Below are 72,089 nucleotides of genomic sequence, written 5' to 3' on the forward strand. Positions count from 1 at the left end.
CCAAGTCCATTTAGTAGCGGTCTATGGACTTGTACTTTAGGAAACCGTCCAAACCCTTTTTAAACTGGTTATCCGCTAAGCGCCGACTGCGAATATTCAACGGGAGATAACTGGCTATCTCCTGTTGAATATTTGTGGTTAGCCAGTTAAGCGCTTTTTAACCATCCAGGAGCCAGTACCTGGCTGGTTAAATTGCACTGATTATCGGCAGAATATGTTTTAAAGGGAACAAAAAAGGATAAATTGATCCTGTCTATTAACGCTGATTACTTATATAGCTTCCTGTTCACCCAACCTACAGAGGAGATATTGGAGGAAAATTACAATGGAAACTACTCCACTTTCCCCTTATTACAAATAAATCTTTCTAATTGAAATGGTTCCAAGAAAACATAACAAATCCCTGCATGAGAAATCAGAAAAAGTGGCTCCCACTGAAATCATCTGAGGCTTGAGAGCTAAAAAACAACAAAAAAAAGCCTTCCGCCTCTGATCAGTAAAACAGGCAACATCTTGGAGGAGCTGAATTCTTTGACCACAGAGCAAAACATCTTTATGTTGAAAATAAGCTTTCCTAATTACTCTCTTATCCATTTCAAACCCAAGTGTAACAAATAGGCTGGAAAGTTTAAAATGAACTGTACTTTTTTTTTTAGGGACTGTGCTTCTGGGAACTGAAGATGTTTGCCATAAAAGCCTGCCTGTAGTCTATGGGGAGATTATAATAAACTCTTTCATCCGAGTGGGCTCGGACAGACATGAGCCCCTGGTATCCATCTGAGAAGGAGCCTTGGACATGGTTGTGTTCCAGAGTAAGAGTGTACATGGCTGACTCCTCCAGTAATTTGATAGTGGCGTTCCATGTCTCGGCCAGCACTGCGGCCTGCAGCTGGAACGACACTTCCTGCCAGAGACCGTTGCACAGGCTAAGCATGTCTTCAACTAGAGGACTTGTGTAACCTCCATCCAGAGCTTCTTTGGGCCAACTGGGGGCAATGGTGACAAAAGGGAAAATGGAATTGATGGTGGTTAAGAACTCTTCGCCTGGCATGTAACCTGATGTATTGAACCGTCCAAAGGAGACGACCATGTTTATCCAGATCGGGTTCCACAAGAGGTTTCTGCCCCGCAGCTTACTAAGGAGGTGGAGCACTGGAGACAGAGCTGCCGCTGTTTTAATTCTCAGGAATACACCCCAGGAGTTTCTGCAGCTGTAGATTAACTCAAGACAGTGCTCCAACAAGAGATCAGATGCCTCAGCCAACGGTGACAAATACACCACAGGGATTAGTGTTCCATTGATGTTCTCGGCACCAATCTCCAAGACAAGCATGCCCATCCTTTCTGTAAAACAAAGCAAAACCGCTACAGATTCGTTTAACGACTTAGAAAAAATTAACATTTTATTTAGGTGAGACAGCACACCATTTTCAAAGGGGCTTGGTCACAGGTACAGCGGAAAAGAAGTTCCTTCCAAAATATATTCAAACAGGAGATAACTACACCCAACCAATTTAGTGGCAGATAAAACAGATTCAGGAAGTGTGTGAACTGATGCCGCATGACATTCAAATAAGACTTCCCAAAATGCTTCAATGCAATATCTCTATATATAAAAGGCACCACCAACGTTCTAAATGAAGCCTCCAGCCGGAAGTGTGAAGGGGGAGAGATATCCGGTTTCCCCATGAGTGTCTGCCCCGCCCTCGCTCTCTCTGTAACACAAACAGTGAAGGAAAACACAGCAAAGCACAAAATCAAATCGCTCTCTCTGTAACAGTGAAGGACTCAGAGGGGGAAGGGGAGGGAGGGCAGAAGCCCTCACTATCTCTGTAACACAAACACAGCACAGCAGGAAACTTAACACTGAAGGACTCGACTCCGAGGGGGGAGGGGACAGAGAGCACAGGGGAAGGGAGAGAGGGCAGAGGGCAGGGACACACACACTCCCACATGCACACAGAAGAAAACCTTGCTAGCCCCCGTTTCATTTGCATCAGAAACGGGGCTTTTTTACTAGTAACTACATAAAAAAGCAATCAGCAAAGCAAGTCTACACAGACAGGGACTGATCAAAAATTTGTGGGCCCCTGGGCCAATTAGCACATAGGGCCCCCTCCCCCTTCCTGGCCACAATGGTCAAGTGCATAGTTTTACAATCCATCACACAAGGAACACAATATACATGCAACTGTGAAAGTTTTGAAAATTTCTACAATCCCCGCCAGCCAAGGAGGTCCTCTTCTTCCTGCGAAGGCTTCGTTCTGTTTTTGATGTCCTGCACGTACAACATGCAGGACGTCAGAAACAGAACGAAGCCTTCGCGGGAAGAAGAGGACCTCCTCGGCTGGCAGGGATTGGGGTCCCCCGCCAGCAAAGGTAGCCCACGGCGATGGCGGGGGAGGGTTGGCAGCGGGAGGGGGGGTCAAGGGCCAAATCTACGGGGCCCAGGCCCCCCTGGACCCAAGTAGCTACGCCACTGATCTGTGCTATTGTCCATAGTATAATTGACCAACTTCAGAAAGGAGTATATTTATTAGTGTGACTAGAATTTGCAGGTTCATCAACTGTGAGGGACTGTATGTGTTATGAAGTGGGGCCTATCAAGAGCTATGTAGTTTGGGACAGATTTTGGCATCAATTAGGAATCCAGGGCTATGTCTGACCCAGAAACTAAAGCCCCCTTTTACTAAGGCGCGCTCACATTTTTAACGCGCACTAAAACTGTAAGCACGCTAAACATTAGAGACGCCCATAGGAATGTTTAGCGCACCTACAGTGTTAGCGCGCGCTGAAAACGTGAGCGCGCCTTAGTAAAAGGGGGCCTAAAAGATGTTTTTGTCAATTGTTGACAATCAAAGGACTAACAGAGGCAAGAAAAAACCTAAGTGAGGTTTATTTGGTGAGTAAATTATAATTTAATTTACAAGTGGATACTTGATAAGCAAAACAGCATATATTTTCTGTATTTTAACAGCAATTAAGGATATAAGATAATAAAGAAAAACATTATTAATCTTCTTTAGACCACAAAAATAGGGAAGGAGTTAACATATTATTCAGGAGAAAAACTTTAGGAATAGGTTCAGAAGTGGATATTGCTTGGCACATTTTTTTACTCAGACCTTAAAAATCTTAATCTCAACCTCAGACGTCAAGTTGTTACTAATTTCTTAGATTCTACAAAGGTTCTTAGTTGTTCTGGATAGAGAAAGATGTATTTAAGACCTAAATATTTTATTACACATTTACAAGGATAATTAAGATAAAATGAAGCACCTAATGCCAGAACATCCTTCCTAATAGCAAGAAAAGCTCTTCTATCTTGAGTTTGTCTGGTTACATCCAAATCTTTTCACCATAGAATAAGGATTGAGAATTTCCGAAGAATAAGCGTTTAACCGCTTCTAAATCTTGTTCAAATACGAAGGAAACAATTAGGGTCATACGATCAGAAATTTCTGACATAGAAAGTTCTAACATATCAGTCACATTCAAATTTTCTGGCTCTTTTCTTTGTATTTATTTTTTATTTATTTATTTATTGCATTTGTACCCCACATTATCCCACCTTTTTGCAGGCTCAATGTGGCTTACAGAGTAAGGTTATGATAGAGTCAAGACATGATTTAAATACAGTTGATCATAAGCTGAGGTAGAAGAGGATTTAGATGGGTGAATGTTGAGTAGGTTGTGTGAGAAGTGCTTTAGGCGTGTTTGGGTGGTTTGGGGGATGATTTGTGTCACTGAGGGTGACTTTTGTAAGCTTTGTTAAAGAGGTGTGTTTTCAGAGCTTTGCGGAAGCTGGTTAGATTGTTCATTGTTTTATCCACATCCAAGTCTGCATCCATTTTTTTCTTATTTGGAATATGGTATATTCGATTAATTGGAGGAATAAGTTCAGAAGAATATTTCAGAACTTCAACAAGGTATTTCTAAAATGCATCCAGGGGACTGATCCCCAAAGAGTTAGGAAAATTTAAAAGACGTAGGTTTAGTCTTCGATGATAGTTTTCCATCTGTTCTGTTTTCCTACGGATCAGATTTTTATCTTTTATAGTCATAGCGGAAAATTCTTGAAGTTTTTTAATCTCTTCGTTAAGCTCAGTCATTTGGTTATTTGATTCTTTTTTAATTCCATCTAAAGATTTAGAAAATGTGTCAATCGTACTCCCTAATGTGGCAATCTCTTCAGTTGAATTAGTCAGCTTGGCGTCTAGTTGTTGGAGAGCTATCCAAATGCTCTCAAGCGTTACCGTCTCCGGTTTTGATAACAAAGCTCTAGGCTGAGTTTGAAGATCAACAGGATCCAAACCTCCGCTGGCTTGATTCTCCTCAGTGCCTTCTTCCAGGGTTTCCCCTGCATCGACTTCCGATAGAGGTGTTCCCACCTGAGAGAAAGGCCCAGCGGACGGAGGCGGTGGATTGAGCTCCGGGGGTGATAAGATGATATTCAGCCCTAGGTCTCAAAGGTCTCCATGGGTTTCAAATACTTTCTTCAGGGACTAGGGTTAAGGCCATCCATTCTCTTTGTTTGTATAAATACTGCGAGACTGGTTGGCCTTAACCCTAGTCCCTGAAGAAAGTATTTGAAACCCACGGAGTCGGGCAGTTTCAGGGGAAGGAGATTAGACATTTATCATTTTCAGCGAGGTACCCAGTGGACTAGGAAGGGGGGGGGGTGGTGGGAGGGGTGGTCCACCCCGGGTGCACGCGCTCAGGGGGTGCCGGCCCCGCTGGTTCCCCGTTCCCTCTGCCCCGGAACAGGCCCTCCCGCAGGTAAGAATGCGGTCTGGGGGGAGGGGGGTGTTGCGCTCCAGGGGGGGTCACCGCAGAGGGGGGGGGTCGTGCTGTGCTGCACCCGGGGGGGGGGGGGTGCACAGCAGCGACCCGCCCCGGGTGTCATTAGCCCTCGCTACAGCACTGGAGGTACCTCTAAGAAAGATAAGTGTATTGCGATTGAAATATTATGCCATTCTTGTTATATTTAATGATACTTGGCGCAGGGTGAAACACTACAAAGTATTGTGAAAAATACTATATTTATAGCACTCGTGTGATTTTGGAAACAAAAAAACAAAAAACCTAAAAAGAGTAACCCTATGAAAGAAGTGCTATACCAGCAAGGGCGGGGCGGTGGGGGCAGTCCGCCCCGGATGCACGCCGCCGGGGGGGTGTCGGCTCCGCTGGTTCCCTGCTCCCTCTGCCCCGCAACAGGTTACTTCCTGTTCCGGGGCAGAGGGAGCAGGGAACCAGTGGAACCGACACCCCCCCCCCCCAGCGGCGTGCACACGGCAGGCAAGAATGCACTCATAGGGGGGGGGCTTGGGTGATGCGCTGAGGGGGGGTGTCATGCTGCACCCGGGGGGGGGGATGCGCAGCGGCGAACCGCCCTGGGTGGCAGCCGCCCTCGCTACGCCACTGTGCTATACCACCAGTTACCAGTACTATTGTCTGCTTAAAAGAGTGGGTAAATCTGAGGGCACTCTAAAAAAAGTAAATTACATTCAAGAATGGTAATAATACTTGTGATATTGAAAAAATGTTTTAATATAGGTAGCAGTAGTCCTGGCTTTATTAGCGGACATATATATCACTAGTAAAAAAGGCCCGTTTCTGACACATATGAAATGGGCGCTAGCAAAGTTTTGCTCGGAGTGTGTATGTTTGAGAGAGTGTGTGTGAGAGTGACTGTGTGAGAGAGAGTGAATGTGCGAGTGTGTGTGTGTGACAGAGAGAGTGAGACTGGGTACGAGTGTATCTGTGAGCGAGAGTGTGTGTGCCTGGGGCCCCTCCCTCCCACCCAGTTCCAGTGTCCCCCCTTCCTCCGTGTTCCAGGGTTGTCGTCCCCCCTCCCTCCCTCTGAGTTCCAGGGTCGTCCCCCCGTTTTTTTTTAAAATTTTTGTACAGGTAGTGCATTCCCCCCTCCTCCCCTCTCGTCCCCTCCTCCAAGTTCCAGACCCCCCTCCCTCCGAGTTCCAAGCCCCCCTCCCCCCAAGTTCCAGACCCCCCTCCCTATCCTCCGAATTCCAGATCCCATCTCCCTCCTCCCTCCCTCCGATTTGCAGACCCCCCTCCCTCTCTCCGAGTTCCAGACCCCACCTCCCTGCCCCTCCCTCTGATTTGCAGACCCCCCTTCCTCCGATTTTCCGACCCCACCTCGGAGTTCCTGACCCCTGGACCCCCTGCCGCAACCCTCTCGAGCCCTCCTTCCCGCCGCCAACCCTCCGGGCTTCGTAGCCCATCTGTGAAGAAAGTTACGGACACAGGCAGGCAGATGCATAGAATGTTGGAGGTGAGAATTATTATATAGGACGTTACCAGAGACGTAGGATATTTCGGTTTCACATACCTGTAAGAAGCAGCAGCAGTTCCGTCTTGTTGTTGGCAATGTACCAGTTGACTAACAGTCCATCTGATTCTTCAGGATAGAAATACTGAAGCAAATTGCCACCAGTGTAAAAAAGTCGCCTTCTGTTGGACTTGACTGCGGAGAAGAAATAGTTTTTAGTCTGGGAAACAAACTCCACGCAAACTGAAACGTGTCTTTCTTTCTTGAAAACAATGTCTAAACCAGTGGTGTAGCTACGTGGGGCCTGAGGGGGCCTGGGCCCCCGTAGATTTGGCCCTGGCCCCCCTGCCGACGACCCCCCTGAACCCCCCTCCCGCCACCAACCCTCCCCCGCTGTCGCCGCCCGCCCCGCCGCTGCATCAGTTACCTTGTTTCCTGGCGGGCGTCCCCGAACCCCGCCAGCCAAAGAGAGTCTTCTTCAGCGCCGGAGTAGCGCCTTCGTTCAACGAAGTTCCTGGTGCGATCAGCTGTTTCTGACGCCTTACGTCCTGCACCGTGCAGGTAGCCCCGTGCAGGACGTAAGGCGTCAGAAACAGCTGATCACACCAGGAACTTCGTTGAACGAAGGTACTACTCCGGTGCTGAAGAAGACTCTCTTCGGATGGCAGGGTTCAGGGACCCCCGCCAGCCAAGAAGGTATCTGATGCGGTGACGGGGCGGGCGGTGACGGCGGGGGAGGGTTGGTGATGGGAGGGGGGTTCAAGGGGGTCATCTGCAAGCCGACAGGGGGGGTCCAATGCGGCGGCGGCGGCTCAGGGTGGGGGGGCGGCGGCAGGGGGGCGGCTAAACAGTGCCCCCCCACCTCGGGCTCTGGCCCCCCTCCCGGCGAGGTCTGGCTATGCCCCTGGTCTAAACCATCCATCCAATGCCGTTCTCAGGGGTGTACAGAAAAGAGAGGAAACAATCTCACTATAGAACAATAAAGGGGTCAATTTTCAAAGGAAGTTATTTATTTATTGTTACTTATATCCTACATAATCTGAATTCCAATTATTCAGTTCTATGTGGCTTACAATAGCAACAAAATAAAATGTATAGAATATATAGTTTCATGCAGGATGAAAGACAATATTGATCCAGGGACTTTTCAGATTAACAAATTGATTAAAAGTTCATAACATTTTTCTATTCAGTAAATTGAACAATTAATGCAAAACATTTTTTTAAAGGAAGGCCTTTAGAAATGTGCAAAATATTAAGTAATTAGTAATAGATTTGATCTCACTTGGAATCGAATTCCACCATTTTGAACCTGCACCAGTTTGAAGCTATGCGTGAAAAATCTCTATACAACGTAGACGTAAATGTGATGTTTTTATAGCTAGGGAAGTGTAGCATGATATATTCTCTTGATCTTATGAATGCATTACGGGCCGAAAGATCTATCAAATCCAACATGTAATCTGGGGCCAAACCATAGACTATTTTATAGATGAATGTACAGGTTTAAAGACGATTCTAGCTTTGATCGGAAGCCAATGTAGTTTGGAGAGTAATGGAGAGGCCCTGTTGAATTTTGAAGCCAAGGTCCTCTTCTTCCTTCGTTCTGTTTCTGAGTCTGACGTCAGACTCAGAAACAGAACAAAGGAAGAAGAGGACCTCAACCCCCGCCAGCAAAGGTAGGTGATGGCGGGGGAGGGTTGGCGGTGGGAGGGGGGTCAAGAGGGTCGTCAGCAGGGGGGGGGGTCAAAGTTGGTGATGGTGGTGGCAGCGGCGACGGTGGCGGTGGGGGGTCAGCAATGGCAGGGGGGTTGGCGGTGCTGGGGGGGGGGCTAAAATGTGCCCCCTCACCTCAGGCTCTGGACCCCCCTTCCGCTGAAGTCTGGCTAGGCCCCTGAATTACACATTCACTAGCAGTGGTAAATGTATAAATTCTCGTCTGCGTCCATTCAGCCATTCTGGACGAGGAGCATAAATGGCAGCAGTATTGTCATTTGCACACGCAAGAGATGCATAAATGACCTCATGAAATATCAACTAGCAGAAATGTATGTGTCATGGAGTTCTTTGGCAGTGGGTGTGAGCTTGGGTGGAACATGAGTCGGGTGCACAGGTATGTAAGATATAGAACACTAAAATTTATGGACGGTGGGGGCATTAGCATCACCTATAGGGCTGCTGTAAGTGTTCACACCATAACCCCCTAATTTGATAAGTCACCAAAAATTGCACACGCAATTTAGTTGAATAACAAGTTAATTAGTGCCATTAATTGGCTATTTGACAAGCAATTATTGGCACTAACTAGATTTAATTGGAATTTCCTCATGTAAATTTAGGCACGGGATCTGCACCTAAATTTTACATGCAAGTAAAAAAAAGGAGCGTGGAAATGGGAGGGTCATGGGTGGACTGGGGGCATTCCTAGCATTTACGTTGTGTTGTTTTAGAATAAGAGGGATATGTGTCCAGTTTAGGTGTCTACATTTCCACCACGCTTCATTTGGTGAGATTCCTGGGCATAAGCACTATTCTATAAACCGTGCCTAACTTTAAGCTCAGCTTATACAATAGTACTTTTTTCGGCACTGATTTTTTTCTCCCCATATATAGAATTCACCCCTAAACGTAAGCATGATTTTGGCCAGTTGCACTTGTACTCCTTAAAGAACAGTAGTCATCTACTTTTCTTTATAGAACAGGCTTGAAATAGGGACATAACCAGCACTTTAGAATTACCACTGCTTGTCAGTAGTGGTGTAATGTGGTCCTGAATTCCACCGCCTGACAGTAGTGGTGTAATGTGGCTCTGAATTCCACCGCCTGGCAGTAGTGGTGTAATGTGGCTCTGAATTCCACCGCCTGTCAGTAGTGGTGTAATGTGACCCTGAATTCCACCGCCTGTCAGTAGTGGTGTAATGTGGCCCTGAATTCCACCACCTGTCAGTAGTGATGTAATGTGGCCCCAAATTCTACCATCTGTCAGTAGTGGTGTAATGTGGCCCTGAATTCCACCACCTGTCATTAAAGGTGTAATGTGGCCCTGAATTCCACCACTTGTCAGTAGTGGTGTAATGTGGCCCCAAATTCCACCGCCTGTCAGTAGTGGTGTAATGAGGCCCCGAATTCTGCCATCTGTCAGTAGTGGTGTAATTTGGCCCTGAATTCTACCGCCTATCAGTAGTGGTGTAAAGTGGCCCTGAATTCCACTGCCTGTCAGTAATGGTGTAATGTGGTCATGAATTCCACTGCCTGTCAGTAGTGGTGTAATGTGGCCTCAAATTCCACCACCTGTCAGTAGTGGTGTAATGTGGCCCTGAATTCTACCACTTGTCAGTAGTGGTGTAATGTGGCCCCAAATTCCACTGCCTGTCAGTAGTGGTGTAATGTGGCCCCGAATTCTACTGCCTGTCAGTAGTGGTGTAATGTGGCCCCGAATTCCACTTCTGGTCAGTAGTGGTGTAATGTGGCCCTGAATTCCACTGCCTGTCAGTAGTGGTGTAATGTGGCCCCGAATTCCACTTCTGGTCAGTAGAGGTGTAATGTGGCCCTGAATGCCACCTCTTGTCAGTAGTGGTGTAATGTGGACCCAAAGTCCACTAACTGTCAGTAGTGGTGTAATGTGGCCCCGAATTCCACTGCCTGTCAGTAGTGGTGTAATGTGGCCCCAAATTCCACCACCTATCAGTAGTGGTGTAATGTGGCCCTGAATGCCACCTCTTGTCAGTAGTAGTGTAATGTGGCCCCAAATTCCACCACCTGTCAGTAGTGGTGTAATGTGGCCCCAAATTCCACTGCCTGTCGCACGATCCAATTTAGGTACCTATTATTACTTGAATAGCGCATAGCCAGATCAGTGCCCAAATCATAAATAGTGCAGATTAAGGGGGTCTTTTAATTAGACGCTGGAGTTTTTAGCATGCGCTAAAAGCAGGCGCACGCTAAATGCTAAAGACGCCCATAGGAATACATTGGCATCTCTAGCGTTTAGCGCGCACCTATTTTTAGAGCACCCTAAAAACACCAGCGCGCCTTAGTAAAAGACACCCTAAGCGCTTGTTAGCCAATAATTAAATCATTGGAGCCCCGGTTTGAGATCTGTGCCCAATTTTGGACAACATTTATAGAATCCGGGGGGGGGGGGGGGGGGGGGGGGGGAATGTCTCCGTGGATTACTTACATGCAGCTTCTTTGAACTGTGATAAAACGGGCTCGTAAATGTCATAATAGATTTCCTCAGCACGGCTGTTGTCTCGGACATACAGAAGGTCCTCCACCGTGATAGGGTCCAGCTCGCCCTGCCACAGTGTCAGGCTGTACCTGCAGACAGAAAGCACACGTCCATCAGTACAGGACAGAGGAACAGCCTAGAGATGGAAAAGGATTTGGCTCCTGCCTTTCTCAGCAGTTTGCAGCAGGGGCGTAGCCAGATTTCAGCGGGAGGGGGGTCCAGAGCCCGAGGTGAAGGGGCACGTTTTAGCCCCCGCCATTGCTGACACCCCCACCGCCGCTGCCACCACCACCACCAACTTTGACTCCCCCCCTGCTGACGACCCTCTCAACCCCCCCCTCCCGCAGCCAACCCTCCCCCGCCATCGCCGTCATCTACCTCAGCTGGCGGGGGTTGGGGTCCCCCGACAGCAAAGGTAGCAGATGGTGGGTTGATGGCGGGTTGGTGGCGGGGGGTGGGGGTTGAGAGGGTCGTTGGCAGGGGGGTCCAGGGCCAAATCTACGGGGGCCCAGGCCCCCGTGGCCCCACGTAGCTATGCCCCTGGTTCGCAGCAAGTTACATTCAGGTACAGCAGGTATTTTCCTGACCCCAAAGTGCTCACAATTTTATAACAGGGAGCATGCAGTTACATACGCCTTGCACACGTAAAGTGCACAGAAAAGCACTATGTGTGTACGTGCACTAGGTACTATTCTATTAGATAGCGTGTGTCATATCATATAACTGCAAGGAGACAAATTATATTATCAATGGTAATGCTAATTCCAATATAGCTATTATCACATTCATACTATATCACAAAAATAGCTACAATAATTAAAAAATCTTTCAAATTACACCTTTTATTATAAACCTAATACAAAATTGTTTCCCCAACATTTCACATAATAAACTACCTATACAGACTAATCCCATCCTTTAATTTAAAATACATTTTGTCAGCAGGCCACCACCTTCAGGCCTTCCTCCAGGTATGAACTCGGCTGACCCTGGAAGGGCCCTTCCCTGGACACAGCACTCCCAGAAGCAGACTCCAAAAATACTGTATGTGTAAAACCGCTTTATTCCATCAGCAAGGCCAAGACATTTCCTCTTCCAGACACAGTCCTTGGTTACAGCACATATCACCCCTTGTTCCTTCCTCCCCCCCCCCCCCCCCCACCAGCCACACTTTCGGGTTACAATTTAAATCATTCAACTGCTTCCCCAGCATGGCCTGATTCCTGGACACAGTTTTAAATCACTCACTGTTTCACCATCATGGCAGTGTTCTGAACACAGTTCAAGTCACCCATCAGTTTCCTCCTGCTCCACTAGATTTCTAGACCAATCAGAACCAGCTTCCACTGGGCAATGGTGTCTAGTATCTTCATTTAATATGATTTATCAAGTGCTTTTGACTTAGTGGACCATCAGGCGTATTTTCAAAGCACTTAGACTTACAAAATTCCATAGCAACCTTTAACAAAGTGTCCAAAACAATCCAGCCTGTTGCCTGCCTGCCTGCCTTACCTATCGGACTGTTGCAGTAGCCAGTTGAAATACTGCCAGGCAGGCTTAATCATAACAGCCCTGACAGGGAAGGTGATCCGCTGGGGCAAGTCCTTCACCAGGTCGTACATTCCCCAGATCATTTCCCATGTGTAGGTTTTGTTTGACAGCACAGGCAAATAGAGGGTCATCCATCCAGGAGAAATGGTTACGTTGGGATATTTCCTTTGGATTAAGTCCAGAAACCTTGGGGAAGAAGTAAAGAAAGAAATGCTTTTAATGCAACTGTACTCTCTGCACCGGTCATGCCTTCCCCCACCGTGTGCTGGAGGTTTCTGGTGAGCTGGCAGCAGCCTTACCTGGGCTGAGGTTAAAAGCTGTGGCTCAGGCCTCGTCATTGTACAAAACTGTTTTTCTAGTCCTTTTGACCTAAATTGTAGCAGGTCCAGAATAGATTGTTAATTGGTAAAAGAGCGTTTAATCCTGTAACTCCGCTGCTTAGAAACTTGCATTAACTGCTGGTGGAACAGTGAATTCAGATTAACACCCTCTGTTGGTATTAAGGGACTTGCATCAGCAAAGACCTTGATATCTCAGCGCTAAGCAAGTGTGTTCCACGTAGGGAGCTTCATTCTTCACACCTTGGATTATTGAGGGGGTCTTTTACAAAGTGTCAATAAGACCAACGTGGGCTTACCGAATGCTACATCGGGACTTACCGCTGGCCCAACGTAGCCACCGGCGGTAGTTCTGTCCCGAGTGTGTGCCATTTCCGGGGGAAAAAGAACCCCCCCCCCCCGGAAATGGCTTGTGTGGCGGTAACCTGGCGGTAATTGGGCATCACCATGTGCTGCCCGGTTACCGCCGGGTTACCACGGGAGCCCTTAATGGCGGCAAGGGCTCCCCGCTGCATGGCCGCGTGGTAAGAGTTCTCTTACCACATGGCCATGTTTGCCTGGGGGCTTTTTACCCGCTATGGTAAAAAGAGCCCTGGCGCGTGGGAAAAACTGCCCCTGCCTCTAAGCGCAGAGCCCATTTTCTCGTACTTTGGTAAAAGGACCCATAAAAGTTCCAGGGCTAGGGATGATTAGACTGTCTTGTACCAGATAGCATTTAGCTATAGGACTCTTATTACCTGAAGTGTTGTAGCATGAGAGCAGTTACCTATTTTCGGAAGGGAAAAAAAGGAAACCTGGAGAAATCATCATTTTCCTAAGAACGTTTAGCATGCAGAGGAAGGTATTGTAATGAAAAGGGATTGGGGAAGAGTACGAAGGGAAGATGGGGAATGTGAATGGGTGGTGAACCGCAAGTGATGAGGGGGCTTCACATTACTGAAATGTATTCTCTAACTCGCTCGGACCTTCATGGTCAAGCTATAATCTAAGGCAGGTAAATATAATTCATTCATAAGAAAATAACTGCCATTCTCTCATCCCCCCCAATTCCTCAACTTGAGGCAGTTGTGTTTGATGATGGCTGGGGGAAAATAAAGGAACACGGCAACTGGGATGCAGCAAAGTCCAGGGCTATTTCTCCCCAACTCACATGAATGAGTTATGACGGCCACCACATGCATTGTGGTTCCTTGGCAAACTATTAGTGGGGTGACTTGCCATTTCCTTCCACAGTCATCTTTATCCCCACATCCCCCTCCTCGTGCTAAGGCCAGGTACTTATTGACTAACAAAGTGGATGGATGGCTGAGTTGGCCAGAGGCTGGCTACCTGACAGAAATCCTAGTGTGGGACTTGAGTTCAGTAGGGCCATCTTAAAGGACTGTGGTGCCCTGAGCCATAGGAGCCGACTCTGTGGGTGCTGTGGGTGCTTGAGCACCCCCAATATTGAGAAAATTCCTTGTATGTGTCTAGGGAAGGGTTATTTCCATTGGGCTTAGCACCCCCAATAATTTTGAAAAGTTGGCTCCTATGCCCTGAGCCAACTTTTCTATTGGCACCCCCCTACATCTGCGCCCCCCCCCACATTAGCCCCTATCTGCACGCAACACAGTACCTCTTCCTCCACTCCCTGCCTCCCACCCCCCCCCCTTCCCCACAATTCGGTATCTCTCCTTTCACTCCCTCACCCCTACTCGCGATCCAATATCTCTCAACGCCCCCCCCCCCTCCCCAGCAACCTTCACAATATCAAGGGTACTGGCGGTAGCAGTGATCTCCATCTCCCAGAAACATGAAATTGCATCAGAGGAGGCCCTGAGCACTGGGAAAGAAAAACTCAGAAACAAGTTTCCTAACCGACTTGCATTGACTGCAATGTTAAGAAAGACATTGGGGCCATTCATGATATCTGCGTTGATCCACACTGGTCTCTTGATCTGTGAAGATTTTTTCACTAATACATCCAGGGATGGGCCAACAGCTTTGATGCTTTTGAAGTCCAGCTTGATACCTGATGAGAGGAAGAATGGAGAGAGAACACCCTGTGAAATCTTGGACATTTCCACAGATCTTCCACTAGGACACTTAAGTCCCTAACCTGGTCCTGGAGGCATCCCAGCTGGACAGGTTTTTCAGGATATCCACAATGATTATTCATGAGAGATACTGGCATGCACTGCCTCCACTGTATGCAAATCTCTCTCATGAATAATTATTGTGGATATCCTGAAAACTTGACTGGCCGGAGGTGCCTCCAGGACAGGTTTGGGAACCACTGACTAGAGGATGACTGCAGAAAATGTTTCAGAGGATGACAAAAATAAACAGAGATATATAAAAACAAAACCATAGAAAAAGTTGCATGAAAAATTATAACAACAATGAATTAATATGATCCAGAGGTAAAGGAAGGGAGAATAATTCTCTTTACCCTGTCCCTATCCCCACAGGCAGCCACGTTTTTGCTTAACAGTGGCAGTTCAGAAAGAAAATCATTCTAAATCACATCTGTTCCCTCTAGTTTGTTCTTTTCTGGGTCTTGTTCCTTTCCTTCTCTTCTCTCACTCCTCAGCTATAATTTACATATTTTCTTATTTGGAATGCAGATGCTAATGTATGACATCACATTGTACAATCTACTCATTTCTGCCTGATTCTGGAGCATCGTGATGTCACTTCCTCTTTCTACGATCAATAAAATCAACTTGAGAAGTTTAAGGACGCTGTCCCTGTCTCTTGAGCTCATGGTTGTTTTCCCACTGTCCTTGTCTTCTTGAGTGCCTTTAATTGGGAATTCAGCGTTCTTCCACCTCGGTGGATGTTTTTCCTTTTAACTGGGCAGGAGTCATTTAAACCCTTTTGAATACTAGGCCCAATGTATTTAAGCCACAAAATGAGAGCCATTTCCTCATCAAATAATCCCAATATTAACGACTGCTTTTCTGAGTTCATTCAGAATATAAAACTAGATGAAGAAGCCTTACCTTTGGTGGAAGTGAGGACAGTATCGAGCCACTCCTGGAGCGTGTTGTCACTGTATATATCAGGGAAATGAGCCATGATAGGGGTTTCAGTCTCATTGGGTGTGTAGAGCCCTTCAATGTTAACATCTGCTTCCAAAACCATAGCATCGCCTACACATACAGGAAGAGAGGAGGGAGGGAGGGTTTTTCAGTGCATGTTCTCAAAAGATACATCACTTACACAAGTTGTTAAAATGGAGGCTGTATATGCAAATCAAGTTCATGCATATTCATTGTGGATATCCTGAGAGCCTGACTGGCAAGGGGTATTCCAGGACTGGACTTGGGAAACACTGCTATAAAGTGTGTCTAAATTTAGGAGTCCTCTATAGAATAAGTATCATCTTTAGAATAAGTATCATCAGTATCATCTTTACGCTGATGATTCCCAGATCTACTTCTCCACACCAGAAATCTCAGCCGAAATCCAGGCCAAAGTATCAGTCTGCCTGTCTGACATTGCTGCCTAGATGTCTCAGTGCCATCTGAAACTAAGCATGACCAAGACTGAGCTTCTTATCTTTCCCCCTAAACCAACCTCGCCTCCTCCCCCATTCTCTATTTCTGTGGATAACACTCTCATCCTTCCTGTCTCATCAGCTTGTAATCTTGGGGTCATCTTCGACTCCTCCCTCTCCTTCTCTGCACATATTCAGCAGACTGCTAAAACCTGTCATTTCTTTCTCTATAATATCAGCAAAATTCGCCCTTTCCTTTTTGAGCACACTACCAGAACCCTCATCCACACTCTTATCACCTCTCGCTTAGACTATTGCAACTTGCTTCTTACAGGTCCACTTAGCCATCTCTCTCCTCTTCAATCTGTTCTAAATTCTGCTGCACGACTAATATTCCGCCAATGTCGTTAAGCTCATATTAGCCCTCTCCTCAAGTCACTTCACTGGCTTCCTATCCGTTTCTGCATACAGTTCAAACTCCTCTTATTGACCTATAAGTGCATTCACTCTGCAGCTCCTCAGTACCTCTCCACTCTCATCTCTCCCTACATTCCTCCCCGGGAACTCCGTTCACTGGGTAAATCTCTCTTATCTGCACCCTTCTCCTCCACCACTAACTCCACACTCTGTTCCTTTTATCTTGCTGCACCATATGCCTGGAATAGACTTCCTGAGCCAGTACATCAAGCTCCATCTCTGGTCATCTTCAAATCTAGGCTAAAAGCCCACCCTTTTGTTGCTGCTTTTAACACCTAACTCTTATTCAGTTATCGAGAACTCTGTTTTATCATTCCCAACTTGCAGACATTTGAGCATCATATAACTGCATACGAAAACAGAGCAACTGTTCCAGAGGTGGCACTGGCAGCAGGCTTCCAGAGAAGAGGGAGGATGAAGGTTAAACTAGGCCAGCCAGCTTGGAGGGGTGGACTGAAAACAGAATAGTGAAAGCCCACAGGTAGGCCATACGGGTGGGCAGGACTTCAAACTGGCTGGGAAAGAGTTTGGAGAGGGTGTGTATTGGGGGAAGAGAATGCATGAGAGAGAGGACCTGGGGACAGGGAGCGTGTTGGGCAGCAAGTTTTGTTTTAGTTATACAAATTGCTCTGAGTGTGCTTGAGCGACCGGGCCAACTGCACGTTTAGAGGAAAACCCTCCACACATCCAGGCCCTCAGCTGCTTTGTCCAGTGACAGTTCTGGCTCACACAGAGGGGCCTCTCGAACGGGGCCGGCCATCTATAAGGGCAGCCATCTGTAATGACGGCCCCGTTAAGCGGCGTACCTGCCTGTATTATCGAAACAAGATGGCTGGCCATCTTTCATTTCGATAATACGGTCGGAACTGGACAAATCTCAACATTTGGGCCGCCCTTAGAGATTGCCGGCGTTAGAGATGGCCTCCATTGGTTTTCGCCGATAATGGAAACTAATGGCGGCCATCTCAAACCCGGCCAAATCCAAGCCATTTGGTCGTGGGAGGAGCTAGCATTTGTAGTGCACTGGTCCCCCTCACATACCAGGGGTGCTGATCCCCTCAACCCCCCCCCAAAACCCACTACCCACAACTGTACAACACTACCATAGCCCTTAAAGGGTAAAGGGGGGCACCTAGATGTGGGTACAGTGGGTTTCGGGTGGGTTTTGGAGGGCTCCCATTTAACACCACAAGTGTAACAGGTAGGGGGGGATGGGCCTGGGTCCGCCTGCCTGAAGTGCACTGCAGTACCCACTAAAAACTGCTGCAGGGACCTGCATAGTGCTGTGAAGGAGCTGGGTATGACATTTGAGGCTGGCATAGAGGCTGGCAAAAAATGTTTTTTAATTTGTTTTTTTGGGTGGGAGGGGGTTGGTGACCACTGGGGAGTAAGGGGATGTGATCCCCGATTTCCTCCAGTGGTCATCTGGTCAGTTCGGGCACCTTTTCAAGGCTTGGTCGTGAACAAAAATGGACCAAGTAAAGTCGGCGAAATGCTCGTCAGGGACGCCCTTCTTTTTTCCATTATCGGCCGAGGATGGCCATCTGTTAACCATGCCCCTGTCCCGCCTTCGGTACACTGCCGACATGCCCCCTTGAACTTTGGCCGGCCCTGCAACGGAAAGCAGTTGAAGCCAGTCAAAATCGGCTTTCGATTATACCGATTTGGCCAGCCTTAGGGGAAGGCCGGACATCTCCCAATTTGTGTCGGAAGATGGCCGCCCTTCTCCTTCGAAAATAAGCAGGACAGTGGCCCCCAATAATGAAGATCACTACTGTAGATCTTCAGATTATTATTTTTCTCAGAATTGAAGCCAGAGAGGCTAGGAACCTGCTCTAGCTCCTGACACAATGTTCTGGTCTGGACTTGCCGAGTGCTGTGATGTGGAATGATCTACTCCCTTATCCCTCGCTCTCGGTGCTCAGGAAAGGGCTAACTCGGGCAGGCTGAGTGGCTCTTTCACAAAGGGCTTCTTTGCATGCTACGCTGAAAGGTAATATGCGTTGTCCCTCATTAAACCTACTTCTGGTATTCAGGTTTCACAACTAGAGAAGAGGCAGGACCCTGAGAATTCCCTGAGACTCTGTTCAACATGAGCCCGACTGCGCTAAGGATTTCTAAGAACTATCAGCCAGAACATTGTATAAATTACTCTAATTTTCACATGAGATCGGAATTACTTCGTATCCCAGCTGACAGAAGCAGATTTGATTTCAGCAGGTGGAAAGGATTAGATTACCCTAATTACAAGGATATTCTTACACGTGTGGTGAGAAAGTGACTGTTTAAAAGTGCTCTCAAATGAAATACAAGCATGTGGGCGTTAACATCGCTGGTGGCAATCAAGTCTATTTGATTTACTAAACTGTAATATGCACTAGTGACGATGAATAGCAAAAGTATAAATAGTTAGTTGCTGTTATTCAAAGACCATTAAAGAGCACCTTTGGCAAAAGACATCATGTCTACACCTCACATTTTCTGGCAGAAACTGGTTAACAAAAAGTCAGTTAAGTAACTGGAGATAAATGATACCTGAATAACGCTAGCAAACATTTAAAGATGTGAGCATACGATGATACAATTTTCTAAAAAAACAAACAAACCCAAAGGTATGAGGGTGAGACCATTGGCAGCCTCCACCTTCTATTCCAACTGAAAAGGGGAAAAGTAAGCCCATTCGAATAGGTTCCATATTGGCAGGGCTTGGCTCCGATCTGTTGGGCCCTATCTGGGATCAGTGATGCGTGGCAAGGCAACCTGTCTCCCCTCCCCCTTCTGTTGATGCAGGGGGAGAATTTTGCCTGACGCCAGCAGCTCAAGGAGATTCAGATCTGAGGGCGGTGAACACAGGCGATTCGGATAAAAGGGTGGTGAATAGTGGACCAAGGCACATATGTGCTCCAACACGCTACACTGTTCTCTGATCCAGCAAACTGAGTCTGGCGATGGCCACGCGGCGAATAGGTCTTTGGTTCCCCTTCCATTGCACCGGCGGGAGTGGGGGACCGTCGCACCAAGTAATTCACAAGCTGTGTCCGGGGTGACTCGTGCTGGGATAGTTAAGGTCCAGCCTACTGTGTTTGTGGGCCTGCAGGAGTGTGTCATGTTGCTGGATGTCTCGCAGTCGATCCTGCTGGGCTCCGATTTGGAGGTCCACGTCTGGAGATGGTGCCATGTGGCTATGAAATCTGTCTTCCCTGCTCCTGTTGTTGGCTCAGAAGATGATGCTGCACTGGCCCTGGCAGGTCAAAGGGGGATCTGGGTTCGCTCCCACGACTTGTGGTCTCATGTCCGTGACGCCACTGTCTGTGTTGGTACCATGTCGGTCCAGTGCGGAGGTGCACTGCCAATCGCCTTGTGTGCTGGCACTGGCAGGTTGACAAGGGGAATCTGGGTCAGAAGTGACTCAGTTCATTCTCCGGACTTGTGATCTTGTGTCCGTTAAACCACAGTCTGTGGTGGTACCATGACGGTCCCTGTGTGAAGTTGCTGCTGCTGCGTGTACTGGCAGCCGCAAGTTTTCCTGATCTGATTCAGCAAGGCGATTCAGGCCTCTGTCTCTCTTCCAGGTTGCTGGTTTGACGTTTCCCTATCTGGTCCGTACTCCCGTTGGTTCTCCACGTGTCAGTTGCCCTTGGTCAGGGCGACTGTCCGCGGTTGGGGTGTCCAAGACCAACCAGAGCTCCACGAGCTCACTTCGGAGCTTCCTGCTATGCGGCCAACTTAACATGTTAGAATATCTGGGTTTAAAAATGGTTTGGACAAATTCCTGGAAGAAAAGTCCATAGTCTGTTATTGAAATGGACATGGAGAAGCCACTGCTTGACCCCGGGATTGGTAGAATGGAATGTTGCTACTAATTGGGTTTCTGCCAGGTCCTTGTGACCTGGATTGGACACTAATTGAAGCAGGATAGTGGGCTAGATGGACCATTGGTCCGACTCAGTATGGCTATTATATTCTTAGGTGGTACTTTTCATACTGCTCTGCCTGGTGCTCCCTTCTCCTCATTCTGAACCACTTAAATGTAATAAAAGTTTCTATGGAAAATGTTCCTCAGTATGTAGAAGGGTGGATTTTCAGAAGTGTCCACGCAGCCAGCCTCAAAATTCATGAGACTAAACTTAAGGTTTGGAAAATCTTTCCCTACAGAGTAGCATAATATAATTGCCTCTGGGTTCACCAGGCACTAATTATTTTACTATTATGTAAGTGTTAATTAGCTGAAGCAAACTGAAACTACCATTCCTCTTTACATTCACTATTCTGCATTCTGTAATGCCACTTCCAGGAGTTCCAGCTGTTGACCATGGGGGACCTTTGCTGTGGAGCCTCAGGACTGGGCCCTGTCCTGGTTTGCGGGGGGGGGGGGGGGTTATTTCCAACTGCTGACTCACTGTGATCCAGTGGCGTACCAAGGGGGGGCGGTGGGGGCGGTCCGCCCCGGGTGCACGCCGCTGGGGGGGTGCCGCGGCGCGCGCCTGCTGCGTGAGTTTGCTAACTTCTCTCGTTCGCTGCAGCTCCCTCTGCCCCGGAAACAGGTTACTTCCTGTTCCGGGCAGAGGGAGCTGCAGCGAACGAGCAAAGTTAGTAAACTCGCAGCCAGTGTTGACAGGTGGGCGGTTTTACCGCCGAATTGGGCGGTTTTCCGTGACCCGCCGCGGGAAATTTTTGCCCGCGGTGGGTCGCGGTTTTTTGGGCTTCTTTTTTTTCTTTTCCGCGGTTTTCAGGCGGTTTTTTCGGCCGCGGGGGGCGGGGTTAGTGATGTTTTGGGCGGGGTTAGTGACGTTCTGGGCGGGGCCGATGACGGGGGAGGCGGGGCCGGTGACGGGGAGGCGGGGCCGATGGGGGCGGGGTTGATGACGGCGGGGGCGGGGGTGATGACGCGGGGGTGGGGGTGTCAGGGACGGGGTTTGAGTTTGGGCGGGTTTTGGGCTGTTTTTAGGCTGGATTGGGTGGGAAAAAAATTTTCCGCCTTCAACCCTGCTCACAGCAGGCGCACGCTGCGGCACCCCCCCCCCAGCGGCATGCACCCGGGGGGGGGGGCTCTTTCGCGGGGGGGGTGTTTTTCACCGGGGGGGTCCTCGCTGCATCGGGGGGAGGGGCGCTGCACCCGGGGGGGGGGCTCTTTCGTGGGGGGGGGTGTTTTTTCACCAGGAGGGTCCTCGCTGCATCGGGGGGGGAGGGGCGCTGCACCCGGGGGGGGCTCTTTCATGGGGGGGGTGTTTTTCACCGGGGGGGTCCTCGCTGCATCGGGGGGAGGGGCGCTGCACCCGGGGGGGGGCTCTTTCGTGGGGGGGGGTTTTCACCGGGGGGGGTCCTCGCTGCATCGGGGGGAGGGGCGCTGCACCCGGGAGGGGGGCTCTTTCGTGGGGGGGGTGTTTTTCACCGGGGGGGTCCTCGCTGCATCGAGGGGAGGGGCGCTGCACCCGGGGGGGGGCTCTTTCGTGGGGGGGGTGTTTTTCAACGGGGGGGTCCTCGCTGCATCGGGGGGAGGGGCGCTGCACCCGGGGGGGGGCTCTTTCGTGGGGGGGGGTGTTTTTCACCGGGGGGGTCCTCGCTGCATCGGGGGGGCGCTGCACCCGGGGGGCACCGCTCCGGGTGTCTGCCCCCCTAGGAACGCCACTGCTGTGATCCCACTGATATTGAGAAAACTGTTTAAGCAACTCCTGTTAGGGGTGTGCGACACTTCCATGGGATGGATGAACCTAAGGGAGACCCCTTTGGAAGCTCATTTGAGCGCAGCCAGGGAACTCAGATTGAGAGTTTCTGGTTCTAGGATTGGGCTCAGACAGTATTAAGCAAGATTGGGTTGTGCATGTTATGAATTATTTTATAGAATGGCTTCTTAGTTAATTAAGATGATTTTTTTTAGGTTAATAATGTATATTTTACATTTTTTTTATTTATGTAATTTTAATATAGAAGCACAAGTACACCTTCTTTTGAAACTACAATGTGAAGACATAAAAGAAATACCATAAGCATATATCTAAACCAAAACAAAAAAATATATACATATCAAGAATTAATATCTACCACCTTCACTTGTCTCCAAGCTCTAGAGAGGAAAAGCAAGGAAATAAATGAAACCATTGAAGTAATATGGCAAATATAAGGAAGAAACTAAACATGCCATAACCTGGATATTAATATACTATAATATAATATAGACCATTATTCAACCATTAACTCCAACTGCTGCAGTTTGGGCTTGATCCAAAGAAAAATACTGAAATTAGTCGGGGGAAAAGAAAATATAATCTATGATGAAAATTCTATAAATTGGCACCAAGATTTAGAAAAATTATGACTAGTGGTCAGTTATTTCCTATAGTTAACATTCTTTCACTGGATGAAAATTACATGGGTTCAGGGACTGATATAGGGCTGGCTCAATTTACAAGTTTTTTTATTAATCAAATAAAATTCTTATTCTACATAGATTATCAGATCCTGTTTCCTGCTGCTTTGCACTTTTGTCTTTTTTTTATTGGAAACTAGTGAGGTAAAAAGCCTGTTTCTGGAAAAAATGAAACGGGCGCTAGCAAGGCTATCCCTCAATGTCCAGCGATTCTCCCATCCCCTCCATGTCCATCCACTCGCCTCTGCCTCGTCCTCCCATCCCATCCATGTCATCCAACGGTTCTCCTCTGCCCTCCCCTCCATGTCCCGTGATTCTCCCCTCACCTTCCATCCCATCCATGTCCGTCCATTCACCTCTGCCCTGCCCTCCCATTCCATCCATGTCCGTCCATTCGCATCTGCCCTGCCCTCCCATCCCATCCATGTCCAGCGATTCTCCTCTGCCCTCCACCAGCGTTCTGTTGCCTTCCCTCTTAGTGTCCCGTCCTCCTGTCCTCTGGCTGTCTGTCTGGGTTTGTCGCCTCCAGCATTCCCTTCCCTCTCAGTGTCCCGCCCTCCTCTGATGTCATTTCGAGGGCGGGACTGTGAGAGAGAATGGAACGCTGGAGGCGAGATGACGTCAGCAAGATGTTACGAACCCAGCCAGCCAGCCAGTCAGCCTGAGAACGTTGAGGTACAAATTATTATATAGGATATGTTTAAAGAGCAACTCCCATCCCAAGCATTTAAAGTACAAAGCAAGTCTGGTACACATTTTGACAAAATTAACCCCTCAAACTCCCTCCCACTGCCCCTGGAACTTCATAACAATCAATAGTAACACGGTAAATCTCGACAAATCCACCAATCATGGAGATCCTGTGCTCTTATAACTCTCCACCAGATAACCAAAACAACAACCCCCCCTAGCATCTCCACCCCCAGCTCCCTTCCCCTTGCTGTAACATTATAAAGGCAGCATCAGTGTGGTAGTATAGTGTCACCAGTTATAAATCCAGCTCATTAAGTATTAAGCAACGTGCTCATGATGGTAAAGATTGCATATAAATTCCCCAAATTGTCCAAAATCATTTCTTATGCTTAATTGTTAGGCAAACATCCTGAGATTCCATCACCATAAAGTAATGGAACATATTCCTCCAGTGCCAAAGGTTGATAAGTGGTCTAGGACCCAATATTGAGGTAAACATTTTTTAAATAAGAAATTTAAAAAATGGACAGCAAACTAACAATAAAGCATAATCTAAAAAATGTTTACTTAAAACCAATTGGAGTCAGGTCAAATTGGAAGAATAAATCTGTCCAGGGAAAGTTCAATAACTTTTATAGCAACCCTTAACAGACACCTCATCATCGGCTCCACCAGATTTGGAAAAACAGCAGGGTAAACTACTTCAAAAACCAAATCTTGGATCTACTATCTCAAAAAACATTAATCTGACTCCACTTCAAATTGGATTGAAGATAGATTATTCTATCTGCTGCACCTGGGGGGGGTGCGCAGCGGCGAACCGCCCCGGGTGGCAGCCGCCCTCGCTAATCCACTGCAATTGGGTTCTAAATGCCTACACTAAGGGCCCCTTTTATCAAGCTGCTGCAAAAGAGGGCCAGCGCTGGCATCAGGCCCCGCTTTAACCTCAGCTGGTAAAAAGGAAGTTTCGCTTTCCTACAGGAAATGGCCATGCAGCAAGTAAAGCACTTGCCGCGTGGCCATTTTTGGGGAGGGAGCCCTTACCGCCACCCATTGAGGTGGTGGTAAGGGCTCCCGCATTAACCCAGCGGGGACAGCACGAGGCATTGCCCGATTACCGCCAGGTACACTCCGGCGCTACAAAAATAAATACATTTTGTAGCCCGGAAATGACAGTGCGCTAGGAGTGGGAAGTATCACCAGGCTGCTGTGGTAGCCCAGTGGTACTTCCTGTACAGCCAGCGGTAAGCTCACGTTGCTAAGCAGGCAAACATAGGACTGCCTTTACTGCTCTTCTATCTGCCTACTTGGCTATATGAGCACCAGCACTTATTATGGCCAGTGCTCCTTCCCCACTTTGCTCACAGACTGCCCCGACACTAACCAAGCAGTGTCATGAAGGTCATCATTGGATATTGAGTGGTTCTACCCGGAAAAATGCTGCTGAAATGTCGTCCACCAGGATGCTAAGCTGGCAGGAACCTCTTCTGTCCGCTTAAACCATGTTGAACATTGACCCCCCCCCCCCCCCCCCCCTCCTCCAGAAAGTTAACTGGAACATAGCCAGAACTCTGGCTTCTGAGGATCCCTTTCTATAACTGTTTTCTTTCCTCTTATAAATGATCTTTTGACAACAGAAAATAGTTCTAACAGCTGGCTTCATTTTTCTCAGGAAAGTCCTCATTCTGACCTGATTTGGTCCTTTTCTGTGTTTATTTTTTAGGAAATGGAATCGGTTAGTAATCTGTGCTCTCCACTATAAGAACAAATTCACAGCCATTAACACACCAAATCTGAACCTTCCTATTTCAGACACCCTAAATATTCTTGGAGTTACCATCGATCGACACCTAACACTCAAACGCCATGCGAAAAACACAACCAAGAAGATGTTCCACTCAATGTGGAAATTAAAAGAGTAAGACCTTTCTTCCCAAGGAATGTTTTCCGTAACCTGGTACAATCAATGGTGCTCAGTCATCTAGATTACTGCAACGCACTCTACGCCGGTTGTAAAGAGCAAATAATCAAGAAACTTCAGACAGCCCAGAACACTGCAGCTAGACTCATATTCGGCAAAACAAAATATGAAAGTGCCAAGCCCCTACGAGAAAAACTACACTGGCTCCCACTCAAAGAATGCATCACGTTCAAAATTTGCTCCCTAGTTCACAAAATCATTCATGGAGATGCACCAGCCTACATGTCAGACCTGATAGACTTACCCTTGTCACCTCTTGTTTAGACTACTGCAATCTGCTTCTTGCTGGCCTCCCACTTAGTCACCTCTCCCCTCCCCAATCGGTTTAAACTCTGCTGCCCGTCTCGTCTTCCGCCAGGGTCGCTTTACTCATACTACCCCTCTCCTCAAGTCTCTTCACTGGCTCCCTATCCGTTTTCGCATCCTGTTCAAACTTCTTCTACTAACCTATAAATGTACTCACTCTGCTGCTCCCCAGTATCTCTCCACACTCGTCCTTCCCTACACCCCTTCCCGTGCACTCCGCTCCATGGATAAATCCTTCTTATCTGTTCCCTTCTCCACTACTGCCAACTCCAGACTTCACGCCTTCTGTCTCACTGCACCCTATTCCTGGAATAAACTTCCTGAGCCCCTACGTCTTGCCCCATCCTTGGCCACCTTTAAATCTAGACTGAAAGCCCACCTCTTTAACATTACTTTTGACTCGTAACTACTTGTAACCACTTGTAACCTCCTCTCCTCCTTCCTGCACACATTAATTGATTTGATTTGCTTACTTTATTTTTTGTCTATTAGATTGTAAGCTCTTTGAGCAGGGACTGTCTTTCTTCTATGTTTGTGCAGCGCTGCGTATGCCTTGTAGCGCTATAGAAATGCTAAATAGTAGTAGTAGTAGTAGACTCGTAACCACTTGTAACCACTCGCCTCCACCTACCCTTCTCTCTCCTTCCTGTACACATTAGTTGATTTGATTTGCTTACTTTATTTTTGTCTATTAGATTGTAAGCTCTTTGAGCAGGGACTGTCTTTCTTCTATGTTTGCGCAGCGCTGCGTACGCCTTGTAGCGCTATAGAAATGCTAAATAGTAGTAGTAGTAGTACCACCTAGGAATGCCAAAAGATCATCCCGCACATTCCTTGATCTGCACTTCCCTAACTGCAAAGGTCTAAAATACAAAGTAATGCATGCGTCAAACTTCACCTGCTTAAGCACACAGTGATGGAACGCACTGCCGCACAACTTAAAAATGATCTATGAACTAACAAACTTCTGCAGACCTATCTCTTCAGTAAGGCTTACCACAAAGATCAACCAATGTGAATATATTTTATTGTTACATTTGTACCCCGCGCTTTCCACTCATGGCAGGCTCAATGCGGCTTACATGGGGCAATGGAGGGTTAAGTGACTTGCCCAGAGTCACAAGGAGCTGCCTGTGCCTGAAGTGGGAATTGAATTCAGTTCCTCAGGACCAAAGTCTACCACCCTGACCACTAGGCCATCCTCCACTCCAAGTGGAGTGGATGATTTTGTGAACTAGGGAGCAAATTTTGAACGTGATGCATTCTTTGAGTGGGAGCCAGTGTAGTTTTTCTCGTAGGGGCTTGGCACTTTCATATTTTGTTTTGCCAAATATGAGTCTAGCTGCAGTGTTCTGGGCTGTCTGAAGTTTCTTGATTATTTGCTCTTTACAGCCGGCATACACTTTATATACATAAATCTCCACACGTAGTTAGAAATGTCTTATAATATCTGCTTGTCATACTATTATGTCTTATCATTATCATGTTACCAAACATTTTCTGTAACACTAAATGCCTATTTTTCTATTATATTTCCACTATCCATGATGTATTGTGAGCCACATTGAGCCTGCGAAGAGGTGGGAAAATGTGGGATACAAATGCAATAAATAAATAAATAACGCTCTCCCTTCCTCTCTCTCACTCCAAACCCCACCTCCCCAAAGGTTTCCGCCAGGGCCGCCAAGAGACTGAGCCGGGCCCGGGGCAAGGCCGCCCCCAGCCCCTCCCCAAGGATCACCGCTGCCCCGCCTCCCCCCAATTGCCACTGCTGCTGTCGCCTCTCTCGCTCCTACTCCCAGACCGCCAGCGCCGCAGTCCCCAGTCTCTACCTACCTTCCCTCAGTTCCCTTTTGTCTGCCATTCAACCCCCTTCATTAAAAAAAAAAATCTCAAAATCGACAGCGTCTTCTATGTGAAAGCTTCAGGTCGCCTCGGGCAGACCTTTCCTCACTGTGTCCTGCCCTCGCGGAAATAGGAGTTACCATCAGAGGAGTGCAGGACACAGTGAGGGAAGGCCCAGTCTGAGGCGATCTGCCACTTTCATACAGAAGTCACTGCGCTGCCGATTTCGAGATTTATTTTTTCAAATGGAAGGGGGTCGAATGACAGACAGAAGGAGCTGAGGGAAGGTAGGTGGGAGACTGGGGACTGTGGCATCGGAGGCTTGGGAGGCAGGAGAGGGCGAGAGACCCTGGCGCCGGGCCCTCTTTGGAGTCCTGGGCCCGGGAAATTTTGTCTCCCCTGCCCCCCCCCCCCTCGGCGGGCCCTGGTTTCCGCTATGAACATCCCATTACACATCAGGGAGCGGCTGAAAGTAGAGAAGGGAATTTGTGCTTACTCTGCATGGCTTCAGTCAGTTCGCTCTTCTTGTTTGCACGATGGTACCAGGTGACTAGTAACCCATCGCTTCGGTTGATTTGACTTATATCCATCAGGTACTCTAACATGTCCCCATCGGTCCTAAATGATGGCTTTGATTGGGAGATTGGAACTGTAAAAAAGAGAAGAAAGAAGTTTGGAGAAACCATAATGGGTAACGTTAAAGAGAAGAGCAGGTTACAGAGTCATTCTGCAAGGTTTTCTTATGAACTCAACCTCTGGAGGGTCTCAGAACTTGGGAAATGAGACAACAGGAACTGTTTAGGATTAGTTTGAGGTTGTGTGTGTGTGTGTGGTAAAGTGGTAACAGGGATAAACTGAAATATATTGGCAGGGCCAGCTCAAGAGAAAGTGGGGCCCTGAACCAACTAGCTTTGGTGGCACTCCCCCCCCCCCATCACATCACTTCTGGTGCCCCCTCCCCCCCATAGGTTCAACATCTCTACTCCCCCCCCCCCCCCATTTAGTCTAGTAACCAAAACTTGCAACCAAGAATCGACATACAGCAATTGAATCCATTCTAAAATGGGGCCCTGAAAGCCAAAGTGAGGCAGGACTTCCCAAATATATGGCCAAGAGATTGCATCAGAAGCTTTTTCATTATCAAAGCTCACCAAGATGGCCCCGAACTCTTTACATTTAGCCACCTCCATAGCGCATAATAAGCGTTTTACATTAGTTACTGCATTACGCCCTTTCACAAAGTCAATTTTATGAGGAGCCACCAAGCACGGTAGAATATTGCTAAGCCTACTGGCCAAAATTTTAGCATATATCTTTATGTCCACATTCAATAGCAATATGGGCCAAAATGAACTAGTGGCTTTAGGGATCATTTCCTGTCTTAGGAATTGTAACTATGAGTGCCCTGTTCATGGAAGGGGGAAACTGGTTATTCTCATGGGCTTTCTTGTACACTGCCAGGAGCATGGGGATTACTCTATGCCCTAGAATCTTATAAAAATCCAATGGAAAACCATCTGGACCTGGAGTTTTGCAGCATGCTGAGGTCTTAAATACAATGTGCACTTCCCCAGGGTCCAGGAGTGCATTAAGTATCCCCAAATCCTCAGAGGAGAGGGGTGGGCAGATGCAGATCTGCAAAGAATGTTGCAAAATCACAAGAATCTAAATCAGGTGCCGGGTACAAGGTTTTAAAATAATTGCAAAAGATTTAATTAATGGCCTGGTTTCCCGCCAAGCGCTCTCCACAAGCATTGTGAAGAACAGGCACAAAACGAGGGCCAGAAAAATTGTGCACTAAACGAGCTAAGTAAGCAGCCTTCCTATTTCCATACCTTAAAAAATGATGATGGCCATGATGGAGGGTATTAAGCGTGTGTTGATGTATAAGTGTATTGAGGATACAATGTATTTGAAATATTGAGCTTGATTTTCCTGTGTCAAATCTCATGTGAGATCACACTGCACTGCCTGCAACTGGGAATGCAAAAGTAAAATTTGCTGGTTCGGTTTCCTATACCTAACTTCAGGTAGGAGATAGTCTCACCCCGCAATACTGCCTTCCCATCTCCCAGAACAACACCCCGGGTGTATGAATGCCGTTGATTGGGAATCCAAAATTCATCCCATTTCTTAGCTAAGAAAGTATGAAAAGAATCATTTTCATATGGACCTGGGTCATGCGTCACAAAGAAGACGCTCACCGCTAGCGATACCTTATGAGACCATTATCATCTGGGCGTGATTTGACATGCCACAATGCATATATCAGTACCAGAAACTTGCACAAAACGCACTGTCAGAAAGCAAGCAAAAATCCATCCAGATGCCTCTCAGTTAAATGAGACTGGATATATGATTAAAGTCAGTTCACCTGGGTGTAACACACACCAGAACATCCACCAAGTTAAGACTGGAACACAAGAGGTCCACTCCTGAATGTGTCAGGGCTGGTTTTAAGCAGATTGGGTCTCAGGGCAGAAATTAAGGAGCCCCCCCCCCCCCTCCCAATCTCCCCACCCACCACTGCTGCCATATATGAAACAACTTTAAAAGACTTTTTTTCACACAAAAAAAAAAACCAGACAGGCCTTCACCAGATACAGAACAAGGGATTCAGAAATTAGAAAACTGGAGATATGAACACCAAACTTGAAACACAGCAAGTACTGCAACACTGAAGAAATAAAACAGATATGCACTTTCTTTTTTTATTGAACACAATTGATAGCATCACTACAGGGTGACCTGCAATTGACTGCATTAGGGGCTTATAGCTCATTTAGTTATGTTTAAACATAGAGATCTGCATGAAATAAATATTTATTTTATTTGACTTATAAAACACACTTGTCCTGAACCAGATAATCCATTTGTGATCTAAAAGGTAAACTTCTACAAACAGATGCAGGCATGAGAGGAGTGGCCTAGTGGTTAGAGTGTTGGACTTTGGTCCTGGGGAACAGAGTTTGATTCCTTGTGACTCTGGGCAAGGTCACTTAACCCTCCATTGCCCCATGTAGCCCCACATTGAGCCCTGCCATGAGTGGGAAAGTGCAGAGGTACAAATGTAACAAAACTAAAATAGATACTACTGAATTCTACATGGAATGTTGCTACTATTGGAGATTCTACATGGAATTTGGCTATTCCACTAGCAGAAGCCTGCGCGGGCCACAATTGGTGATCTGCAAGGGCCGACTTCTACATGGAATGTTGCTAGTGGAATAGCTCAAATAGTAGCAACATTGGAGGAGTGGCCTGGTGGTTAGGGTGGTGGACTTTGGTCCTGAAGAACTGAGTTTGATTCCCACCTCAGATACAGGGAATCTGGGCAAGTCACTTAACCCTCCATTGCCCCATGTAAGCCTCATTGAGCCTGCCATGAGTGGGAAAGTGCGGGGTACAAATGTAACAAAAAATAAAATTCCATGGGCCCAATGAAAGGAGCATTTAATTCTACTTCCCTTTAATTTCAGTATATTCCATCTTTATAACACCAGCCACCTTATAATTGAAAGAGAAAAACGCCTAGATTTCGACCCAAATCGGGAGATAGACGTTTATCTCACAAAAACGAATAAATCGGTATAATGGAAAGCCGATTTTGGACGTTTTCAACTGCACTCCATCGCGGAAGCGTACAAAGTTGACGGAGGCGTGGCGAAGGTGGAACTGGGGCGTGGTTATTGGCCAAGGAGAGATGGGCGCCTTTCGCCGATAATGGAAAAAAAGTATACGTTTGTAGCTAGAATTTAGGGCATGTTTCCTGGACCCTGTTTTTTCACGAATAAGGCCCCAAAAAGTGCCCTAAATGACCAGATTACCACCAGAGGGAATCGGGGATGACCTCCCCTGACTCCCCCAGTGGTCACTAACCCCCTCCCACCACAAAACATGATGTTTCACAACTTTTTATTTTCACCCTCAAATGTCATACCCACCTCCCTGGCAGCAGTATGCAGGTCCCTGGAGCAGTTGTTAGGGGGTGCAGTGGACTCAGGCAGGTGGGACCCAGGCCCATCCCCCCCCTACCTGTTACAATTGTGCTGCTTAATGCTTAGTCGTCCAACCCCCCCAAAACCCACTGTACCCACATGTAGGTGCCCCCCTTCACCCCTTAGGGCTATAGTAATGGTGTAGACTTGTGGGCAGTGGGTTTTGAGGGGGATTTGGGGGGCTCAACACACAAGGGAAGGGTGCTATGCACCTGGGAGCACTTTTACCTTTTTTTTGGTTTTTGTAAAAGTGCCCCCCGGTTGGTGTCCTGGCATGTGAGGGGGACCAGTGCACTACGAATCCTGGCCCCTCCCATGAACAAATGCCTTGGATTTATTCGTTTTTGAGCTGGGCGCTTTCATTTTCCATCATCACTGAAAAACAAAAACGCCCAGCTCACAAATTGTCGAATAAAACATGGACGTCTATTTTTTTCGAAAATACGGTTCGGTCCGCCCCTTCACGGACCCGTTCTCGGAGATAAACGCCCATGGAGATAGACGTTTTCGTTCAATTATGCCCCTCCAGGTTTCCCAAGGCAGATTACAACAGTTAAGATGAACCCAAGAAACAGAATATCCTCACTGAAACTTGGCCATCTGTATTGCATAGAACAGTGTAGAAAAATGAGCACAAAATACAGAGGTTATAACTGCTGTTCTCTACCAGCTACAATAATGTTTTTAGTGATATTCAATTATTATTACATGATATTTATATTTACATATGGGAAACTTTCAAATAAATTAAAAAGATGTCAAATAAGTAAAAAAAAATATATAATATTTTGTCCTCCTTTTAAGGTACTTTTCACAGTTGGGCCATGCATGGGCAGTCCATTATTTCTAATAAGCTTTTTACTATTATTGGTTTCAATAGCGTTTGCTATTGTTTGGGGTGATCCAGTGTGGTGGCAATCTCCACACATACTGGATTTGGTCCATATCATTCAAAGCAAACCATTTGACAGAGGCCATATATTGAAGGCAAGAATCAATAACAGAAGATCAGAAGATAGACATGGGGGATGGCACCGCTGTCCCTGGGATCTGTAGCATGGAATCTTGCTACTCTCGTTGGAGTTCTGTATGGAATGTTGCTACTCTTTGGGATTCCATATGGATTCTTGTTACTCTTTGGGGTTCCATATGGGATATTGCTACTCTTTGGGATTCCAGAATCTTGCTAGTCTTTAGGATTGGGGTTCCATATGTGCATTACCACTTGACTTCTCACTCCGGAAAACAATCTTTAAAACTTGACTGCTTAATTTACTCTGTCATATACGAACCATACTGCAATATCACTCTGTATTTCTTAATCCAGAAATGGTGATTGCCATAATGGTACAATGTAAGCCACATTGAGCCTGCAAATAGGTGGGAAAATGTGGGATACAAATGCAACAAATAAATATTGCTACTCTTTGGGATTCCATATGGATTCTTGTTACTCTTTGGGGTTCCATATGGAATATTGCTACTCTTTGGCAGTGGCGTTCCTAGGGGGGCTAACACCCCCCCCGGAACAGCGCGACGCCCCCCCCCCCGGTGAAAGAACCCCCGATCCCCCGGCGAAAGAACCCCCCCCCCCCGGGTGCACGCTGCTGGAGGGGGGGGGGGGTGCCTCGCGCCTGCCGGCTCTTCGTTTCATGCTCCCTCTGCCCCGGAACAGGAAGTAACCTGTTCCGGGAAAAAGGGAGCATGAAAACGAAGATCCGACAGGCGCGCGGCACCCCCCCAGTGGCGTGCACCCGGGGCAGACCGCCCCCACCGCCCCCCCCCCCTTGGTATGCTACTGCTCTTTTGGATTCCAGAATCTTGCGAGTCTTTAGGATTCTGCTAGGTACTTGTGACCTGGATTGGGCACTGTTAGAAACAGGATACTAGGCTAGATGGACCATCGGTCTGATCCAGTATGACAATTCTTATGTTATGTTTTAAGCACCTTTAGGTACCAGTGCACTGCATCAATGACCTTATGATCAGTAAACTCAAAGGAAACTTTAAAAAGCAGTCCCAAGCATAAAGAAGATAACACAGATCTGGGTTTCCTATCACTTATCAACTATAAAATTCTACTGCCTGTCACCTTGTGATCACCCAACCATCTCTCCAGTCCCTCTTCAGACTATCACTGGAATGTTTCTTGTTGGGTTTTTTTTTGTTTTGTTTATCTCAGAGCTTGATATACCTTATCTTATCTTGAACACAGGTCACAGCAGTTTACAATTCAAAAGTAGAAATCAGAAAAGCAATTCAGTAATAGGCCAGATAATACACACAAGATTCACAACACATACAAAGCACACACAGGAGAATGCTGTTATGATACAGTTACACTGTATTTTCTGATAAATGCCTTCTTTTGCTGATTTTGTTCTGACTGCTCCTAGAAGTAGCTATTTATTTATTTAGATTTTGCTCACACCTTTTTCAGTAGTAGCTCAAGGTGGGTTACATTCAGGTACTCTGGATATTTCTCTGTCCCAGGAGGGCTCACAATCTAAGGTTTGTACCTGAGGCAATGGAGGGTTAAGTGACTTGCCCAAGATCACCAGGAGCAGCAGTGGGATTTGAACCGGCCACCTCTGGATTGCAAGACCGGTGCTCTAACCACTAGGCCACTCCTCCACTCAGCAACATATCATGTAGAATCACCAATAATAGCAACATTCCATGTAGAATCTCAAATAGTAGCAATGTTTGATGCTCCACTGCACTAACCACTAGGCCACTCCTCCACTCTAGTCAAAAATATGTTGCTAATCCCATATAACGTCAAAATGAATGGAGGTGCCATTGGCAAGCACAATATAAATTACACAAATGACCCCTCCCTGGACACAATGAAGGAGCTTGCTGAATACTGGGGGGTGCTCAGCTCCCACTTTCACCCACAGAGCCGGCTCCTATAAACACACAGCGACCACAAAACGTTGTGCTGCCAGGGCAGGGCACCCACCACAGCCCCAAGGTGTTCAGTGCCAGGGGGTCAGGAGGAGAAGGGAAAGTGAATGGAAATGACAGTGTAATATAAAATAAGGCTATTACAGATTGAGAAGATCACCGGAGATACTGAACACAACAAAACTAAAGTACGTAATGGACATAACCAGGGGCGTATCTAGACCTGACATTTTGAGGGGGCCAGAGTTAAAATGGGGGGGGGGCACTAACCCCACATCACCCAGCATCGAGTTAACTCTGCAGTTCCCATAGTTCCACAACCCACACAACACCAGCCCAACCCAGCATCACTTCACCAGTGTCCCCAAAGTTTTTTGTTTTGTTTTGGGGTTTGTTTTTTTTAACCTGGAGAGTCTGGATTCTCATTCTGGACTCTGGAGTGGACAGCAGGCAGGGCAGCGTGGAGCCTGGAGGACTACTGGTCCTGCTGCAGTGATAGGCAGGCTAGGCAACGGATGGTGGCTCTGGTCAGTGGTGGACTCTTCAGTGCTCCAGTCCTCCTCCTCTGGTGAGTGGTAACTGGTTGGTGCGAAGTTCGCGAACCCGAAGTTGTGAGGCACGAGGCGGGTCACGGTGAGCAGCCAGCCAGGGCGGCAGTCAGGCACGATGAGGCGGTGAGCAACAGGGCGGCAGTGGGAAGAATTGTGGAGTCGGACGGCCGCTGACCTGGACCGGACTAGATCAGGCCAGACTTTGGCGGAAAGGACCTTGTGGATGTCACGTCGTCACAGAAACAGAAGCGCGCGGCCGCGTTGCTGATCTGCAAGGGCGGGCTTCTGTGAGGCCTGCCCTTGCAGATCCGCGCCGGAGAACAGGACTTGTTCAGCTGGCGGCGCCAGCAAAGGTACCAGAGGCGGCGGGGGAGGGTTGGCGGCGGGAGGGGGGTCGAAGGCGTTGGCGGTAGGGGGGTCCAGGGCCAAATCTAGGGGGCCCAGGCCCCTGTGGTCCCACGCAGATACGCCCCTGGACATAACACAACTCTTTCGTTGGGCAGACTGGATGGACCGTGCAGGTCTTTTTCTGCCGTCATCTACTATGTATGTATGTTGTACGATTCCCTAGTATGGCTGTGCCACATGTACTTTATCTTACCACAACATCACTTTGTATTTGTTCTCACCAGAGTCTGCAAACACCTCTCCGGTACTATGTAAGCCACATTGAGCCTACAAATAGGTGGGGAAATGAGGGATACAAATGTAACAAATAAAATAAAAAAAATAAATAAATAAACATATCTTATCCTAGCCATTGCTGATAACCTTCGGAAACCTCAGGCTAACTTTGCTTTGTTCGTTTGCCCTTCCTTAGCTCTTCTGTCTTGATAACATTCTGGACTTTCACCTTGTCGCCAAAGTCCTCAGCGCATCACAAAAGCTTCAGTAAAATGATACCATTAACATTTGACAAAATAAATCACGTTACTTTTTGCTTAGTGTGGTGAATCACAATCACTCTGAAGAGAAAGCTCCTACCCCCTTTCCTTCTGACCTTAGGGCTAACTTTTTTCTTAGCTACTAACTCGGATATTAAAAAATATATCTGGGAAACACATTGAACTCAGGGAAATTCTGTGCAATAATAATATTAATCCCAGATATGCATCTATCTATCTATCTATCCTCAAACCTGTCTTCTGGGCGGGGTCAGCGCAGCACAGTGAGTGAGTGAAATAAGCATGACCGGGACCTGAAGCCTCCTTCACTTTTATCTCTCCTCTTGCGAGCGACATGAACCTGCTTTGGTGCTGGCACCCAATCTCCCTGGTGAGAAGGTGTTTTGCTAATATATGCAAAAGAGTGGGCTGTGAAGGAAGGCACCGATTTATAGATTGCATGGAGACACAGCTCAATGCTGGTTTTGCTTCTGGGGTTGGTTTGCTGAATGAGCCCTGCACATCCCAAGAGCCAGCCTGCACTATCTATGTTTGTTTCAAAACAGGAAAGAAATGCACTGAACACTAGTATCTTCAATCTCTTATGTAATTCAGGACACGTTCAGTGCTTGAGGATTTGAGGGAAGCTTCCCTGAAAAAGCACACAACAAGCCTCGTTCACTTTTCCCACACATAGCTTTAAAATATTCCAAAATACAAGTTATAATGCAAAGCACCTCAGGCTATCAGGATTAAGTAAGGCGTAGTGCCCCCATCGGGGTGCACGGAGCCGATCCTAACATGGCGCAGTGCCATGAAGGGAGCATGCGCGAGGGTCCCCAGCAGGGTGCCGAGAAGAGAAGGTCCAGCGGGAATTCTTCCCACCGAGCGACGGCGCCCCACTGGGATGGGTGGGAATAGGGGAGAGTATTTAACCCCAGTGAGGAAGCCCAGACGTCCTCTTCCGACGCCCGGGCATCAGACTGCACCCAGCCCCCCCTTCCCCAAAAGAAAGTGACAGGGAAGCATATGGAATGTGTATTATGTCGCAGCTTTGGCGGGGTACCCAAGCCTGAAGGAGTAAGCCAAGCAGCCGGGATAGCTGCGCTTACGGTTGAGCTCCCTTGCTGTGCGGCGGGGAGCTATGTATTTAGTCGATCAGTCTTGCTAATAGCGGCGGACTGGGTTGGCAAGTAAGCCTGAAGGTTGATTGGCTTGGGTATACCCAGGGTTACGATGTTTGTAATTAAAATAAAGCTGCGGCCAAGTTATGCCATTTAAGAAAATACTTGACTTGTGTTGTTATTTGCTATCACATACACCATTAAGCCCGAGGGGTCTCGGCTGCCTATGTTATCATTCTGGACCATTGCATGCTAATGTTAACTCTTTGACTGGGGTGGAGCTGCCTCGGAGACCTCTCTCTGCAGACTTCTGCACAGAACGTTTTCAAGAGCTTTAATGAATCATTTTCGCCAAAGGAGAAAAATCCATACAGGGTAAACTGAAAAGGGGGTTAGACAAGTGCTCAGAGCTTTACTTGGTCTTCAGCCTTTACTCTGGAGCATGTGATCAGCACAGGGCAATTTGTAGCATGCTATGCCATACTTTGTATTATTACTAGAATATATTTACTGTCGTAATTGTCTGTTATTTATATTTAACTTATTCTTGCTGCACATAGCCTCGAGAAAATTCCTTTTAAAAGGTGGTAACTAAATCCTAATAAATAAATACATTTCTAAATCAGGCTCTGCCAATGTCTGAAAGTTGCTGACAAAGGTACCAGAAGGCAGAGATGGGGCAGGAGAATGGATGCAGGGGACACGAGACAGGGATTGGGTAGAGATGGGGCAGGAGAATGGATGCAGGGGGCACCAGATGGGGATTGGAAGGTAGAGATGGGGAAGAGAATGGATGCAGGGGGCACCAGACAGGGTTTGGAAGGTAGAGATGGGGCAGAAGAATGGACACAAGGAGCAAGAGATGGGGATTGGAAGGCAGAGATGGGGCAGGAGAATGGATGCAGAGGGCAGCAGATGGGGATTAGAAGGCGGAGAATGAACGCAGAGGGCATCAGATGGGGATTAGAAGGCAGAGATGGAGCAGGACAATGGATGCAGGGGACATGAGACGGATTGGGTAGAGATGGGGCAGGAGAATGGATGCAGGGGGCACCAGATGGGGATTGGAAGGTAGAGATGGGGAAGAGAATGGATACAGGGGGCACCAGACAGAGTTTGGAAGGTAGAGATGGGGCAGAAGAATGGACACAAGGAGCAAGAGATGGGGATTGGAAGGCAGAGATGGGGCAGGAGAATGGAAGCAGGGGGCACCAGATGGGGATTGGAAGGTAGAGATGGGGCAAGAGAATGGATACAGGGGGCACCAGACAGGGTTTGGAAGGTAGAGATGGGGCAGAAGAATGGACACAAGGAGCAAGAGATGGGGATTGGAAGGCAGAGATGGGGCAGGAGAATGGATGCGGGGGACATGAGACAGGGACTGGGTAGAGATGGGGCAGGAGAATGAAAGCAGGGGGCACCAGATGGGGATTGGAAGGTAAAGATGGGGAAGAGAATGGATGCAGGGGGCACCAGACAGGGATTGGAAGACAGAGATGGGACATTAACATTGACACAGGGAGCACGAGATGGGGATTGGAAGGCAGAGATGGGGCAGGAGAATGGATGCAGAGGGCAGCAGATGGGGATTAGAAGGCGGAGAATGAACGCAGAGGGCATCAGATGGGGATTAGAAGGCAGAGATGGAGCAGGACAATGGATGCAGGGGACATGAGACGGATTGGGTAGAGATGGGGCAGGAGAATGGATGCAGGGGGCACCAGATGGGGATTGGAAGGTAAATATGGGGAAGAGAATGGATGCAGGGGGCACCAGACAGGGATTGGAAGACAGAGATGGGACATTAGCACGGACACAGGGAGCACCAGATGGGGATTGGAAGGCAGAGATGGGGCAGGAGAACGGATGCAGAGGGCAGCAGATAGGGATTAGAAGGCAGAGAATGAACGCAGAGGGCATCAGATGGGGATTAGAAGGCAGAGATGGAGCAGGACAATGGATGCAGGGGACACGAGACAGGGATTGGGTAGAGATGGGGCAGGAGAATGGATGCAGGGGGCACCAGATGGGGATTGGAAGGTAGAGATGGGGAAGAGAATGGATGCAGGGGGCACCAGACAGGGTTTGGAAGGTAGAGATGGGGCAGAAGAATGGACACAAGGAGCAAGAGATGGGGATTGGAAGGCAGAGATGGGGCAGGAGAATGGAAGCAGGGGGCACCAGATGGGGATTGGAAGGTAGAGATGGGGCAAGAGAATGGATACAGGGGGCAGCAGACAGGGTTTGGAAGGTAGAGATGGGGCAGAAGAATGGACACAAGGAGCAAGAGATGGGGATTGGAAGGCAGAGATGGGGCAGGAGAATGGAAGCAGGGGGCACCAGACAGGGATTGGAAGACAGAGATGGGACATTAGCATGGACACAGGGAGCACCAGATGGGGATTGGAAGGCAGAGATGGGGCAGGAGGATGGACGCATAAGGCACTGTACCTGGGCTTGGGCTCCTGCCTGCAGTGACACACACCACAGTGACGCAGATACACACAGCCACAAACACGGCCACACCACCCATGGTCCTCAGGTCACTCAGGGAACACCTCTTCGAGGAAGGACGTGGACGTGGGCTCACCTTGAAGCTTCCACTGGCTGCCATTAATGGCAAGACTTTAGTTGCTATGAAAACAAGAGATAAGTGGAGATCAGCTCTTCGATGGATGAAAACAAAGTCCCCAGGGATGGCAGAAAGAGGACTGTAGTCTTTCCCTGGAGCTGATTTGGGAGAACACTAAGCTGCAGCTGCATTGCACTACGTGATCACACAGGACAAAATGCTTCCTCCTCCCCCACTAAGCTCCTCCTGTGTCTCAGCCAGCCAGTATCCAGCACCAGCTCTCCTGCCCCTCACCCACCTGGAGCCTCTGCTCCCTGCCCCCAGGTTCAGAGTTCACTATCTTCACTATCAAAGTAGCATCTGCATTTATCACATATCCACAGGCAACTTCACTCACTAACTGCTAAAAGCTTTTCCTCCAAGCTTCTAATACTAACCAATAAATTAAATTAGTTTATTCCACTCCCCATTCACCTGCTCTTGGGTCTGTTTCTCTGTTACAGCATAAAGGGAAAAAAACTGCTGAAAATAATAATTTCCAAAGTAAAAGAAAATCCAGCTCAAAGTTAGTGCAGATGAGATGTCTAATTTACAGAGGGGTAGGAATTAGTCCTCCTAATACTACTCGACATATGTAGGGCTGTTCACAAACTTGAGACAGTCCCTGCTCAACAGAGCTTACAACCTATTCATGACAGACAAGCAGGACAAATAAGGGCTTAGTTTCATTCATTATGGGAATGATAAAAACAACATGGCTAAGACTTCAAAGCAGCCTCAAAAGCCCCCCCCCCCTTCTTTTTGAGGGGGAAGGTTTGGGGGGCTCAGCACCCAAGGTAAGGGAACTATGCACCTGGGAGCAAATTGTGAAGTCCACTGCAGTGCCCCCTAGGGTGCCCGGTTGGTGTCCTGGCATGTGAGGGGGACCGGTGCACTATGAATGCTGGCTCCTCCCACGACCAAATGGCTTGAATTTGGTGGTTTCTGAGATGGGCGTCCTCGGTTTCCATTATGGCCGAAAACCAGGGACGACCATCTCAACATTTAGGTCGACAATCTCTAAGGTCGACCTAAATTTGAGATTTGGGCGTCCCCGACCGTATTATCGAAACGAAAGATCTTGTTTCAATAATACGGGTTTCCCTGCCCCTTCGCCAGCACGTCTTTGAGATGTTCGCCCTTAGAGATGGTCGTCCCCGTTCGATTATGCCCCTCCATGCCTCAACGCTGTTTGCTGGACAATATGACAGTTATTGTGGAAGTTATTACAGTGTCAGGCCTCTTTTTGCGCAAAGCATGTTTGATAGCAAAAAAGTGCATTTTGCTTCAATGGATCCATCCTTGGCTGCCTTCTTTGCTCCTTTGGTATAATCAGCTACACGAGTTACTACACATGGAACACGTTTCAGTAGAGGACAGAGGTTGCAAGGCTAAGAAACAGTTCCTCAAGATTTGGACACCATGTTTGAATACTTTACGTACTAGGATTCGATCTGTTTTTCTTAACACTCTGAATGCTTAACCTTGTTATTTTTCTTCTGGATCTTTAATGGGTATGGTACATGGGAATTGTAATGTTGGGTATTAGGTGTTTGTGTATGCTGTGGGATGGGGGTGTTTGAGCGGGGCTTTAGGGGAATAGGCATAGGGGATTTCTACAAAAAATGGTCATGATTGTGTTCCCCCCCCCCCCCCCCCCCGGCTGTTGTTGTTTGTATTTGCACAGTTATATTAACACTGTATTTGCTTTTCATGACAATAAAAGATATTTACTCAGAAAATCCCCGATAGGAATTCTGATGCAATCTCCATTTTCAATCAGTAATAGGGTTATTGTCCTGAAAAATTCAGGATCATCAATGTTTTGAGCATACAGATTTAAAAATAGATATTTAACATTATTAATTAGTCCAGTAAACATTGGCTCTCTACCATTATCAATTTTTGTTATTTTAAATTTGTACAAAGAGTGATTTATTGATCAAAATAGAGACACCAGCTTTTTTTATGAGTTGCAGAGGAGTAAATATGACCTGAACTCCAGTTGGATTTTAACCTTAAACACTCTGAGAAGGTAATTGAGTTTTTTTTTGAAACATTATAATGTCAGCTTTTTGATTCTGTGCATAAGTCAATATTTGTTTTCTTATTTATGGGATAATTAATGCCATTGACATTTAAGGATAATATCTTAAGTGAAACCATAAAAGTTCAATCATCATCTGTATAGAGATCGTTGTAATTACCAAAGTCAGACTGTAAAAACCGGTCCTTTTAAGAAATAAAGTATAGAACATGATACGTCCCAACAAGAAAAACCAGAAAGGAAGCAACACAGGTATTATGTAGAAAGATAAAAAGTTTCCTACATCTTTTAAGTGGCAACTCACAGTGGGTTGGGAGCGGAGTATGAAAAGCAAAGACCTGGTAGTTAACAGGAGAAAAATATAGGTTAATAACAATTAACAGTCTAAGGCGCTGGTTCCGAAACCTGGTCCTGGAGGCACCCCTGATGCAGGCCGCTTTGCTGAAACACGGACCATGTCGGGTCTGTGCAATAAATTTGAGTTGATGCCCCCTATCTTAAAGGCTCCTTGCAGTGGTGATCCTAGGTCGGCTGCCGCCCAGGGCGGATTGCCGCTTCGCACCCCCCCCCCCCCCGGGTGCAGCGGCGTCCGTCCTCCCAGGGTGCAGCATGACACCCCCCTCCTGGCGCAATGACACCCCCTCCCCGGTGCATAAAGCCCCCCCCCGGGTAACCTGTTCCGGGGCAGAGGGAGCAGGGAACCAGTGGAGCCGACAGGCACGCGGTTGCTCTCTGCACCCTCCAGCAGCGTGCACCCGGGGCGGACCGCCCCCACTGCCCCGCCCTTCCTACGCCACTGGCTCCTTGTGCTTTTTGTTCTCTGCTCCTGCGGGCACACCAGCCAGTCAGGTTTTCAGGATACCCACAATGAATATTCATGAGAGAGAGATTTGCATGCAGTGGAGGTAGTGCACGCAAATCTCTCTCATGAATATTCATTGTGGGTATCCTGAAAACCCGACTGGCTGGGGTGCCCCCAGGACCAGGGTTGGGAACCACTGATTTATGGGGTCCTTTTACTAAGGTGCGCTAACGAATTCGTGCGCACAAAGTGCAATGCGGCCCATAGGTATATAATGGACTGTGCAGTATTTAGCATGTGCTAATTGCTAATGTGTACTAAATCCATTAGCACACCTTAGTAAAAGGTAGATAAATTAAATTAGCTCTCCTATTACATCTGTAGTCAGGACATACAGGGGCCCTTTACCAAACTACAGTAAAAAGTGGTCTTAGTCAGTGGCGTACCAAGGGGGGGTGCGGTCCGCCTCGGTTACTTCCTGTTCTGGGGCACAGGGAGCAGGGAACGAGCGAAGCCGACAGGCGCACGGCACCCCCCCCCCCCCAGCAGGTAAAAATGCACCCGGGGGGGTGTCCTTTCGCCGGGGGGGGGGGTCCGTCCTTTCGCCGGGGGGGGGGGGAGGTGTCCTTTCGCCGGGGGGGGGGGGGTCGCGCTGCACCCGGGGGGTCCTTTCGCCGGGGAGGGAGGTGTCAGCCACCCTAGGAACGCCACTGGTCTTAGTACGTGCTTACGTGGTTCATTCCTGCATGCTAAGGTCATTTTTCCACTTGGGTAAAATGGCTGATTTTCCCATTAGCGCATGGCCATTAGCGAGTAAGCCCCTACTGTCACCTATGTTGCAGGTGGTAAGGGGCTCACGCGCTAACCATGCTAACACATATAGCTATGCTAACTGATTAGTGCAGAACATGCCAACTCTCTGCCCCGACCTGTCCCCAGTGGCGTAGCCAAGGGTGGGCCAGGGTGGGCCCGGGCCCACCCGGTAGCAGCACATCTATGATGTGGTTGGCAGGGCTTGCCAAGCCCCACTAGCTGAAAACTCCCAACAACTGTCCCTCCTGCATACCTTGTAAATAGCAGATCTTCGCCCGCAGCAAGCAGCAAATGATACATATTTCTCGCACCAGCCCCACCGCCTTCCCTCTGATGTAGTCCCGCCTATGCGGAAACAGGAAGTTGTTTCAGTGGGAAGGCTATGGGGCCAACATGAGCAGTGTGTATTAATTGCTTCTCGCTGCTGGTGAAAATCTGCTATTTAAAAGGTATGCAGGAGAGGGGGGATGTTTGAGAGACCACATGGCATGCAGGCAAGAGGAGAGACCAAATCATCTGTGGGACTGGGTGGGGTTCTTTTGTCCACCCATCTTGGGCCCAGGCCCATCCAAAATTGGGTGTCTGGCTACGCCCCGCTAGATGACACTTTTCCCACCCTCCGGCGAAATGACACCCCCCCCCGGGTGCACGCCGCTGGGGGGAGGGTGCCGCGGTGCGCGCCTGCTCCTCCGCGTTTGCTAAGCTTCATTCATTCGCTGCAGCTCCCTCTGCCCCGGAACAGGTTAATTCCTGTTCCGGGGCAGAGGGAGCTGCAGCGAACAAAGTTTAGCGAACGTGGAGCAGCAGGCGCGCGCCGCGGCACCCCCCAGCGGCGTGCACCCGGGGCGGACCGCCCCCACCCCCCCCCCCCCCCTTGGTACGCCACTGCTCTCAGGCATCCCATTTAAACACTTCCAGTTAAATGCACAGAGAGCATTGCTGGACGTTTTGAGCAGATCTTCAGAGATGGAGAAGAAAGCAAAAGTGTTGGGCGGTGTGTTGAAGAGAGTCACACATCTATCACCAATCTTTTTGTGGAAATCTAGGCCTCCTACAACAGCACGTAATTCTTTGTAATTGTGTGTCCAGCTTAGTAAAAGGACCCCATAATAATTTAATGTTTATTTATTTATTTAACACATTTATATCCCATTTTCCCACTTAGTTGCAGGCTCAATGTGGCTTACACAATACCGTAGAGGTAGGCTCCAGTTCAATAATACAAATACATAGTAGAGTAGTAAGCATGTAAGAAACGTAAGTACAAAGCAACAAAGAAATAAAGAGGGGGTGATGACAGAAGTCTAGCACGGTCCATATTTTGCTGTGTCGCAGGAAGTAGGAAGTTAATTTGGGTCATGGGGTAGGCCTTCTTAAACAAGTTGGTTTTCAGTAGTTTCCTGAAGTTAAGATGGCTATGGATAGATCTGACGGTTTTGGGCAAAGCGTTCCACAGTTGTGTACTTACTTACGTAAGAAAAGCTGGATGCGTAAGTTGATTTGTATCTAAGTCCATTGCAGTCTGTTATTCATCCATAATGCTGCTTTCTGGAAATAAAGTTATTGAGAATAAAACAATTAACAGAGATAATTTTTAAAGCTAGCACAGAATGAACAAATGATGACCAATACTAGAAAATAATTCTGATGACTTTATATTTATTAGTATTGTCAGCTTCTGCTCATTCTGTTCTGATCTGCAGAAAGGGGTGTTGGGTGGGGTGGGGTGCTGGTAGGAGGGTACTAACTCCCAAAAGCTAATCAAGAAATGCATTTGTGTGTGTGTGGGGGGGGGGGGGGGGAGGATTCTATATATGGCATCTAAAAAATCCGTACGGAAAACATTTCCGCTTATGCGTATTCTATAATCAGCGCCTACCTAGATTTAGGTGTGGCCTATAGAATACACTTAGTTGATATCCTAGCGCCTAAAACTATGCGCCTCCATTTGCACCAACAAAAATTCGCCATAATTCCTGGCGCATAGATTTAGGTGCAGAGGGCCATATTCTATAACAATGCGTGTAAATTTGGGGATGCCCACAAAACGCCCATTCGCCACCCATAATCATGCCCCTTTTTGCCTGCTTGCATTAGAATGTAGGTGCAGTGTGTTACAGAATATGCCTAGCAAGTTATGCATGTAAATTCTAATTATTGCCAATTAGTGTTCATTATTGCTTGTTAAATGCTGTTAACAATGTTGATTGGCTTGTTAGGCCAATTAAGTTACACGCGTTGTTACAGAATACACGGGAATTCAGCACAGAACGCTAGGCCTATTAAATAGAATCCAGGAGTAAGGTCTGGCTCAGTGGCAATTGTTGTGCCCTTCCGTTCAGAAAGCTCTGGGTTAGATCCCTGAGCTGGGACTTCAACTCTCCAGGTCAGCTAGTGTTGAGGATATGGATCTTATGAAAGCAAGTGTTATGTTGTCTTACCAGTTTATTTGATGCATCACCCAGTCCATTGGAGGGAGAGTAGGGGAGTTGTGGCCTTTGCATAGCATGAAACAGAAACCAGAGCAGGCCCGGAGTGAAGTTAGAAGCTGCTGTTCTGCATTACCATTGTTCTTTTTCCTCTGGTTTTCAGCTGTAAATAAGCTCCCGATGCAGCCTGTTTGGCAAAATGTCGGGTCTATTTCAATAACAGTTCCTCTAGACTCCGGGTCTGCTCTGGTTTCTGTTTCTTTTTGCTGTGGACTTGAAGAGTCTCTTTTGGTGTTGTATACTGCTTTGCCTAGAGTGATACCTAAATGGATGATTAGGGGCCTATTGTCTGATTGAGAAGGAAGCCAAGCCGCATGTCCTCTAGCCTAAGATGGTTGCTGCAGTAACCCAACTAAAGGGAAGGACAAGGGATATAAAATGGCGGCAAAATCCCCAGGTAGTGCACATGAAGACTCAGGGTGCCCCATTCCCATCTTGATCAGAATGAGATGGAAGAAATACGGAGCAGGAGAGAACAGGTAGGTCAAAAACGAAGTGCGTTGGGTTAGTCCAATAAAAAGATATCATTGAAGTGAAGAGGATTTCCCATTATCTATTCTTTGGTGAGTGGGTGCCTTAGGTAATGGTGGGGGTGGGGGGGGGAGGGTTACTACCTCAACCCTCACCTCAGGCAGCAGATTGCCTTGAGCCTGCTCCTACAGCAGGACAGTGGTGCTTCCTAACAGTGGTTTCCTCCTCCTCTGCTGGCTTCAATCTGGTCTGAACCACATGAGGCTCCCTGGTCTCACATGACCCCCCCCCCACCCCCCTAGCACTGCACATTCAGTTCAAACTAGAGAGTTGCACGGGGACAGAAATCTTACCCATCCCCGCCCGTCCCCGCTGGAATCTTACCCGTCCCCACCCATCCCCACTGGAATCTTACCCATCCCCACCCATCCCCGCAAAACTTTAAACCATCCCAACCCGTCCCCACCCGTCCCCGCAAGAATTTAACCTATCCCCACCCATCCCCGTAAGAATTTAACCCATCCCCGTAAGAATTTAATAGTACATAAAAGAAAGTTCCAGTCAGCTCCCTCAGTCTCTCTCTGGATTTGAGCCACAGCACTGTAGGCAAGGAAGGAACAGAAGTTGGAAGTTGGAACCCTCTGGTGCGCACATGTAAGACTTGTCTCCAATTCACTTGCACTCTGTGCTGAGAGGTCGCCACATGCACGTGCCAGTAGGTCAGGTGACATCTGATTCTCGTGCCTGTGTCAGAGCTGAGGTCTGTGCACCAGCCTGGTAGCAAAGAGGATTAATAGTAACATAGTAAGTGACAGCATATAGACCTGAATGGTCCATCCACTCTGCCAATAGTCACACTCATGATCAATTCATCATTAAATCAACGAGTGTGATATTATATACTTGATTATGGTCTTTCTTTCGTGTTTCTGGAACAAAGACCACAGAAGTCTATCTGGCCCCATCCTTATGTTCCAACTGCTGGAGTTGCCATCGAAGCCCACTCCAGCCTATTCATGTTCTCATTTGTGGGACACAGACCATAAAAGTCTGTCCAGCACTGTCCTCATGTTCCAGCCACTGAAGTTGCTGTCTAAGCCCTTTCCAGCCCATCCTACACCAGATTGCCATGTATGAGACACAGACCATACAAGTCTGCCAGGTATCAGCCCTAGTTCATCACAGCCAGAGTCGCCATCTAAGCGTCACTTGACACATCCACACACATGCAGCCATTTAAGGTTAGCTTTTATATAACTTCCATTTTCTAATTAGAGATCCTCTGTGTTCATTCCACGCCTTTTTGAATTCCGTCATCATTTGAGACTCTACCACCTCCTTAATGGAAGACTTTCCACATTTATGCTGTTAAAGCAAGGAGGAAGAGGAGGAGGAGGAGGAGGAGACAGCACTCAAAGAAATTGGTATTCGGTAGATGAGAGGCTGGTGCAGGTGGAGCTTACAATTCCACGGGAAGCCCACAGAACTGGTTCCATCCCCGCGGGAACCCTGCAGGAACTGACTCCGTCCCCGCGGGAACCCCGCAGAACGGCTTCCATCCCCGCAGGAACCCCGCAGGAACCCCGCAAGAACTGCCTCCGTCCCTGCGGTCCCGTGGGGACGGAAGCTGTGCAGCTCTCTAGTTCAAACTTTATATTGAAGTCAGCAGAGGAGGAGACAAATGCAGGTAAGAAGTATGACTCTTCTTCTGATGTGGGAGTAAGAGAATGAGTTGGGTAGAGTTGGCCACTGGGTTGTACTGGAAGAGGACAGAAACTATAGGATGCAACGCTGGTTGCATCCTATAGGGGCAAGTTCTCATCATATTACTAAACGGTTTATCTTTATAACCTCATTTTATAGCAGTAGCCAAGGCACACCAGTTGAATCCTAGACAAATAATTTGGCCCCATGAGTTGCATTCAGAAGAACCTGCAGGTGAAATCTACTTTTCAACCCAGGGCCGTAAGTAGGGGTGAAAGAGACAGGAAAGCTACGCGGGACGCAAAGACTCAGGAGCAGAAAAATAATTGAAATGCACGTATGGACAGGCAGCAGGTGAATATCCAGGAGAAAGCCTTCTCTCTTCTTATACCAGTTTGGAGAGGAAGAGGATAAATCCTTCTTATCTGTTCCCTTCTCCACTACTGCCAACTCCAGACTTCGCGCCTTCTGTCTCGCTGCACCCTACGCCTGGAATAAACTTCCTGAGCCCCTACGTCTTGCCCCATCCTTGGCCACCTTTAAATCTAGACTGAAAGCCCACCTCTTTAACATTGCTTTTGACTCGTAACCACTCGCCTCCACCTACCCTCCTCTCCTCCTTCCTGTACACATTAATTGATTTGATTTGCTTACTTTATTTATTTCTTGTCTATTAGATTGTAAGCTCTTTGAGCAGGGACTGTCTTTCTTCTATGTTTGTGCAGCGCTGCGTACGCCTTGTAGCACTATAGAAATGCTAAGTAGTAGTAGTAGTAGTAGTAGTAGGACAGGGAAAACACAACAGTGGAAGGAACGAAGGGAGGGAGAAGAAGGGATCAGGATGGAGGTGAGGTTGCCCTGGGTGCTGAAATACCTAGTTTCATTTGGAAGAAAGGTGGGAGGGGGAGGTATGATAGAAACATTGAAATATCTCTGTGGTATAAATATGTATAGGAGGTGGGCCTTGTTCTTTTTTTTAATTCTCATTTTTATTGAAGAATATCAAATCACATAACAAAGCAACGGAAACATCTTTAGTTTAGAAAAACTGTTGCTACAATATTCCCGATTTACAATTAGAAAGCATGCTCCTTTATTGGAGCCCATATATCCAAAATGATTTTAACAGTCCATTACACTCCTCTGTGGCTCTTTTATACCTGAATACTTAGCGAACATAATTCCACCAAGCATTAATATTTAGAGCTAGCTTTCCAACTGTTAAATTATTAACCGTATAGCTAGTGACATCATAATATCAAATACTAGTAAAAAAGGCCCATTTCTGACACAAATGAAACGGGCGCTAGCAAGGTTTTCCTCAGAGTGTGTATGTTTGAGAGAGTGTGTGTGAGTGTGTCTGTGAGAGAGAGAGAGTGAATGTGCGAGTGTGTGTGTGTGACAGAGAGAATGAGACTGGGTGTGAGTGTGTCTGTGAGAGAGAGAGAGAGAGAGAGAGAGAGAGAGTGTGTGTGTGAGCATGAGAGTGTGTGCCAGGGCCCCCCCTCCCTCCCAGTTCTAGGGTCCCCCCTCCCTCCCACCCTCTGAGTTCCAGGGTCGTCGTCCCCCTCCCTCTGAGTTCCAGGGTTGTATTCCCCCTCCCTCCCTCCAAGTTCCAGGGTCGTCCCCTCCCTCCCTCCCTCCCTGCCTCCGAGTTCCAAGGTCATCCCCTCCCTGCCTCTGAGTTCCAGGGTCATTCCCCTCCCTGCCTCCCTCTGAGTTTCAGGGTCCCCTCCCTCCCCTGCATTATGCTCTCTCCCCTGCATTCATCCATATGCAAGCAACGTCCTCTGTGCCCTGCCCCCTCCATCCATCCATGTGCAGCATCTATCCCCTGCCCCCTCCACCTCCCTCCGAGTTCCAGTGTCCCCCTCCCTCCCTCCCATTTCCAGGGTCTCCCCTCCCTCTGTCCCTCCGTCCCTCCCTCCCAGTTCCAGGGTCCCATGGAACTGGGAGGGAGGGGGGACGGAGAACGTTGGAGGAGTGATGTCAGCAGGTGGTTACGATCCCAGTGAGACACATTGAAATGTTGGAGGAGCAAATTATTATATTAGATTTTTGCCTGACATGCCTTTAACTCTAGATGCTCCCCTCACCCCCACCAAGGATGTAAAATGTATCACCTTGAAACTAAGAGCTATATTCAGGTTAAGTATTAAGCGTTCTTGGTGCCAGACCCTCTGCCAGTAAAGCTTAAGACTATTACAGGAGAAAATTGCATGTGACAGGGTCCCTGTCTCAAGTTTGCAGGACCAACCAATGGGGCTTGCCTCCTTATTAGTTCTGGTATCCTTTATTGGTGTCCAAAGTACCCCATGGGCCAGCCAGATGATAGAGGCTGACTGAGCAATTCTGTGTCAGAGTGGTTTGCCTCTGTGGTATGCTTTGCCTTAGGCTTACTTCTTTCAGGCGAGCTAAGTCTTCAAAATAGGCTGGGCAGTTCCTGATTGGTGCATTATACTAATGATGGTTACAGTTACTTTCAGGACCAGTATGACCACCTGTCTACTCCATTAGAAGCCTGTGCAACTATGGAAAAGGGTTGGGATCTACTCCTCATGATGTCAACCCCATTCCTCTTGTCACTTACTTTGAATGGATTTATCCATAAAAATGGTATAAAACCTGATGATGACGATCCATTGCTGAGAAAGCTAAACACGTCATACTTATCTGCCAGGGTCTCCATATGGGCCCTTTAGAGATGAGTTTCTTGCAAGAACATAAAATCAGGTTTGCCATTACCAAGGTGAACCATGACCTTCCTCCTCTTTTATACCCCACATTTCCCCCACGTATTGGTAGTTTCAATGTGGCTTACAATGGTATTAAGAGGAACGGGTTACATAATGGAGGCAGTGTGGTGTCATTGGATAGTTTGGTCAGAATAGGTAACTTAAGAGTAATTTAGATTGTAGTTAAAGGTGGTGGTCTGTTTGCTGTTGGACTAAGTGTTGTCTTCTCGTAGGAGTGATTTGAAACAGAGAAACATCACGGCAGATAAAGGCCAAAGGGCCCATCCAGTCTGCCCATCCTCCGTTACCACTAACTCTTCCTTTTCCTAAGGGATCCCCCGTGCTTTTGTAAATTCTGACATAGTCCTCGTCTCCATGACCTCTACCGGGAGGCCATTCCATGCTTCCACCACCCTTTCTGTGAAGAGGTGAGCTTTCAGTTGTTTTCTGAATTTTAGGTAGTTATTTATGGATTTTATGTTTTTTGGTATGGAGTTCCAGTGCAGATGTAGGAGAAACATGTTGTGTAGGTGTTCTGTATTTCATGCCTTGACATTTGGGGAAGTGAAGGGTTAGGTAGGATCTCGTGCTCTTGGTTGCATTGCATAGCGGAGGGTGATTAGGTCAGACATGTAGGCTGGAATGAGGCCAAAGATTATTTTATAGGCCATGGTGCAAATCTTGAATGATATGTGGGATTTAATGGGTAACCAGTGTAGGTTTCGGAGCAGAGGTCTTACATTTTGAAATTGATTTTTGACACAGATAAGTCTTGCTGCTGTATTTTGTGCAGTTTGTAACTTCTTCAAGGTCTGTTGCTTGCATCCTACATAGATTCCGTTACAGTAGTTTGCGATTGTAAGGACCATGGTTTGGACGAGGGAGCGAAACATTTCTCGTGGAAAGTAGTTTTTTATGTGTTTGAATTTCCACATTGTCTGAAACATTTTCTTGTAGTGTTTGTGACCTGTTTGTCGAAGGATAGCTCATGATCTATGATGATTCCTAGGATCTTCAAGTTATTTGCTATTAGAATAGTTGTTCCCATTGCATTGATGGGTGTAAATTGATCGGTGTTGTGTGGTGATGTGAGGTTCAGGCAGTGGGTTTTTTCTTTATTTAGTTTCAGTTTGAAAGATGCTGCCCAGAGTTACATGAGATTTATGCTCAGTGGCGTACCAAGGGGGGAGTGGGGGGGGGGGGCGGTCCGCCCCGGGTGCATGCCGCTGGGGGGTTGCCGCGCGCCTGTCGGCTCTTCGTTTTCATGCTCCCTCTGCCCCGGAACAGGTTACTTCCTGTTCCAGGGCAGAGGGAGCATGAAAACGAAGAGCCGGCAGGCGCGCGGCAACCCCCCCCCAGCGGCGTGCACCCGGGGGGGTTTCACCGGGGGATCGGGGGGGGCATCGCGCTGTTCTGTGGGGGGCGCTGCAACCGGGGGCAGGGCGATCGGCGATCCGCCCCAGGTGTCAGCCCCCATAGGAACGCCACTGTTTATGCTGTCTGTGATTTTAGAGTTATTTTGGATAAATCTTTCTTGAAGGGGATGAAGATGGAAACGTCATCTGAATATATAAAAGGGTTCAGCCCTTGATTGGACAGGGATTTAGCAAGAGGGATCATCATTAGGTTGAATAATAATGGGGAGAGTGGTGAGCCCTGGGGTACTCCACATTCCGCTTTCCAGGGGTTGGAGATTGTGGAGTTTAGTTTCACTTGGCAGGATCTGGTGGTAAGGAATCCATTGAACCATTTAAGTACTTTCCCTCCTATTTCTATTTTGTCAAAAATTCTTTGTAGGATGGTGTGATGACCATATCGAATGCACTTGATATGTCAAATTGTAGTAAGAGTATATTGTTCCCAGTTGTGATTCCTTGTTTGAATTTGCTGAGAGTGTGATTAATATTGTTTCTATGCTGTGGTGGGTCCTGAAGCCAGATTGAGGTTCATGTAGAATAGAAAATATGTTGAGATATGATCAGCTGCTTTGCTACGATGCCTTCCATTATTTTAGTCATTAGTGGTATGGAAGACACTGGTCTGGAGTTTGAGGTATTATTGACATTTTTCCTGGTATCCTTTGGGATTGGGGTGAACAGTATTTTGTGCTTTTCTTTTGGGAACTGGCCTTCTCGAAACATGTAATTTAGATAGGTGGTTAATTGTTCAATGAACTGATTTGGAGGGGCATTCATAATATAGTTGGGGCAGGTGCCGATTGTGCAATGTGCGCTCAATATTTTTTTTTATTGCTTGTGCTATTGTGTCATTGGTGAGTTGGGCGAAGGTCGTCCATGTTCTGTCTGCTATTGATTCCTCTGGAGGGTAGTTGAGTTCGGCTATTAGCTTTTCAAGGTTGGGATTAGTCTGTGGAGGGCTTATACATAAGTTGATGATTGTCTCTTCGAAATATTTGGCCAATTCGTGTGCTGGTGGGGGGTTATCATTCTCTGTAGTGCCCGGTTTGGTATTTAGTAGATTACTTAGTATTTAGTAGGTTATTTAGTAGGACCATGTTCAAACCACCCCAACTATTGACAAAATAAATGCATGCATACTGCATACTTGACAAATGCCCCAACTATATGATGAAAAACCCACCAGACTGCTTCATCGAGTACCTCACCAAACACATCACATACATGTTTGAAAGAGGTCAATTTCCAACAGATAAAGGCAACATAGTACACACACCTATCCCCCAAAACACTACCAGCACAAATTACAGACCAGTAGCCTCAATACTACTACTGACCAAAACAAGGAAGGTCTAGTAACACAGCAACTACTGGAATACTTGACAAAATTCTGATTTCTTCATAAATCCCAATCAGGTTTCAAACCACAACATAGCACTGAAATGGTCATAACCACCCTGTTGACAAAAGTCAGAAGCATAATATGCCAAGGGCAAAATGTATTACTACTACAATTCGACATGTCCAGTGCGTTCAACCTAGTATAACAGACCACACAAATGACACTGCTCGACAACATAGGAATCAGTGGTGCAGTGGCAACATGGTTCAATGGCTTCCTAAAGACCAGATTCTATATTGTAAAGATGTCCAACCAAACATCAGCCTCGTGAATCTCTGAGTGTGGGGTACCACAGGGATCGCTAATATCACCAATACTGTTCAATGTACTGATGGTGCCACTCGGAAAAAAAAACTGGAATTAATGGGTTTCAACGCAGGTATATGTGCAGATCACGTCACCATCTTTATACATGTCCAAAACAATATTTATTTATTTATTAGGATTTATTTACAGTCTTTTTGAAGGAATTCACTCAAGAGGGTGTACAGGAGGAACAGATCAAATATGAACAATAGACATAGCAGTAAAAAAAATTAAAAAACAATACAAAGAATGGCATGGAGGGGCATAATCGAACGAAAACATCTATCTCCAAGGGCGTTTATCTCCGAGAACGGGTCCGTGAAGGGGCGGACCGAACCGTATTTTCGAAAAAAATAGACGTCCATGTTTTATTCGACAATTTGTGAGCTGGGCGTTTTTGTTTTTCAGTGATAATGAAAAATGAAAGTGCCCAGCTCAAAAACGAATAAATCCAAGGCATTTGTTCGTGGGAGGGACCAGGATTCGTAGTGCACTGGTCCCCCTCACATGCCAGGACACCAACCGGGCACCCTAGGGGGCACTTTTACAAAAACAAAAAAAAAGGTAAAAGAGCTCCCAGGTGCATAGCACCCTTCCCTTGTGTGTTGAGCCCCCCAAATCCCCCTCAAAACCCACTGCCCACAAGTCTACACCATTACTATAGCCCTAAGGGGTGAAGGGGGGCACCTACATGTGGGTACAGTGGGTTTGGGGGAGTTGGACGACTAAGCATTAAGCAGCACAATTGTAACAGGTAGGGGGGATGGGCCTGGGTCCACCTGCCTGAAGTCCACTGCACCCCCTAACAACTGCTCCAGGGACCTGCATACTGCTGCCAGGGAGGTGGGTATGACATTTGAGGGTGAAAATAAAAAGTTGTGAAACATCATGTTTTGTGGTGGGAGGGGGTTAGTGACCACTGTGGGAGTCAGGGGAGGTCATCCCCGATTCCCTCTGGGATAATCTGGTCATTTAGGGCACTTTTTGGGGCCTTATTCGTGAAAAAACAGGGTCCAGGAAAAGTGCCCTAAATTCTAGCTACAAACGCATACTTTTTTTCCATTATCGGCAAAAGGCGCCCATCTCTCCTCGGCCGATAACCACGCCCCAGTTCCACCTTCGCCACGCCCCCGTCAACTTTGTACGCTTCCGCGATGGAGTGCAGTTGAAAACGTCCAAGTTCGGCTTTCGATTATACCGCGTTATTCGTTTTTGTGAGATAAACGTCCATCTCCCGATTTAGGTCGGAACTTGGGTGTTTTTCTCGTTCGATTATAAGCAGGATGGTATACCATTTACAATGTCAACACAATATGTAATAGAACATTATAACTGATAGTGAAGGATAAAGCAAAGATGTAAGAAAGGTAAGAAAGTATTCAGAGTTAGAAAGTAAGGTGATTGATTTAAAGAAATGGTTAAATATTATCTCAGCTAGGGTAGGAGTGGATAAATATGTCCTGCTGCAATATATGCAGCCTGAGTCACTCCTTGTGTGTGTGTGTGAGTGAGACTAGCGAGTTAGTTACTTCTTCCATTAAAGGCCTGGTTGAAGAGCCAAGCTTTCACCAATATCACAAACATACAGGACACAACAAAAAAAGGATTGGACCTCATGGAAGAATGGGCAACAACTTTCAAACTCAAACTGAACAGAGACAAAACCAAATTCCTAGTACTATCCAGCCCACACAACCTCACATCCTACCAAAAATTCACAATCAACCAACAAACATACCACATCAAATCACAACTTAAAATACTAGGCATCATTCTCGACAAACATCTAAAACTGGACAATCAAATAGCAGCAGTAACATCAAAATGCTTCAGAACACTATGGAAACTGAGAAGAATAAGAGACTATTTCCCTAGACAATCTTTCCGAATACTGGTCTAATCAACGATATCGCAACTAGACTACTGCAATGCAGCATATGTAGGGTGCAAGGAAAACACAGTAAAATCGCTGCAAACAGTCCAAAACATGGCAGCAAGACTGATTTTCAAGAAATCAAAATATAAAAGAGCAACTCCACTGCTTGAATGGCTACCATTCAAGGCAAGAATACTTTTCAAAGAGAGCACCCTAATCTTCAAGATACTATTTGAAATGGCACCCGAATATATGCTTAACATGATTGAACTAGCCTCAAGGAATACCAGCCCAGAAAACAGAAACTATCTACTCCTACATCTACCCAACTGCAAAAACACCATCTACAAAACTATCTACACAGCAGGATTTAGCTACCAGGGTTCCAAATGGTGGAACTTGATACCGAACACCATAAGAAGCATCACAAATCTCCTTCAATTCAGAAAAGAAATGAAAACCTACTTCAAAAAAATTCTACAGCTAATCACAATGATATTGTCACCTTCCTTTCAAATCTATCTATTCAAAAACTCTATGAATAACCACATGAACTATAGGTGCCCTCTCAACATTGCACAACACTATTGTAACTCCACCAAAATGTAAATTGTAAGCCACTTTGAACTGAAACTTGTTTTTGGCTAATAGTGGGATACAAGAACGCATAAATAAATAAATAAATAAACACAAATTTACAAGTTTGTAGTGTTTCTTTGTGTCTTTGTACTCTGGGCCCGCTTGTTCCTTATAGAATTTCCTCTTACCTTGTCTGATAGTGTTCTTGTACCTTTTCCATGACTCCCTCCAGGCTGGGATCGTGTGTTCATTTTTGTTTTTCTTCCAGGTTCATACGTTGGTACTTAATGAAACTATTTTCCACTACTACGCTTCATGACCACACATAATGGCAGGTATTATATAGCAGAGTTCCAGGGTATAATTTACTGAGAATATGACCTTAAGGAAGTTTGCTCAGCTTCTAAACTGCACTGCGACAGGCACTGAGTTAAACCACAACAATATCATTTTGCGAGCCAGAGAGTCAGCACATAAAAAAGCAGTTGCACTGAGACATAGTTCAGATTCTCAAATTGGATTCTCCTAAAACATCTAGCTTCCACTTTGTCCATCAATGTGCTTACACATGGATCTCATTGTAGTACTTGCATCGTGCTAAAAGCTTCTTTCTGGAGTTCATATGTTGTAACATGTATAGCCAGGGGCGTAGCCAGACACCCAATTTTTTTTTAATCATTTATTTATAATTTTTTCATTTTACAAGGATCACTTGCAAAACAGTAAAACAGAGATGATTGTACATTAAAACAATATTAGAAGAAAACAAGATAAATGGATTTTATACAATCTTTCTCTTTCTTAGACCACAAAATAAATAGGGAGAGTGAAACAAGACAAGGAGATAAATTTAAGCAACAGCAAACAAAGAAAACATGGTATTAACCCGATTATCCCCAGTTATTATTTATCTAAATCATTATTCCACATTGATCATCTGTTTGGTTTCTTCAAGACCATAACGGCGCATAGTCCATCAATTTCATTGGAAACATACTTATTGTCCAATATTAGTGAAAGTAATACACCTGATTTCATTTTTTTTCCCTTTTAAAACCAGAAATTGTTTAACAATACAAACCCTTGAATCTCCAATCCAATTCCCGCTGATTAAAGTAATCCCAGTTTCACAGGCTTCACTCCTTTTGAATGAATATATTAAGAGGAATCATTTCAGAGGAAAAAAAAACATTAGGAGTCATACCCGGAACTCTGGGAAAACAACAATCTCGCTATTAATCATCTGTAACAATATTCATTTTGTTCAAATTTTTCTGGTCTTTTATCATTTTCAAATCTTAACCGTTTCCTACTTCAGTAGAACTTCATTTGCTGTATATTCTCAAAGGATTCGATTAGATTATCCATGCAGACACCCAATTTTGGGTGGGCCTGGGCCCAAGGTGGGTGGGCAGAAGAACTCTACCTTGTCCCACAAGTGATTTAGTCTCTCCCTGTCCCGCCTGTATGCATGCCATAAAGTCTCTCAAACATCCCCCCTCCTTCATATACTTTCTAAATAGCAGATTTTCATTGGCAGCGAGCAGCAGCTAATATTACACTGCTCATGTTAGCCCCACAGCCTTTCCTCTGATGCAACTTCCTGTTTCTGCATAGGCGGGACTACATCAGAGGGAAGGCTGTGGGGCCAGTGTGACCAGTATGTGTCAGTCGCTGCTCACTGCAGGCGAAGATCTGCTATTTACAAGGTATGCAGGAGCAGTGCCGTAGCGGGGGCGGCTGGCACCCGGGGCGGGTCGCCGCCGCGCACCCCCCCGAGTGCAGCACGGCGCCCCCCCCCTCCGGCGCACACCCTACCCCCGGAGCGCATTGTAACTTACTTTGGCAGTGAGGGGCGGGCAGGAAGACCGATGCGCCCCCGAGCCCACGTCGCTGGGAGCTGCGTCGGCTCCATTGGTTCCTTGCTCTCTCTGCCCCGGAACAGGAAGTAACCTGTTCCGGGGCAGAGAGAGCAAGGAACCAATGGAGACGACATCCCCCCCCCCCAGTGGCGTGCACCCGGGGCAGACCGCCCCACCGCCCCCCCCCCTTCCTACGCCACTGTGCAGGAGAGACAGTTGTTGGGAGTTTTCGGCTGGTGGGGCTTGGGGATCCCTACCAGCCACATCATAGGTGTGCTTCTACTGGGTGGACCTGGGCCCACACGGGCCCACCCTTGGCTACGCCACTGGTATAGGCAACTTATCCAGGTGCACTTGAAAATTCTTTTTGATCAACCTGTGGCACTCAAAACAATGGGAAATATTTCTGTATCTTTCTGCCGCATTTTCTTGGTCTCGGACTGCATTTCTTTGTACTTGAAGATCTTCCCTGTCTTCAGATGATTCACTGAGTAATTGCTTGGGACTGACACCTCTATTATCAATACCGTTCTGATGTTTTTTCTCTTTTATCACTATATTACTACTACTACTTATCATTTCTAAAGCGCTACTAGACGTACGCAGCGCTGTACACTCGAACATAAAGAGACAGTCCCTGCTCGACAGAGCTTACAATCTAATTAGGACAGACAAACAGGACAAACAAGAGATAAGGGAATATTAAAGTGAGGATGATAAAATAAGGGTTCTGAACAAGTGAATAAGGGTTAAGAGTTAAAAGCAGCATCAAAAAGGTGGGCTTTTAGCTTAGATTTGAAGACGGCCAGAGATGGAGCTTGACGTACCGGCTCAGGAAGTCTATTCCAGGCATATGGTGCAGCAAGATAAAAGGAACGGAGTCTGGAGTTAGCGGTGGAGGAGAAGGATGCAGATAAGAGAGATTTACCCAGTGAACGGAGTTCCTGGGGAGGAATGCAGGGAGAGATGAGAGTGGAGAGGTACTGAGGAGCTGCAGAGTGAATGCACTTATAGGTCAATAAGAGGAGTTTGAACTGTATGCGGAAACGGATAGGAAGCCAGTGAAGTGACTTGAGGAGAGGGCTAATATCTGGTTTTCTTGCATTCAGCTTTTTATCAGTTGGGATGGGGATGTCCCAGATGAATATAAACTCTTTGTTTTCCACAGTTCTCTTAGGGTCATGATCCCAATGCTTTTCCAGTACACTGATGTTGTAATGCTTATGGAGTTTCCAATGAATGAGATGTGCCCCCTTGTGTGCCTTCCTGTACAAACATTTTCTGCCATCTGCATTTCACAGCCAGCCACGAGATGAGTAAATTTTTCTAGCTCTTTCTTACAGAATCTACAGATGTTGGTTGCACCAGTTTTTTCAATGCTTGCTGTAAACCATCTTGTCCATAATCTGTTGTCCTGGGCTGCAGCTATCAATCGCTCATTCATAGGCTTCAATTCACTTCTTCTTTAACCATTCATGTGTCCGATGCTGGTCTACAAATGGCTCCTGGAATAACATTTTTGTATTTTCCACTGTACTTATGCTTTTGCCACTTGTTATTTCTTCCCTGCAGATTCAATTTCTTGATGAGTTTTTTTTTCTTTTCATTCACAAATTCTATTGTTTCCTTTCCTTTTTGTACCAATGGATTTTCAACTATTCCTTGTAAATGTTTGGATTTGCGTTGCAAGACGTATGAGGAGAGACTTGCTGACCTGAACATGTATACCCTGGAGGAAAGGAGAAACGGGTGATATGATACAGACGTTCAAATATTTGAAAGGTATTAATCCGCAAACGAACCTTTTCCGGAGATGGGAAGGCGGTAGAACGAGAGGACATGAAATGAGATTGAAGGGGGGGAAGACTCAAGAAAAAATGTCAGGAAGTATTTTTTCACGGAGAGAGTGGTGGATGCTTGGAATGCCCTCCCGTGGGAGGTGATGGAGAGGAAAATGGTAACGGAATTCAAACATGTGTGGGATAAACATAAAGGAATCCTGCTCAGAAGGAAGGGATCCCCAGAAGCTTAGCCGGTGGTGGGAGGCAGGGCTGGTGGTTGGGAGGCGGGGATAGTGCTGGGCAGACTTATACGGTCTGTGCCAGAGCCGGTGGTGGGAGGCGGGGCTGGTGGTTGGGAGGCGGGGATAGTGCTGGGCAGACTTATACAGTCTGTGCCCTGAAAAGGACAGGTACAAATCAAGGTAAGGTATACACAAAAAATGGCACATGTTGGGCAGACTGGGTGGACCGTGCAGGTCTTTTTCTGCCGTCATCTACTATGTTATGTTACTATGTTTGTCCAATGATGGAACTGGATTCTGGAAGTTTTCTTTCATATTTCAGCATCATTTGTGCATTGGAATCTGATGATGCCATTAGGAAAGCCTGGAGGCCTAGGATAGTAGCTCGATAGGTGTAATCTATCTCTATGAGACCTTTCCCTCCTTCAGATCTAGGAACATACCCCCCACCCCGATTTTCAAAACCATTTAACTGGCCAGGAACAGCACCTGGCCAGTTAAATGGGACATAACCAGCTATCCGACGATATTCAGTGGGAGATAGCCAGCTACCTCCCACTGAATAGCCCCGGTCAGCAGAAAGTAGCTATCTGGTTATATCGTACGATATAACCGGCTAGCCAGGAATATTCAGCGCCAGTTAAGTGGCCAAATTTGGTAGCGTGAATACCTGGTATATCTTTGGTCAGTTTGAACTTGACCAGCCAATGTTGAATAATGGCTTGGCTGTTCATACTAGCCAAAAATAAGCTGGATATTCAATGCTGGTCACTGGAAACAGCCCGGCATTGAATATTCAGGGTCAGTGCTGATGTGGGAGGCAGCCCAGCTACCTCTCATGGTCTGAATGTCAGCCCCATACAGTCTAGGGCCCTGTTTACTAAGGTGCGCTATCGTTTACTAAGGTGGGCATCTATACGGATAGCACGCGCTAATGCTTAGCGAGCGCTATATATGCTAACGTGCCTCTAGCATGTCTTAGTAAACAGGACCCTGAGGATGTTAAGATTTAAGGATTTTTATTTAGGATCAAACAAATTCAACAGCTAACAACTAAACAAAAACATCAAGCAATTACATGACAGCGATCAAGAATAGTATAATGATAAGCAAAAACATCATACAGCAAAAAGCTGGATAACATATGATCCCATTTTTATTTTGTGAGAAGACTCTCACACCCTCCCCCTCACTACCCTAGTTTCCTTTCTTCTTTAATGGCTGTATGCAAGATCACCCCCCGCCCCCAACCCCACTTGAACTCATATCGTAAACATACACTGAGATGACCCAGCGTCTGGACTCTTATGACCCCAGGCCATCTTTGAAAAGATAACGTCCAGTATTCCCAATCCACTCTCCCCTACCAAAGCAGAGAACCCCTGAGATGACCTGGCGTCTGGACTCTTATGACCCCAGGCCATCTTTGAAAAGATAATGTCCAGTATTCCCAATCCACCCTCCCCTACCAAAGCAGAGAACCCCTGAGATGACCCGGCGTCTGGACTCTTATGACCCCAGGCCATCTTTGAAAAGATAACGTCCAGTATTCCCAATCCACCCTCCCCTACCAAAGCAGAGAACCCCTGAGATGACCCGGCGTCTGGACTCTTATGACCCCAGGCCATCTTTGAAAAGATAATGTCCAGTATTCACAATCCACCCTCCCCTACCAAAGCAGAGAACCCCTGAGATGACCCGGCGTCTGGACTCTTATGACCCCAGGCCATCTTTGAAAAGATAATGTCCAGTATTCCCAATCCACCCTCCCCTACTCTTATGACCCCAGTGTGGAGACCAGGGGCGTATCTGAAGTTCAGTGGTAGGGGGGGGCCAGAGCCCCTCCCCCCACCGCCAAACTTCAGATATGCCCCCGAGTAAACTGGTTCGGAGCCTCCCTTTTCTTTTTGTAGCTTGGCTTTTCACCGAAGTAGTCTAAACTTTGTGCAACTCGAAAGCAAAAAAAAAAAAAAAAAATGTCAGCTTTCTTTCTTTCTCCGCTCCACCCCCTCCCGTCCTTCTGCGTTGAAATGCAAACGTTGCAGTTGGATTTCCTAGTTCTTCTTCGTCCTCCGTGTCCGACCATGCTGTTCAAAGGAGCTGCTGAATCCAGTTCGGAGTCTGACGTCGCTGCACGTTGTACGTGCAGGACGTCCTGCATGTACAACGTGCAGCGACGTCAGACTCTGAAACCGGATTCAGCAGCTCCTTTGAACAGCCCGGACACGGAGTGCGAAGAAGAACTCAAAAGACCTCGGCTCAGCTGGCGGGGGTTGGGGTCCCCCGCCAGCTGAAGGAATATTTTTAAAAGCAGCAGCAGGAGGAGGAAGCGGACCTCGGCTGGCGGGGGTTGGGGTCCCCCACCAGCAAAGGTAGCCCAGGCGATGGCGGGGGAGGGTTGTTGGCGGTAGGGGGGTCCAGGGCTAAATCTGCGGGGGCCCAGGCCCCCATGGCCCCACGCAGATACGCCCCTGGTGGAGACAAACAAAGCAGATCAATCAGTGATATGGTTCAAAACTTTATTTTCAGAAATATGTTCCATCTTTGCTTTACCCTTCACTATCAATTAAAATGTTCTATTACGTATTGTGTTGACATTGTAAGTAGTACACCATGCCATATTTTGTATTGTTATTTGAATATTTTTACTGCTGTAATTGCCTATTGCTCATGTTTGATCTATTCTTAATGTACACCGCCTTGAGTGAATTCCTTCAAAAAGGCAGTAAATAAATCCTAATAAATAAATAACATAAATGAATAAGGTAGAGTCACATGTGCTGCCTCTTTTGTTTGTAAATTTATCTCACGCATGCTCATTGTAGATATCCAGAAAATTGCCTGGGTTTGTTCAGAGGACTGGACTGAGAACTATTGATCTGGCTTTAAATATTCAGTGAGACTGAGGGGTGGGTGTGATGAGATGTACCTTTCTGTGTGTAACTCTGGTCTTGCCAGTCCGGGCACCAGCTAGCTCATCGTGGGTCAGGGGCACCAGAGACCAGGACTAGAAAGAAAACCAAACCTTACTCATTTTGAGATCAAGTCTTATCTCTTCTCACTCGGGCGCAGGCCAGGGCTGGATAAAGATCTGGAAGACCACAGTGTTTTAAGCTGGTCTTTATTTCTCTTTTACTCTCTGTTTCCCTTCCTTTACTAGTCTGAAAGTAAATAAGTTTCACTCTCACTCAAAGAAAAAAAGCCTCCAGTCCAGAAAATTATGCAAAAATAACCAAACCTTTAATGAATATTCTGCAACAGGCAGTTCAAATCCTCTTTCAACAAAACAGTCAAATTTATAATCCAACTTAGTAGCAGATGCAAACTGTAAATCCAGAGCAAATTTAGGGATATGGTGTATTCTTCTTAATTTATAATCCTACGACATGTACATATTTACAGCTCCTCCTGTCCATACCCATCCCTTCTGTGTCTAATAACCCAAGGCGGTGCCTGCAGCACTTGTGCCACAAGCAAATCTTCCTTTGGATCAGACCTTCCTGTCTGTCCGCACTCTCCTCTCCAAAGGAGTATCTCTCTGGGCTACCACCTTTGGCTCCGAACAGCGCTTCACTGTTCCTTCTCCCAAGCTGGGGTCCCCTATTTCCCACCTGGAGCACTCCTCCTCTCACGGTTAATATTAGAATTTGCAGAAACCACCTCTTCCGTCAGCTCTAGTTTCTTGAACCCCCTCTCCTCCAAGGGTCCTGGAGGGGGTCCAGGCAACCAAAGACCTCATACACTCCCCAGCAATCCTAACTCCTTCCCTATTGTCATTTGACCACCAGAAACGTTTCCCTCTGCAACTTACCCAGGAACCCCCCCCCCCCCCCCTTGGGCTGGATCCTTTACCACTGACAACCTCAGAACCCTCCCCTGAGAAACTCTGGAGAGTTCTCTGATGTTCTTTAGCAATCCCCATTATAATGGGGGGGGGGGGGGGGGTTACATGTGGGAAGCAAGACACGATACAACTGCAGTACAGCACAATTTTCCCACAAGGGCCCTTCTTCTGCTCCTATTGCCAGGCTGCAGGACTGCCAAGTGATCCACTTCCAGGAGGCAGACTTTTTTTTTTTTTTCAGTCAGTCCTGCATTTGAACTTCTATACCAGTATAGCTCCAGATTCTAGCCATTGAAATGTTTTTTTTTTTTTTTTTTTTGTTACATTTGTACCCCGCGCTTTCCCACTCATGGCAGGCTCAATGCGGCTTACATATTGTATACAGGTACTTATTTGTACCTGGGGCAATGGAGGGTTAAGTGACTTTGCCCAGAGTCACAAGGAGCTGCCTGTGCCTGAAGTGGGAATCGAACTCAGTTCCTCAGGACCAAAGTCCACCACTCTAACCACTAGGCCACTCCTCCACTGTTGCTACTATTTGAGATTCTACATGGAATGTTGCTATTCCACTAGAAGTCGGCCCTTGCAGATCACCAATGTGGCCGCGCAGGCTTCTGCTTCTGTGAGTCTGACGTCCTGCACGTACGTGCAGGACGTCAGACTCACAGAAACAGAAGCCTGCGCAGCCTTCTACATGGAATGTTGCTAGTGGAATAGCAACATTCCATGTAGAATCTCCAATAGTAGCAACATTCCATGTAGAACCTCCAATAGTATCTATTTTATTTTTGTTACATATGTACCCCGCGCTTTCCCACTCATGGCAGGCTCAATGTGGCTTACATGGGGACAATGGAGGGTTAAGTGACTTGCCCAGAGTCACAAGGAGCTGCCTGTGCCTGAAGTGGGAATCGAACTCAGTTCCTCAGTTCCCCAGGAGTCGGGACCAAAGTCCACCACCCTAACCACTAGGCCACTCCTCCAATGTTGCTACTATTTGAGATTCTACATGGAATGTTGCTATTCCACTAGCAACATTCCATGTAGAAGTCGGCCCTTGCAGATCACCAATGTGGCCGCGCAGGCTTCTACATGGAATGTTGCTAGTGGAATAGCAACATTCCATGTAGAATCTCCAATAGTAGCAACATTCCATGTAGAATCCCCAATAGTATCTATTTTATTTTTGTTACATTTGTACCCCGCGCTTTCTCACTCATGGCAGGCTCAATGTGGCTTACATGGGGACAATGGAGGGTTAAGTGACTTGCCCAGAGTCACAAGGAGCTGCCTGTGCCTGAAGTGGGAATCGAACTCAGTTCCTCAGTTCCCCAGGACCAAAGTCCACCACCCTAACCACTAGGCCACTCCTCCACTACAAATCAGTGGTGCGGGTCCCAGAATGCATTGTTGTAGGATTGTCAGACGTCCAGGACTGGCCTTAAATCTTCCTCCTGGAACTGCATAATTTGGCAGCTCTGAGACTGTCAGAACGTGGTACACAGATCTTCTGGTGGGCAAAAATAATATCTGTGAAGCTATGTTCTGGCTTTACAGGCTTGACCTTAAGCATCCGAGCTTTGCATTCTTGACATATGCCAGACCCGAGAGATTTTTCAGGCCATGTCTGAGCCAGGACTGGCATGGAGTGGGGTGGGAGGGCAACCAAGGCCCAAGGTTGAAGCAGGCACAGCTTGCCAGCAGGTTTTAGGACCCTTCCCAAGTTTCTTCCCCCGGAGCCCATCAGCCCTGGTCCAAGCTGTAGAGACATGTCACTGACTGCTTTACCCAAAGCTTCTGTTATACTGCCACCTGGTGTTAAGGTCCTTGACAGCTCCAGCAAAGCTGTGTGTTGTTAAAGCTGATACTTCTGCATCCCCGCTTTCCATCTTCTGAAGGTTTTCAGCTTCCACATCACTCTGTGCATTCTGGGCTGCCACTCTAGGCATGACATATGACTGATCAAGTGAGAGAGTTGGCAGGGCTTGATAGTAACAGCCGCGGAAGCTCAAAAAGCAAACAGAATGTTATGAATAAATGGAACGAAACTAAGAATATCGTTATGCCTCTTTGCAGGTCCCTGGTGCAGAAACACCTTGAATAATGTGTGCGGTTCCGGCTGCTCCATCTCAAAAAGGATTAGCAGAACTACAAAAAAAGGGTCAGAGAAGGGCGACAGAAATGATAAAGGGAATGGAACTCCTTTCTTAAGAGATGCTAAACAGGTTAGGGCACTTCAGCTTGGGAAAGACAGGGGATATGACAGAAGCTTATAGAGTCATGAGAGGGGTGGAACAGTTAAGTAGGGAATGGTTGTTTAACCCAATGTTTCTCACTCCTTACCTGGAGGCACACCTAGCCTTCTGGGTTTTCATGATTACCACGATGATTATCTATGAGATAGATTTGGATACAGGAAGCCTCCATTTCAGGGCTCCAGAGCAGTGGCGTTCCTAGGGGGGCTGACACCCGGGGCGGATCGCCGATGGGCCCCGCCCCCCGGGTGCAGCGCCCCCCCGGAACAGCGCGACGCCCCCCCCCGGCGAAAGAACCCCGATCCCCCGGCAAAAGAATCCCCCCCGGGTGCACGCCGCTGGGGGGGGGGGTGCCACGCGCCTGCCAGCTCTTCGTTTTCATGCTCCCTCTGCCCCGGAACAGGAAGTAACCTGTTCTGGGACAAAGGGAGCATGAAAATGAAGAGCCGACAGGCGCGCGGCACCCCCCCCCCCCAGCGGCGTGCACCCGGGGTGGACTGCCCCCACCGCCTCCCCCGTACGCCACTGCTCCACAGTCAGACCACTAAACATTCTACTCTATTTTTCTACTGTCCAGCCCTGACCCCAACTCCTACTATGTATAGTAAATCTAAGAGAAGTTTGATGAATTACAGAAATATAGGATATTTCTTTATGTACAAAATTAGGACTAATAGATCACAAAATATATATATATTGGAAGTTTAAGCAAAGAATGTGAGCAAAATAAAATGCTGTCAAATGAAAATACTAATCTGAAACAAAAATATCCCACTCTATAAACCACTGGTAGTTATAAACACTATTGCCAATGCAAACCAGGGTTACGTCAACTCAACTCAAGGATATAAAGGTTCTCCGCAATGTGGAAACTCAAACGCCTGAAACCATTCTTTCCGAGGGAAATATTCAGGAACCTGATACAGTCAATGGTGCTAAGCCACGTAGACTACTGTAATGGAATCTATGCGGGATGCAAAGACCAAATCATAAAGATATTTCAGACCACCCAAAACACAGCAGCCAGGCTAATATTTGGAAAACCACGTTTTGACAGTGCCAAACCACTCCAAGAAAAACTGCATTGGCTACCAATCAAAGAACGTATCACTTTCAAAATCTGTACGACCGTTCATAAAATACTTTACGGTGAAGCACTGGGAAACATGATAGCCCTCAAAGACCTGCCAACCAGAAACAGTACAAAATCCACACGATCGTACCTAAACCTCCACTACCCAAGCAGCAAGGGACTCAAGTACAAATCCACCTATGCATCCAGCTTTTCCTACTTAAGCGCACAAATATGGAATGCATTGCCAAAAGAAGTAAAAACTACGTTCGACCATCTAAACTTCCAGAAAGCACTAAAGACGGAACTGTTCAGAAGAGCATACCCCACCAACCCAACATAAAAAACCTGGACAATTGCGACACAATGCAATCAAAGACCGCAATGAACACTACTCGTACCTCATTCCACCACATTATCACTTTGTATTTATTCATAACATGTGTTTGTTCAGACCGGAATCGGCTAACGCCGCTAACGGTAATATGTAAGCCACATTGAGCCTGCAAATGGGTGGGAAAATGTGGGATACAAAAGCAACAAATAATAATAATATTAACAATAAACCAAGAGCCAAAAAAAAACTAAAGCAATATGCTTGAAATACTAAATCTCAAATTTTTTAGGTGACAGGAGATATTCTCAGAGGATATACTCACCCAAGTGGACAACCCACTTTAAGTAGGCTATTCCTAGAGGGTGTAGCAAAATCCTGGCATGCAAAATCGCCAACAAAAAACTAACTGACCTACTATGTAACACATTATTCTACCGCCCTCCATGAAGCTGGACAAACGCCTACGATGATTTCACAGACTTCATATCAAACATCTGCACCAATCACCCAAACGTCCTATTAATAGGTGACATAAACCTGCTCCTAGTAAAACAAAATGACACAAACACCAGAGCACTAATGAACTTCATAAACCAATGAAACTTCACAACAGCACAAGGAGTCTCATTGCACACAAAAGGACACCAATTAGACATGCTAGCCCACAGATTCTCAACGAGTAACAACCACATATTAACAAACCACAAATGGGAAGAAGTACCATGGCCAGACTACAGCGAGCTCACTTTCAACATTACAATGGAAAGAAAGCGGCAAGAAAAGAGAGCCAAGAACCCAACATACATTCACAACCAGAGGAAAAGTAGACAACCACACATTCTGGACAACAACAATAAATGAACTCAACGACATACCACCCAATGATAAACACTTCATGAGAAACTGGGACGAAACAAGTGAAAACACACTAAATAAAATAGCACCACTCAAAACAAAAACAAAAATCACAAAACAACTATGTCCCTGGTTTAATGACAAACTGCTACACATGGAAGAAACTCTGTAGGAAACTCGAAAGAGAATGGGTGAAAAACAAAACAGATGCAAACAAAGCCATATGGAGAAAAGCCATAAAACATACACAAACAGTATAAAGAAAGCGAAAGCAGAACACTAAAGTACATATACGAACCTCGACCTGACCAATATGAAAAAAATATTCCAACTCATGAACGAACTACTGAAAACCCAGAACATATTGGCAACAACTGAAATACCATCAACTGCAGACAAGCTTGCAAAATACTTCAAAAACAAAATAACGACAAACACAAGATCAAACCTTGCAAAAGTACAAGTAAACATCACAGACTACCTACAGAACTGCGATACACATGACAACCACACCGCAGCAGACAGACGTTATAATGCCTTTGTATCGCTCCAATATTGTGTTCAATTCTGGTCACCACATCTCAAAAAAGATATAGTGGAATTAGAAAAGGTGCAGAGAAGGGCGACGAAAATGATAAAGCGGATGGGACGACTTCCCTATGAGGAAAGGCTAAAGCGGCTAGGGATCTTCAGCTTGAAGAAAAGGAGGCTGAGGGGAGATATGATAGAGGTCTATAAAATAATGAGTGGAGTGGAATGGCTAGAAGTGAAGCATCTGTTTACACTTTCCAAAAATACTAGGACTAAGGGGCATGCGATGATGCTACAATGTAGTAAATTTAAAATGAATCTGAGAAAATGTTTCTTCACAATGTGTAATTAAAACTCTGGAATTCAATGCGAGAGAGTGTGGTAAAGGCGGTTAGCGGAGTTTTTAAAAGGTTTGGACGGCTTCCTAAAGGAAAAGTCCATAGACCATTATTAAATGGACTTGAGAAAATCCACTATTTCTAGGATAAGCAGTATACAATGTTTTGTACTTTTTTGGGATCTTGCCAGGTATTTGTGACCTAGATTGGCCACTGTTGGAAACAGGATGTTGGCTTGATGGACCTTTGGTCTGTCCCAGTATGGCAACACTTATGTACTTATGAATATAGACCACATTCAAACCACCCCAACTAGACACAGTAAGGAAACTATTCACAAAATACGCACATGCATACTGCCTACTTGACAAATGCCCCGACTACACGATGAAAAACTGGTTCGATTAACTCACCAAACACATCACATACATATTTGAAAGAGGTCAATTTCCAACAGACTCACACCTATCCCCAAAACCACTACCAGCAAGATCAGTGATATCACAAATTATAGACCAGTATTCTCAATACCATTACCAAAATGATGGAAGGTCTAGTAACACAGCAACTAAAAGAATACTTGACAAAATTTTTAATTCTGTGTTGTGGTCTGGAACCTGAATTCTCAATCAGGTTTCAGACCACAACACAGCACTGAGACGGTCATAACCACCCTGATAATGAAATTCAGAACCATAATATGCCAAGGACAAAATGTATTACTATTACAATTCAAAATGTCAACTGCATTCAACCTAGTGGACCACACTACACTAATGACATTGCTCGACAACATAGGAATCAGCGGTGCAGTGGCAACATGGTTCAATGGCTTCCTAAAGACCAGATCCTACATTGTAAAGATGTCCAACCAAACATCAGCCTGGTGAATCTCTGAGTGCGGGGTACCACAGGGATCGCCAATATCACCAATACTGTTCAATGTATTGATGGCGCCACTCAGAAAAAAAAACTGGAATTAATGAGTTTTAACCCATTTATATATGCAGATGACATCACCATCTTCATACCTTTCCAAAACAATATCACAAACATACAGGACAAAATAAAAAAAAGGATTGGACCTCATGGAAGAATGGGCAACAACTTTCAAACTCAAACTGAACAGAGACAAAACCAAATTCCTAGTACTATCCAGCCCACACAACCTCACATCCTACCAAAAATTCACAATCAGCCAACAAACATACCACATCAAAACACAACTTAAAACTAGGTATCATTTTCAACAAACATCTAAAACTGGACAATCAAATATCAGCAGTAACATCAAAATGCTTCAGAACACTATGGAAACTGAGAAGAATAAGAGACTATTTCCCTAGACAATCTTTCCGAATACTGGTCTAATCAACGATATTATCGCAACTAGACTACTGTAATGCAGCATACGTAGGGTGCAAGGAAAACACACTAAAATTGCTGCAAACAGTCCAAAACATGGCAGCAAACCTGATTTTCAATAAATTGAAATACGAAAGAAAAACCCCACTGTTTGAAACACTACACTGGCTACCATTCAAGGCAAGAATATTTTTCAAAGAGAGCACCCTAATTTTCAAAATACTATTCGGAATGGCACCCGAATATATGCTTAACATGATTGAACTAGCCTCAAGAAATACCAGCCCAGAAAACAGAAACTATCTACTCCTACATCTACCCAACTGCAAAAACACCATCTACACCAGGATTTAGCTACCAGGGTTCCAAATGGTGGAACTCAATACCAAAAACCATAAGAAGCATCACAAATATCCTCCAATTCAGAAAAGAAATGAAAACCTACCTCTTCAAAAATTTCTACAGCTAATCACAAAGATATTGTCGCCTTCCTTTCAAATCTACCTCTTCAAAAACAATATGAATAAACATCACCAAATCTCTACAACTGAACACAAAAGCTAGCATTACCTTTTCCCAGTGGCGTTCCTAGGGGGACTGACACCTGGGGCGGATCACTGATGCGCCCCGCCCCCCTGGTGCAGCGCGACCCCCCCCCGGTGAAAGAACCCCCCCCCCGGGTGCACGCCGCTGGGGGGGGGGGTGCCGCGCGCCTGTCCGCTTCGTTCGTTTCCATGCTCCCTCTGCCCCGGAACAGGAAGTAACCTGTTCCGGGGCAGAAGGAGCACAGAACGAACGTAGCGGACAGGCGCGCGGCACCCCCCCAGCGGCGTGCACCCGGGGCGGACTGTACCCACCGCCCCCCCCCCTTGGTACGCCACTGCCTTTTCCTCTTCAAATCTATCTTGTCAAAAACTCTATGAATAACCACATGAGCTATAGATGCCCTCTCCACATTGCACAACACTACTGTAACACCACCAAAATGTAAATTGCAAGTCACTTTGAACCGAACTGTGTTTTTTGATAATAGTGGGATAGAAGAATGCATAAATAAAATAAATAAATAGCATTTAACCAGCTAATGGAAAATATTCAGTGGGAGATAACCGGTTATCTCTGCTGAGTATTCACTGTTAGCGCATAGTGGCTAGCTGGCTATAGCTGGATATAGCTGGTTAGCACTGATATTCAGCACTGGGTTTAGCATTTAACCCTTTAGTGTCCAATGTTCCCATCAATCTGTTCCCATATGGCTTACAGTGGTGGAAATAAGTATTTGATCCCTTGCTGATTTTGTAAGTTTGCCCACTGACAAAGACATG

The 72,089-nt window shown here is 46.7% G+C and overlaps 1 protein-coding gene across 1 annotated transcript; it reads right to left on the bottom strand.

Moving 5' to 3' along the window:
- Positions 1–652: 652 nt before the first annotated feature.
- On the bottom strand, positions 653–39,643 carry FAM151A (family with sequence similarity 151 member A). The gene is made up of 9 exons (XM_030205634.1): positions 39,481–39,643; positions 36,490–36,497; positions 28,059–28,191; positions 15,397–15,546; positions 14,270–14,423; positions 12,036–12,260; positions 10,473–10,612; positions 6,393–6,487; positions 653–1,375 (listed from the first exon to the last, which is right to left on the bottom strand). The coding sequence occupies exons 1-9, from the start codon at positions 39,641–39,643 to the stop codon at positions 653–655; spliced, it is 1,791 nt and encodes a 596-aa protein (XP_030061494.1).
- Positions 39,644–72,089: the final 32,446 nt, after the last annotated feature.

This window comes from Microcaecilia unicolor, chromosome 6 (genome assembly GCF_901765095.1).
Source record: "Microcaecilia unicolor chromosome 6, aMicUni1.1, whole genome shotgun sequence".
NCBI classification, from domain to species: Eukaryota; Metazoa; Chordata; class Amphibia; order Gymnophiona; family Siphonopidae; genus Microcaecilia; species Microcaecilia unicolor.

Excerpts from the sequence above, each read along its gene's own strand:
- FAM151A (XM_030205634.1), bottom strand. The coding sequence starts at position 39,643 with ATGGCAGCCAGTGGAAGCTTCAAGGTGAGCCCACGTCCACGTCCTTCC. Across the intron at positions 12,261-14,269 it reads ATTGCAGTCAATGCAAGTCG|GTTTCTGGACTTAATCCAAA; the intron begins GTTAGGAAACTT and ends TTCTTCCCCAAG. Across the intron at positions 10,613-12,035 it reads CTACTGCAACAGTCCGATAG|GTACAGCCTGACACTGTGGC; the intron begins GTAAGGCAGGCA and ends TTCTGTCTGCAG.